The 70,733-nt window shown below is 54.9% G+C and overlaps 1 long non-coding RNA gene across 1 annotated transcript; it reads left to right on the forward strand.

The window, feature by feature from the left end:
* Positions 1-17,907: 17,907 nt before the first annotated feature.
* Positions 17,908-50,212, forward strand: LOC106508637. Its single transcript, XR_002341071.1, has 4 exons — positions 17,908-18,014; positions 31,879-31,974; positions 40,406-40,516; positions 48,700-50,212. It is a non-coding gene; the product is annotated as an uncharacterized LOC106508637 (long non-coding RNA).
* Positions 50,213-70,733: the final 20,521 nt, after the last annotated feature.

Genomic DNA, 70,733 nt, shown 5'->3' on the forward strand with positions numbered 1-70,733 from the left:
ACACTGCAAAGACTTTTAAATAATTAACAAAAATCTCTAATTTATCAAAATCGGATACGTTTCAAAAGAAATATTTTTTACCAGTTACAAATAAAGAAACTGAAACTCTAGTCCAAGAGTGTGTGACCAAAACGCGGAGCTACTGGCATCCAGAGCCAAGACCACCAGACTCCAAAGCCCACACTCTTCCCACGACGCTAAGCAACAGACATCACACCGTCTCGCCAGCCTCCCTCTGGGTGACAGCCCTGAGTCTCCTTATAGAGGATGGTCACTCGTGCTGCTTCCTCATGAACGCGAAAACTCAAGCCTTCTCATCCCAGCCCTGTGCTCTCTGTTCAAAGCCCCAGGCGAACACCGGATGCTGCCCACGCAGCCTCGCCGGGTCACTGAATCTCTGCCTGCTCTGAGCCTCCCTCGGTCCACCTGCTGGTTTCTTTCCCTCCTTTCACAATGAAATGTTTTCCTTCTGCCCTTATCCCTGTAAGTGCACAGCGAGGCCAAGAGCCCGACGAAGGGACGGTTGTTCCACCAAGGAAATGGAAGGCAGGGAGAGGGAGCAGCTGAACTGGACTAGCTCTGCTAATCTTTCTTCCCATCGTCTCCCCGCCTCTAACCCTCGTCAGTGTTGGCAGGTCCCCGGTGTGCCCGGGTCCAACCGTGAGCCCCCATGGGGTAGTCTCAACAAGCAGGAATCAATCACTCCCCCCCCCCCCCGCCCTTGCAGCAGGCACTTGGGATTCAGAGCTGAGACAGGAAGAGTGTCCGTCCTCCAGGAGCACGCCGCCTGTCCTAAAAGCCCAGATACACGCATCACAACAGCCTGTACAACCCCATCGAGGTGAATAAAGCCCCACAGAGCAGGTACAGACGAGGCCAGACAAGGCAGATCGATTGCTAGTGTTTCCACTGTGGGTGGAGTAAGCAGACCTTCCCCCAGGATGCCAGCAGGTGCCCGGTGAAAAATGAGTCTGTGCTCATGCCCCATGAGCGTGCTGGCAGACGCATCCTTTTCACGGCCTGTTCAGAGCATCGTGGGTCTCCAGAGGAGGGGAAATTACATGCAAGCTTTCTGAACCCGAGTTGGCCATGAAATCTTTTTCCCCTCCTCCCCAGGAAATATCTTATATTCCCTGGAACATGGTTTGGGAGTTGCTGAAACAGGGTAATCTATGCTTTGTCCTGACCTCAGCAATGTAAAACACGCAACCAACAATGGCTGTGTCTTTCCTTTCCTGCTCCTTAGGTCCGTAATGAGATCTGAGGGCTTGGGGGCTTGCCAGAAATCTTTATTTATTTACATTAAAAAAGAAAAAAAATATATATATAACCATCCACAAAAGTTTCACTCTTCTTTGTGCTAACAGACCTCAGACTCAGCTTTTACCTTGCTGGAGGGAGAATTTAATTACTTACAGGTTTTTCTAGAAGCGTCCTCAGTTCAACCCTGCCACAGTTTATACTGCAGCCCACATTACAGAATTCCACTGGCATTTGGCTCCTCAGTGTCCTTCTTTAGAGTGGTGGTGCTGTGCTTCCAACGATATACACAGAAGAGTTTGGGAAATACCAGCCGCTTGAGACTGCGCGGATCGAATGATCGGCCCCGCTACCCAGAAATTTACACAAAGCACTTCGCCGGCTCCGCAGCCGCCAACGACGGCGGGGGCCGGGGGGGGGACAAGCTTTCCCCTTGGCCACGGACACGAACTCTGGGGCCGCCCGCTCAGGTATCGGTGGCCCAAAGCTTGACCCCCTCAGTGAATTCCTTTGGGAGATGGTGGCGTCCGGCAGGGACCCCCGGGATGGGGAGAAACTGGAAAAGATGACAGAGTCTCCCTCCCAAGAGGAAGCGTCAGGAAACAACATTTCTTTCCAAAATTGCTTTTACACCGTTAGCCAACAAACGCCGGTTTGCTCCTGGTCTACAAACGCCAAGTCCAGAAAGACAGACCCCTCCCGGGAAATCACAGGTGCCTGAGGCCCGCCGCCCACTCGAGAGGCCGGCGGGCGCTGCAGCGCGCATGCGCATTCGAAATGGCAAGCCTTCCAAGGGTGATGCTCTCGATGGAGATGCTCGGAGGCGAGGACGCCCGGCTCTCCCTCCGCCTGTTCCCGTCCTCCCTGCGGAGAGGCTCTCCACTGCGAACGAGAGCCCCGTCAAGGCCAGACGGTGGCCTCGGAATGGCTGATTGTCCTTCCCTTGGCTGGAGGGGCCTCCAAATGCGCGTTTCTAAAGAATACAAGAAATGGCGGCACCTCCCCCGCAGCAAAAACACTTTTATGGATGACTAATCAGCAATAATGCTGCAAATGACCCGTCTGCAAAACCTTCAGTGCCTGGAGATCTAAATTACTCTAATCCTTCTCCCCCCCCCCCAAAATTAGGTATAACATAATTTCAAGTAATGCAAGAGCAATTTCTCCCTTCATTGGATACCAAGCTCAAGATGTTACAGGAAAAAGAAATAGCTTTTACCGCTGATATGAGAAATTTAAAAGAGAGACAAGTGTGAGCAAACAAAAGCTGTCACATCAAATACTGTGGGGGAAAAAAAAATCTAGAAAAAATGCCAGAAATGCTCAAGTCTAAATAAAGTCATTTATTTGTTATTTTAACCCCTTCACTGTCGGAGTTACTGGCAGTGGCTAGTTAATTTTCCGCAGGTGGGAGTGCCGAGGCTGGTCCCCTGTGCTTAGAATAACTGTTGTATTGTGGCCTGTCCCCTTAGTTCTCTGGTCTCTTAAAAAATTTCCAAACACAAACAGGATGGTACGGACATTCCTCGTCTGTGAGTATCATCTCTTCAGAACTCCAATCTTGTCCAGTTTCCGCCACATTGAGCAAACAATCTAGACCATGAGCTCCCGAAGGGCTGCAGCCACACACTGTGGGCTTCTGGTGGACGGTAGGTATTTGGTGGAGTGTGGTGGGAACTGTTGCTCGAATTTTGTGTCCTAGGCAGTTAACATGCAACTCAAAGCTAAGATGCTTTCGGGGAGAGGGGCAGTGGCGGGGGATGATGCTATGAAGCCCCTTCCCCTATAGAAGGAAAAGCAGGTTGGATAGCTCTGGGGTTGGTCCCTTGCTCCTTTTTGGTCGAGTTCATAAGCCTACTTCCCAAGTTAAGATTATGTGCCACTAAAACTGAGTTAAGATAAGGTTGGTTTTCAGAGCACTGCTCATGAAAGTCTATGGACATAGAAGAAGGTACTTCCAATTCGTTGGGGACTCACTGTGGGCACTACGGGTGACTCCAGGAGGCAGAAGTCACAGCCACCATCCTCAAAAATCTACCCCTCACTCCTCTGCCCAACACAGCAAGGCTTCTGTCACCCATACCTTGCTTTGGCAATGGTCACCAGGACCCCCTGGGCAGTCCCAACCCCTCAAGACAGCACACAAAGCCCGCCAAAGTCACCAGGTCCCCCCACCTCTGCAGCCCTACACCCTCCGTGCCTTTTACCAAACAGGAAGTTCTCCCAGGTCCTCTAGTCTCGGCTCACACACGCTGCACACTGCAGGGCTCAAACCCCTGGTGCTTCCGGCCCCTGCCCTCCCTGCACGTTCTTTCCTGACCACCGGGCACTGTACCAGCCCAGCTCCTGGTGGTTCATGCGTCTGACCGCCCAGCTAGTGAGATAAGCCCCTTGCAGGCAAGAACCCAGCTGCTTTGCCTTGGAACCCTGGGGTTCCCCGTCCTGGACAGATGCAAGGCAGATCCTTAAAATGAGACTGCGTGACACGGTATCCACCAAAGGCAATAATCAGCTTGCAGAATGAATCTGGTTAAATGAGGTGCTGGGATTTTTAAAGTTATGCTGGGGCCCATGTGACGGTTCCTCCAGCGCCCCTCCACCCCACCCATCTCCCTGAGCCCTGGTGTTAGGACTTTCTCGGTGGTTCCTCACCTCGTGCACCCTGGCCATGAGTGGAAGAGAGTGCGTCTGTGGTCCCAGGTGCCTTGTGGTGACCTCCCGCCTCTCCAGCATTTGGCATCTTCGGTCCCTCGGCGTCGCCAAGGGAGGCCCTGGGCAAGAGCCCTGCTGTGTGCGGAGGAACACGAGGGAAGCGAGGTCAGCGTGGCCACGTGCTCTCAGTGGGGCCACGTGCTCTCAGCGCAGACGGTCGGCTGTGGGTTTGTGTGTGGGAGCACAAACGAGGCACACGCCCTCCGAGAGTCTAGGACTTGTGGTTTGTGTTATCTCGCGACTTCATATTTGGAAGAGGTATTTTAATTTCTTATGAGCTGTGAATAATTATGTAATTCTGCCACCTTCTTAAAACGAAGACGTTTCAAACTGACTCCCGTAGTCCCGGGCGGACAGCTTTAAGGGGACTTGGCTGTTTGCCCTTGGGTTTTGAACAAGTGGGTACCAAACAAATTCTTGAAGGCCGCGAGAAAACCGTTCGCAACACAGAGCCATCCGATCCAAAAGCGTAAAGGAAAATCCCTCTTCCTTCTCCAAGTGAATCCTTAAAAATTACTTCTGAAAAACAAATTCTGCTCGCACTCAAGTGGGAGAACTCACGTTCTGATTTGTTTTCAACCCACTTCAGTCTTCAGTGTCCCTGAGTTTTTCCAACACTCCCTTTCACTCTTGTTTGTACATTAGTCATGCCATTCTTCGAAATCCGTCTGAGTCCTCCTCATTCCTCCTCGGTTGCTGAAGAACCTGGGGGAAGGTTCGAGAAGATTGCGTTATCAAGTGCTGCCATGACTTCTCAGTGGTCTACCCCTGCACTTTAAATCATTGCCTAAAAAGCACTTCTTAGGAATGCCTCCCTTTCTAGACTTATCCCTGTCAACCCTTTAGTCACTTGGTCATCAGTATCTCTGGGCATCTGCACGCTGTTCCAAGCACTGGGAATGGAAAGCGTGCAGGCAGGCAAAGTCACGCACCCCGAGGGACCAGGACCGGGTGACGCTTAGACTCCGGTGACCACCCGCAGCTGACTTCATGACACGCACACCCGAAGGTGATCACTTCATTAATCACAGACAAGGGATTGTGAGCAGCTAGGGATGTGCTTATCTTTTTTTTTCCCTGGGGCCTAAGTTTTTTTTTTTTTTTCTCATATGTATTTCATATTCCTAGCTGGAGGAATATCAAAAGAATCTGAATATCACCATCTGGAAGTTATGCCATGGACTCCAGTGGGCAGGATTAGAGCTGAGTTTCTCTTCTTCCTCTAAAACTGTATTTCTTCTGCTTCCAAATGAGCACAAACATGTCTGATTCCCTAATGAGGCCAACCCAGAGCCTAAAAGTGCCTTATGCACCCACTGGCCCAGGTTTAGGGGATTCGCCAATGTAGCAGAACTGTTGACTGGGAGGTTTGGGGAAGGGGGGAGTTCCTTCAAGGATATTTGATCATCAGTGACTTCACTTAGGCATTAAATCAAATGTGCTGACATACACGAATGTCAGAAATGCAGTACCCGGCTCCTTCCCAAACATCTGTTGGTGTGTCTGGGTCTGGATTTTATCAGGAAGCCCCAGAAAGCCAATCCAGTCTCAATACCATGCCATCACCAATCAATGGTTCACAGTTCTCAATACCACGCCATCACCGATCAATAGTTCATTAGTTCCAATGGACTATCTTTTACTAGTATTCCCCAAATGGGTGTTTAGCTTGTTACTTTTGAAACTACTAGTAGTCTTCAGACACGGAGGATTGTTTTTTGAAAACGTCCGCTTCCTATACCTGTACTACATCGCCGGCATTCGACGAGGCTCTTCCTGCTCACCCAGAAATGTTTATCATCCTGGGCCTTCCTCTCTCCTGCCAGGCCAGCCCGTGAGCTCCCGAACGAAGACCCTCCCAGCACCTGGCAGGTGAGAGAGCTGATAAACACAGAAGGATTTTTTAGTTCCAACTGTATTTTTAACTCTCCCCTATTCAGTATCAGCTAACCGGTCTCGAGGATGTGGAGTCCGCTTTGATAGTACAATCCTAGTTCTCCTGACACTTGCACGGGGCAGATTCAGTTTGGAAACATCCTCTGATGATCGTGCACTGATTCTGTCCACACTGGGTGAACATTTCTCAATGCCACGGCCCAAGCAGGCTGCCTGCCAAGAGAAATGGATTTCAAGCAGAAGTTCAAAACACTTGCCATTGTGAAATCTGCCCAGGAGTCCTAATTTACACCCATTCGTGGTTATTATGATAGAGTTGGTAATGGAAGAAGCTGCCACGAAAACAAAGAATCCCCAGATTCCTCTTTAACACGGCGACGCACGCAGGCTCTTGATGTCTGGCGTCTGGTGCGGGTCCTCGCTCGACCGTGGAGCCGCAGTGCCTTGGCCGTAAGACGGAGAGAGTAAGACCCCCCCCCCCCGCGCCAGATGGACCCTGGAAATGGATGAGTCCGTCCACACAGGCAAAGCCCTCGGAGCAGTACCAGGCAAAGCCATTAAAGCCGGCTCTTATTAAATCCCCTTAGCCTCCAGACAAGGTAACTGAAGACAAGTATAGAGTTTAACATGAGGTTCCCTTTGGGGTGGGGGGAGAACAATCTTCATACATCTTATAAAAGTATTGCATCATCCTTCTTCAGAGCTTCCATCAAAAGTGGAGTCTTTTCACCACGATGGATGAGAAGAGAAGAACCAGAATGTGTCTCCATACATGACTGGGTCACTGTCCTGTACAGCAGAAATTGGCACAACCCTGGGAATCACCTTTTTACTCGGAAAAATAAAATAAAGAATCCTTTTTTAAAATGTGGGCTTTTCCTACACGAGACGCGCGTTGAGACTCTGTCTGCACACACAAGCTGCATGAACTATTACCCGGGTAAAATCAAACAACGGAATATTAGCAAAGTTTTCCACAAATTGGTTTACATTTATGGACCCAATCTTCAATGGCTTTTTTTTTTTTTTTTTTTTTTTTGGTCATAGGTACGTTATCCCAAATATGTCATCAGAAAGGTTTTTAGTGGGCAGACTTGAAGCTAAGTTTATACAGCAAATTAGTGGTACGTTGTGTGCATTTGCTAAAGTATTAGGTATGTAAGACATTGTAATATTGGGGCTATTCTGCTGCCCATAGACAGTGTCTGTCCACAGCTACGATATTATCCAGCCCCATCATCCAGAACGAACTGCCTAGAAAGCATGTGGACTTGTTAATTCTTCCGGCCCTTACAATGAGAAGTTGGAAGGGCCTTTTGCAGGGAAGCGATCCATGGGGTAAGTTGGCTTTCTCTTCCAACGCAAAGATAACTGCAAGGTAGAAACTGCTCGCTGTGAAAAATAGCACACTCAGCAGAACAGATCTCTAGAAGGCAGGGCTGAACAAAAGATGTTACCACTCATGTCAGCCATCCAATTGTTTTCTCCGCCTCCAGCACTTATAAAAGTAAACTATTTCAGAAAGCAATTGCCTCTTTTTCAGCTAGGATGTGCTGTTATTACACCAAGCGGCATCTATCATCTGCTCTGCTTCTCAAGGGGGATGGAGGTTACCGCAACTAAGCCGGGTGACGCTAGCTCGTCTCTACACAACAGAAGGAACGTGAGGCTCTGGAAGTTTCCAAGGCTCTCCAGGCCCCGGCAGAGCCAGACCCGTCCAAGGCCCGTGTTCCTACCTGTTACCGACACAGCCTCCCTCCGCCAAGGACGAGCAGGCCCCAGATCCAGTTGCCAGGGGCACCTGGGGACCTGGCTCCGGGGCCCTGGCTGCCCCTTTCCACCAGGAGGAAAAGGAAGGAAGCCCTCCTCCCACCTCCCCGGGGCACCAGAAGGGGACCGCCTCTGAGCTGCCCGTCCCCCCAGCCCGTCCTCCACAGCAGCCCGCCCTTCGGCAGCTGACAGAGGGGCACAGACACACACACGAGGGCTCCGGCTCTCAGAGGTGGTGTCTATGCCATCATTTCCCGGCTGCCCCTGGTCGTGTCCAAGCAGATATGCAGCTGATACCAGCCCTGCTGTTCCTATGTGACAGCCGACAAAATGCATCAAGTGGCAGGACATGTTTCATGTGTACACAAGCGCACACACACACACACAAATAACCAAATGGCTTCCATGGGCAACCAATGTTTACATCTCTTTAGAGCTCAGATATGAAGACTGTACCTAATCGCAGTAACGGGTGGCAGGCTGACACTCGTAAATGCGCCATTCTTCAAGGAAAGTCCGTATCACTCAGAAGACAAATATTCAGCCACCTTCATCCTTCTAGTTGTGCCTTTGCAAAACCCTGTTTTCTCCTTAACCATCGATGACACAGTTCCACGCTTTACAGCATCTGGCAGGGCGCCGAGTCTGTCATCTCACGGGCTGATCCTCGCACCAGCTCCCTGGTGAAGACACTGACCCCACATCTGCAGAGGAAAAAACCGCAGGGTAGAGTAACCAGGCAACCTGCACAACACAGCTCCGAGCGGGGGCCGGGGCCAGGCCAGGCGCCGTGGGCTTCGGGCTCGCAGCTCCTGCGGGGCAGACACCTGGACATCCGCCTCCTGGAACATTCCAGCAGCTCTGCGTCTGCGATTTAACTCACCTTCTCCCAGTGCTGACACGTAGAAACGAGCTGATGCTTTCACCTAAGAAGGGCGCTTTTCCCCATCCGTCCTGATCTTTAGGGAACTACATAAAAGACAAATATACAGTAAGCGTTAGCAATCGACAGACATAATACAGTTAAGTTCAAAATGACTTCAGACAAAAGAGGAACGGCTTTCCACCCCTGGTGGAGTTGGGCATGGTTTGGTTGTATTTTGCCATTGGTGGACACAAGCACTGGACTCTGGGAGGAAAAATAAAAAGTTCAGGGTCCCCTCCTGTCCCCAAAAATCCAAGTTGGGTCCTACAGATACGCTGCATATTCTAGAAAGTTCTGCTTTTCAGGAAGCTACATCGATTCTGCCCTGGAAGTTCCCTTATCAAAAATGGAGGAGGAGTTCCCGTCGTGGCGCAGTGGTTAACGAATCCGACTAGGAACCATGAGGTTGCGGGTTCGGTCCCTGCCCTTGCTCAGTGGGTTAACGATCCGGCGTTGCCGTGAGCTGTGGTGTAGGTTGCAGACGCGGCTCGGATCCTGCGTTGCTGTGGCTCTGGCGTAGGCTGGTGGCTACAGCTCCGATTTGACCCCTAGCCTGGGAACCTCCATATGCTGAGGGAGTGGCCCAAGAAAATGGCAAAAAGACAAAAAAAAAAAAAAAAAAAAAAATGGAGGAAGGAAAGATGACGGTGTTTCTTAGGGGGTTAAAAAAAAAAAAATACTTGAGCTCCTCATACCCCAAGGGTGGTTCCTTTTCTCAGAGCCAAAGAAAAGCCTAGAGCTACTCAGGCCACCCAGCAGTCCCGTTTACTCCCGGGAATGAGCAGGGACTTGCCTGAGCCAAAGAGCAGGTGCGACTTCGCAGGAAGCTCGTCATCTCGCTTATGCTTTACTCTTTTTTTTAATGTGCTGTAAAACAGCTTTCTCTTTTCAAAAACTTTTTACAGATTAAATTGCACTGCTTTAACTGAAAACCGTTGGGATAGACATTCCTCCTTTTCTTTAGGTGGGCAGAATTTGGAATCATTTTCAAATCAATGTCTGATTTCTCCAACATCGCGCTGCCCTGCGTGTCTGTCTTTCAGCATGATGAGCCCTGTGCTGAATACTGATTTGAAGTGTGGTTCACCGTGAAGACTTAAATTGTCCTTCCCACAACTTTATCTGAGATGCCTGACAATGGTGACAATCACAGGACTAGTTTTATTGGGTAAAACTATTCTATCTGCAATTTGCTCTGACAGGCTCCGCGATTTTTAAGTGCAATTAAATCCTGAGAATTTGCCCAGAAAAAAATAAAAATTCTACCACATTTTAAAAAAAATTTTTTAAGAGACAGCAAAAAAAAAAAAAAAAAAAAAAACAGTTGAATTGAACAACTAATCACTAACTGGTTGCTCTTTAAAGAAAAAAAAAGAAAGAGAGAAAGAAAAGAAAACGTATCCAGCTGAGCCCAGAAAGCAGTGTATAGACAGGCAGCTTTCTCAGCCTGGGAAACAGAGGCCTGGAGTCACAGCAGCCCAACCAGGGCTTCCAGCGCTGCTGGCATCCACAGCTTCAGAGCTGAAGGTTCTGCCACATTCTGGGGGAAAAACAGGAAACCTGCAGAAAGCAACCCTCAGCAATTGCTGTCACCTGAGTCCTCTCAGCCGAAGCAGAGCAGCTGGCTCCAAACAGGTAGGGGTAGCTCGCGTCCCTCTGCCCTTCCCCCGCCCCCGCTTCTGAACCCCCAAAACGGAGCCCAGAGATACAGCACGGACCCGCCAGACCGAGTTACCCAGCCAGCCAGAACCAGGGCCGGCAGGTGCAGTCTTCCTGGGTGACGGCCCGGGGAAAGCGGTCACCCACAGGACTGGTCCCCCGTTGGCCTCTGGCGAAAGGCAATTCGCCTTTCTAGTCCATTGCGAGGGCTCCTGCTGCCCCTGTAAAGGACCCTGTCCCTGTCACCTCTTGGTCTCCCATGCTGGAAGTCTTGATTCAGCAGGAAGCGAATCTGACACTGAAAGGACAATCCAGGTGACCTCTGGGAAATCAGACTTTTCTCTAGGAGGTGTCAGCTGTACCTAACGCGGAAGGCTGTGCACAAAATGTGAACTTCACGCAGAAACAGAACATCCTCGATGGGGCACCTTCATCCTTGGTAAGTCTCATCACTGGGGCCACGTAGCTCGAGACTACAGACAAGCCCCGGAGAAGCCGGCCCCCGCCGCCTGGCTCCGGCCCCTCCCCACTGCCATCCCACCCTGTCCCCCAACCCCCAAGGGAGCACTGGGTCTCGGAGACCCCTGCTGGGCGGTCCTCCCTCCTCCTGGAACCCCACGCACGGCGTCGAACTCTCCCTGCGTGTGTTCCCAAGACTTCTACTGCTGGTAACACCCAAAGGACCTGTCTTTCCCGAGCCAGCCCTGGGCTCCTTGAGAGCTGGGACCACCTCGCGTCGTCACAGGGCGCCTGGCACACCGCCGGGCTCCTGCAGGTATTTGCAGAAGGGTCTTCTCCTTTCAAGCCACCAAAACAGCAGTGTGCGAAGGCCACCCTGGGCCCCCGATGTGGCTGCTGTTGCCCTGCAGGGTCTCCCTCTGCAGACAGGGCGCCCACAAGGGCAGAAACCACCAGCATCCACGCACATTCCACCCCATGCCTGGGCCAGTGCCCTGGGCCCGTTAGAAGCTCAAGGAGGGTCCACGGAACACGTGAGTTGAAGGCAATATTGACACAGAAATGCTGCGTGTAAGCCAGACAGGCCCAGGAAACAGAATGTTCTAACGTCCCCAGTGTTGGAAAATTGCCCGTCAGTGTTTCTGTACCTATTAAAGTCCGCAGAACTTGAACTGCAACCCAGGACAGACGCGGGCAGATCAAGGGGAGGCATCACCCCATCGACCTATGGCTAAGGGATGAGGCTGGAAACGGAGAGGCACCCCAGAGCCCCTACCTGCCCTTCTTGGGCTGCTTGGCACCTCTTTCTGGACGAGCCTCTCCCGTGAGACACCCCAGACCAGCCCCTGGCTTGATGGATGCCAATGCATGCCGCAGGACTCCGCCCAGCACCGCCCCTGCAAGGATGGGTCACTGGACCCTCCATCCCAGCCTGGTGAGGGGTCCCCATACCTGCCCCAGGTGGCGCATCTGACTCAGCGCCTCTCCCTTGTAACCAGCACTCTGTGGCTCCCACGGGTCTTGGGTCAGGAAGGGGGAGAGACTGCTGCTTCTTTATCTTTAGAATAGTGACTTAACAACCCTGCCTCAGGCAGCGTCTGGATCTGCTGTCCCTCTGACCTTCCGTTTAGCCCTGGCCCTCTAGTCTCCTGCCTTCTCTCATTGTAATCATGCAAAATTAAGCAGACACTTCATCCATAAAGAGCTCCGTGCCACACTCTGAGCTCTGCAGGTGAAAAGGTGCAAATGTGAGAGACATAAAAAAGAGGGAGTTTCCGCTGTAGCTCCGCAGGTTACGAACCTGGCTAGTCTCCACGAGGATGTGGGTTCAATCCCTGGCCTCTGTCAGTAGATTAAGGACCTGGCGTTGCTATGGCTGTGGTGATTTGACTCCTAGCCCGGGAACTTCCATGTGCCGCAGGTGCGGCCCTAAAAAAAAAAAAAAAAAAAATAGGTCTTTAGATGAGAACATTGCCAGGAGGCAGGCATGGCCTCTGGCCCTTCAGGGCTGAAGTTCCCCCTGCCAGCAGTTTTCCTCCTTTTCGGAGACTGGGCCCCTCCCATGGGTGTGCCCTTAGGGACGGGTGTCAGGGCACAAGTGTTGGGCCCAGGGATGAGCAGAGAAGGGCAGATGCCACCCCTTCAACCAGCTTCGTAAGGCCCCTCCTGCCCCTCTGGGCCGCTCCCAAATATGCACCAGCAGAGGTCCTCTCAGAGTTATCTCCTGAGAGCCACTCTCCACCGGCTCCCAAGCCTTTCAAACACAGGGCACGCTGGCCTCCAAAGCCTCTCTGTCTTTTGAGCATGTAAGCTGCCACCCCCATGGAGCCAGGACCTCAGGAATGCACACTTATAGGGCCCCAAGCCCCCTCAAAAGTTGCACAGCTAAGGACATATTGCTTCAAGCATTGGGTGGGTTCCCGAAGAGTCGTGTGCAAAAGTGAACACTGGGGGAACCCTCTGGTGGCCCCGGGGGTTGGGGATGGGACTTGGTCACTGCTGTGGCTCAGGCCCTGTGACAAAGGTTCCACCCCTGGCCAGGGGAGCTTCGGCATGCCCCAAACAAAACACAACAACAACAACAACAAAAACCCACTTTCCTCAAAACTGAACTCTGGCACCGTGGGTCAGCGGCTCCAGGGCCTTCACCTGACCGTCACCTGCGCATTCGTGCAGGTTGAACACTTACTTGCACGGCGTGAAATCGAATGAGGGCTTCTGACGTCTCTGAGACAGCGGCATGCAGCCCATGTGCACGAAATTGCCTCTATGGGCCTAGAACAACTCCGTCAAAGGCCATAAACTACTCGTAACTTTTCTCATAAGATAAAAAGGCCCCAATCAAAAAAATACACGTTCCATCCCCACTGCAGTCGGGATGCCCGCCCTTTCTGCGTGTTTAAAATGTGCACGGTCTCCTGAAACAGCTGACGCCTGCTAGACCTTCACCGAGGTCGCCGGGGCTCCTTGCGTCCAGACTGGAAGGAACGTGGGGGCGGGGGGACCGAGGCTCCGCCCCCTGCAGGAGCCCCGCCCACATGCCGGTGGCTGACGTCCATCGTTTTAAGGCTCTTCTCAGTACCTTAGTCCTGTGAGTCATGTACGGTTTATTTTCATTCAAAAGGTCAGAGGCAAATGAAGTCACTTGCCGCTTTTTTCAGCGTGGGAGACTTTCCTGGCAGGGGAGGAGTGAGACGTGGCCATCAGAGGTCATCTGCTGTCCTTGGCGCCGCGTCCGGCCGGCAGGAGGCCTCCCGCAGTCCCTTCTGTTACCTACAGGAGGACGCACGCAAGCGAGCCTCTGGAACGGAGCGATGGGCGCTTGGGAGGCACCAAGCATGGTCTCTGGTCCGTAACTGTCGGCGAACCACCCGAAAATGCTTCCTTAAGCAAATGACCTAAAACGGACCCGTGGGAAAGGCCCTGGAAGGACCCTGGAACGGGTGCCTTTCTTTTTTTAAGGCCAAGAGGAGGGGTTCTGTAAGCCCAGGCTTACACGCAAGCCCCTAACTCCAAAAAACTCTGAAAACCAAGCGCTCTTTCCTAAATCCAGCGCACTCCGGGACATAAGCCCGCCTACCGTCTCCATCTGATGCCTCCGAGAATGAAGAGTCATACGTTTACTGTGAAAACGCCCATGTCTTTGATAAGAGGAGGCTCCCAGGCTATAGGATTCTGGAAATGGCAGTCTCTCCACTGTATTCCCCTTGCAAAATCTGGGGCAGGGGCCGGGGGTGGGGGTGGGGGAAATCTAAGTTCTGAAAAACATCCTCAAAGTCTGATGCAAGAAGGAGCCTGGCATATAATTAGGATAAAGAAGCACCTAATTTACTGTGAATAAGAAGGGTGATGCTTAGGATTAAAACTGATGACCTGGCCTTGACCCAAAGCTGCCCTTAACAAACACCCAAACACACAGCGCCCGTTCAGCAAGTGTTGGCCCAAACCCCAAGATTAATTCTGTGTTGAACCCTAAGTCTAAAGGAGGTATTTTTGCTTTGTTTTGTTTCTCTCTTTTTTTCTCCCCAGAAGGACACTGAGTGAACCCATTTAAAATGAACCTGAACCGACGTATTTTCTTAAGCGATTGAATTGGAACAAAATCAGAACATGAAACTCTTCTCCCAAAATAATATGAACAGAATCAACATCTCATCCGGTCTTAGTCCCTGCTTGAAGAAACACGGGAAAAGAAGGTCAGTGATTTCACAGATGGGAAAGGCTTCAACCGCCCAGCCATTGGTTACAACTTTTCCTCGGGGAGAGAGGAAGGTTTTCAGAGTTTTTAAAACGGCTGGAAAAACAGTGCCACGTGTACGCTTTGACCTGGCAGTCCTCCAACTCCAGCTCCGTGTTTTATATACCTGCTTTTTCTCTTGACGCTCTTACTGGGTCTTGCAAACATGAGCTGAGAATCTGATACCCCAGGAGGAAGTTCAGGGTCTGGGCTCAAGAAGGAGGCCCCCTTCAGACCCACCGTGCACCTCGAAAGCCTAACGCTCCCGATTTGGTTAATTTGATTAAGTGCTGAGAAATGATACCTCGCTCACAGATGCACTGCATTCTAAATGTTAAATGTTCCTCCTTCAAACTCCTGAGTTATTTTCATCGTCTTCATTTCTTCCTGTACCACCGCAATTGCTACTCTCTTTGTTCCCTGAAGAGTTTTGAAGGTGCTTTTGTTCGCGTCATTTTTATCTTGTTACTGTAATCACGGGCCATTGACCAGAGTGGAATTCAGAATTCTCATCCTCTGCAAAGCCAGCCCTGTCGCCAGGTCTTTAGCAGGATGCTTGAAAAAGATGCCTGTCTTCAGCCCCTCCGGGCACACCAGAATGACCCTAGGCGACATTTTTTTTTTTTTTCCTCCTTCTAAAAGAGCCAGGACCTGGGCGGGTGTTGGGCCACCTCCTAGAAGATGCCCAGACAGCCTTGTGTGCAGGAAACCTGCCAGAGGCACCTCTTTCACAAGATGAGACACGACAGCACTTTCAGAACCTTCTGCTTGTTTCTCAGGAATCTGCTCCTTTTCTTGGGCAAATCAAGACCATCCAAAGCAGACTGATCTGTTTGGATTTCTGGATTTGCTTTTGTTTGTTTTTCCTCCACTTTCGCTTGCAGTCCAACTGAGTCATATTCACTTTTTAAACAATTTAAGATTCCGTTCAATTTAAAGAGTTTTATGTTGTTTGAAAAAGCCCAGTGACAGGTCCTGTGAGTTCAGCCGAGAAGCATGTGGACTTCGCAGGCACCTCTGGGGAACGGGTGAGCTGGTAACGGCCCCCTCCCCGCCGCATGCTTCCAGCGGGATTCTGATCTCCGTGTCAGCAGGCCCTGGCCGGCTGGATGGCCTACTTTGGGGGTGCTGGTGCGAACAGAGCCCCAGGATGTGTGTAAGATGATCCCCGTTCCGCTGATTCCTCCTCAACCAGAAACATCCCCAAAGTCAGGCTCCAGGATGAGAAGGAAACACAGGGCAATGAAACACAGATGGGAGCCCCCGGTCGCCCACGACGACAGCCCCCCGGGAGTCTTAAGTGGGCCAGGTGGATGGGGGTCGGAGCCGGGTCTGCGAGGTGCAGTCTGGACAGGTGGCGAGGAGGGGGGAAGGTGTTTCAGGTAGAGAGAGGGTGGGAGAGAAGTCTAGAGGCAGGCAGAAGAAACGCTGGTTAAGGAAGCAGTGAGGAAACTGGTACGGCTGGGGCGGAGGATGCTGAAGGCCCCCCAGGAAAGTGCCTGAGGTGGACCGGGGGGCTTGACACCTGCTGTTCCTTCCCACCCAGGCTGGGAGCATCCAGACCTCTCCAAGCAGAGGAACACCTTGGGCTGGCCAAGGGTGCACTGTGCATGGAGAGGTCGGAGGCCAGGGAGCTGACCCAGGCGGCAGCCGGGCCAGGAGCCGCGTGAACCAAGAAAAGAGGGGGCAATGCTGACAAAGAGCTCAACAGAGTTGATGAGGATGCAAACTGCTCGAAAATGCATGCTCATTTTAAGGAGTTCCCTGGTGCCTCAGGGGGGTAAGACTCCAGCATCATCACTGCTGTGGCCCAGCTCACTGCTGTGGCGCGGGTTTGATCCCTGGCCCGGGAACTTCTGTGAGCCTCAGGCGCAGCAGCCAAAAAAAAAAAAAAAAAAAAAAAATTAGAAAATAAATGATCCCCTTATAGATTTAGCAGACAACACGTTTCCCTTCAACTGATGTTCATGTCATTGCCACCCAAATTCTAATTCCTTAACTATGATCCTATCGCCTATTCGCCCTGCCTAAAATTCATCCAGACACTGCCACATACGATCTTCTGTTTCGCAGAGTGAACGTCTGGGATGACACACCAGGGAGCAAAATCCGAATTCTTGCAAACCCGGCGCTCTGCTGTGACAACCCCGGACCTGTTTTATTTTTTAAATACCTTCCCCCTTTAAAACACCTGCTTTCTCTCCATCCTGACGCCTAAAGGAAAAGCCTCCTTTGGACTGGGAAGAGCAGAAGTTACCCTCCACCGCAACAAAGGAAACGCTCGGCTCTCTACAAGAGTCACCCGCTACATGAAATAATACACGAGACCATCAACCAAAACCCACACATCAAACCAGGGCCCATCCTGTTTTCCCACACGAAAGCCACCGTGGGATAACCTCACCCCTTTGGAATTAGGCTGCCGGTTCTTTTGACACCAGTGTGGCCGCCCCACCCCGGCTGGGGATGGCTGGATTTCCATTAGAATCGCCTGTCCTTCACCGCCTTTTCCTCCACCCCCTGCGCCCAAGTCCAGTTATTCAGTGAGTTATAATTTGGCACTAAAATTCAATTAAGCTGAAACTTTGGTCATACGTGGTCTTTTTCTCAGCAAAGCATAATTCCTTTGACCCATTTTCCAAACTTCGGCCGATCGATTTGAAAGCAGACTGTTGACGGAAATTCGAGCTCACATCTCTAGAAACTGGCTGGAATTTTTTTTGCTTTTTTGTTTTTTAATTCAAATACACAGTCGGGCTAGGGGAGTTAACGGTACGGAAGGGCTCGATGTTTTCCTAGCCCTTGTCAAACAGAGGCCTCGGACCGCTCGGGGCACCTTAATTAATGTCCACTGCGGCCTTGTAAGCCGTTTTTACCAATGGAAATTCCGCGGAGAAAGGAAGGGACGAGGGGTTCAAGGCCGCGCTGTTGTGAGGCGGCTGCTGAACCAGGAATTGCAGCCCCGCGGTTCCCAATGAGCCGGCGAAAGTCTGTCGAAGTGTTGGGTACCCCTATTGAGGACTGTGGGAGTTTGGGCGGCTTAATGGGATTGTGTTCGGTGTTTCAGGCTGTCCTTTAAAAGATTCCATGGCACCAGCGAAACTCCAATAAAAGGGCCTCTCTAATTGCTTTCTGACTTTCTATGAAACTTTCTAAGCCACACTGACATCCTCGACTATGACGACGCAATTCAATAGCGAGGAAGGCAGGACAAAGTGGGTGAGCTGCGGGAAAGCGGTTCTCAGCGGCGTGTGTGAGGTGGGGGGTAATTCGGGGGAGGGGACATGGGGGCGGGTGTTAAATCGGTGCCGGGGAAAGAAAAATATGAGTGTTCTCTTTTGTGTGAGACAAACCGCCGAGCGCGGGGAGGTCGGGGCCGGGGTCACGCGGCTCCGGGCTGCAGCTGCCGCCGTGGGGCGGGGGTCGCGGGCGGGCCCCCGGGAGTCGCGGCCGGCGGCGACATCAGCATGCCGGCGGCGCGGGCGGCCGCTGTCCTCGCACGACCCCGGCCCGTCCAGAGCGCGCCCCGCTCCGACCCTCGGGGCGCCCGCGCGCGCGCGCGGGGCCAGGGGAGCGCGGTCCGGGCGCCCGAGCAAGGTAAGCAGCGCGCGGGGGGTGTGGGGGAACCCTCGTCCCTCGACAGCGCGCCCCCCGCCGGCCCTGCGCCGCGCTGGGCCGGCGAGCCGACGGGAGGCCCGAGCCGGGGACCCCGGGGAGACCCGCCACCGCGGCGCCCGGCCTGGGCTTGGGCCTGGGAGGCCCGATGGAGCACAGGTGACCTGCCCGGGCCGCCCTCGGCGGGGGTCACCCTCCCTCCGAACCACGCCGTGGGCAGCGGCCTTACCAGGGTCCGGGCCGGGCGCTCGGCGTGGCGAAGCCGGCGGCGCGTCCTTGGGGCCCCTCCGCGAACCCCGCGCCGCCCCCTCGAGCGCTCGCTGGCTGTGCTGTGCGCAGGCGCGGGCCGCAGGGGGCCCCGGCCTCGCCGACGTGGGGGCGTGGGCTCGGGCCGGAGCCCGGGTCGCTGCCCTGCGCGCCCACCCGGTCACCCGAGGGCAGCGGCACTTGGGGTGGGGGTTGGAGGGGGCAAAGAGATGGCGGCGTCGGCGAGGCCCAGGCGCCGGCAATCAAAGGCTGGGGATGGCGGCCCGCCGCGTTGCCCCAGGCCAGGCCCGGGGCATGAAAGGATCTTTATCCTCGGGTGACACGGCCGGCGGTTTCCTCCTGCCTCCCCCTCCCGCGGCCTTAATTGGGGCCGGCTGCTAATGTGATTAAAGGCCAGTTAAATGTTTCTCGGGGCAGACGGTGGGAAGAGGCCGAGACCCCTGCCCCTCCCCGGGGTCACGCCAGGCCCTTGGTCAGGGGGTCGGTGGTGGTGCCAGCCCCAGGACGGCCTGGCCGTGGGCCCGTCGATTGTTTGCCCCCGGGAGGGGAGGCCGCGGGCGGGCGGGCAGGCTCCTGGGGCTTTATGTAAGCCGGTGGGCTTCGGGCCCGGCCGGATTTGGGGATTCTTTTCGCACAGTTTCCATTTTCTGGCCTTTGGACCAGCGCCCTAGGCCCTCGGGGCCCTCCCCCTCCGGTGCCCGGCGCCCGCGGGGCCCAGCCGCAGAGGCAGGCTTGGGGTTGCTGGGCGTCGGGGGTCTGGTGGGCTTGGAGCAGTGGGCTTGGGGTCTCCCCACTGAGGGCGGGGACTCGGAATGGTGTCACGGGGGTGGGGAGGGGTGGCCCGGGCAGGGCCCTCGACCCTCAGCGCCCCCGGGCCTCGGCCAAACGGCCAGGTTCCCACGTCGGCTGCGGCATGGGTGGTCTCGCCCTCCCCGGAGTGCTGGGCCTCCCCGGAGTGCTGGGCGTCCCCGGAGTGCCACCGGGGTCGCGGAGCCTGAGAGCGAGCGTCTGCCGTCTGCGTGTGCGGCCCGATGGCGCTCGCGGGCTCATGCCCTGAGCCCAAAGGGCCTGGGGCCCCCTCCCCTAGCCTGCCCGACCTGGCGGAGGCCGTGCACCCTGGGACAGCCCCGTGGCGCCCCGCGGCGCCCCGCGCGGGAAGGGCCGGGCCAGTGCCTGAGGTAGCGGATGCGAGCTCCGAGCCCCGGCCTCATTCATTCCTTGTTCGCGCCCCGCCTGTGGCCCTGTCTCCCTGCGGGTCGGCCCGTGCGCTCAGGGAGAGAAACTGCTCCGTGGTCCCCGAGGGCCAAGAGCACCGCCCAGCTGCGTCCGGGTGCTTCTGAAGGGGCAGAGCCGGAACCAGTGAGGATGGGGAGGCAGATAAGAGCCCAGTGGAAGCCAGGCGGAGGAATGAGCTCAGGATGTCCCATCAGGTGGCCCTGGCCGTGCGCTTCCGCAGCAGTGGCGGTTCCGGGGCGCACGGGGCTGGGCAGAGCAGGTGGGACGCGCGGCCCGACCCGCGCCGCAGGCCGCGCACCTCCCTCGGCCCTGCGGGTCTCAGTCCCGCCTCGGTTCGCGGCGGAAAGGGCGGAAACTCGCAGAGCCGCAGGCCGCGCGGTGCCCAGGCCCTGGGACCCGGGAGTGCGCCCAGGGGCGGCGGGCCGAGCCGGCCTCCGGGGCGAGGGCAAGGTCGTCGGCGCCCTGTCGCGCTGCCTCCGAGACCCGGATCGGCGCCGGGGCCGCCGCGGGGCCGTGCCGTGCGCGCCACTTGCCATTTTCAACACAACCCGGTTTTTCAAGCCAGTGTTGACTAAGCAAGCGTGCTTCCGCGGACATGTGACAGATCGGGTGTTTACTTCTTTTCAAATATTCTCTGAAATAGTCTGCAGAACTTTTTCACATCTAGCAAATGTCAGATTGAACAGATCAGAAGATAGGAAATGAAAAGAATGACATTTTCATTTAAGTGGCGTGAAAGCGGGCGGTATTTTTTCATAATATTTTTGTCAGAATGTATGGTGGATCTAAAATTGTGTTACGTTCAAAAGCTGTAATTATTTGATATTTAAAATACACATTTTTGTATATTTTTCTACCAAAAAAAGTAAAAAAGAAAACAAAAGCCAAACCCAAGAAAAGCCTGGAGACAAAATGGGTGGGGAGGAACCAAAGCCTTTCTCCCTCAAATTCTATTTTTTTTTTCTTTTCTTCCATAAGAGCCTGAAGGGAAATACAGAGAAAATAAAAGAATTTCATATTAAACTAACACGTAGATGTAATTAATTTCGTTCCAGATGGGTCTGAGGGACTTGGCTGTTTCAGAATCCTCAGAAAATGCTAGATCCAAGGTGATTTTCCTCCCATCAGGTACTCAGACAACTGTAAGGAGAAGTAAACAGCTCTAGCCTCCTGATTTTTTTTTTTTGATCTGCTTATTGAACACGGATAAAATTAGAATCATTCTCCACTTCAGATAAAAGCCACACAGGCAAAATCACCCATTTTTTTTTTTTAACTGAAAGGATATGTTTTTGTTTTGTACAAAACAGCAGTATTTAACTAATAACAAACTGAGCGACCTTGGGTTTATTTGAACTACAGCTGCCCTTACGTCAGTGACCTCAAGGCTGTTAAAAAAAAAAAAAAAATCAATTTTTCAACTAATCTTCCATTTGCTCTGAAATGGCTTTACCGGTGATGTTGTTTCCGTCAGCGAGTGGCACAGAATAAGGAAACCAATCTGTGTGTTCCTGGTAAATAATTTTCTGTTTCAGAAAATCAAAATTAAAAAATCAAAATGTTGCTTTTTAGGAATGATCTTTGAGAGGGGAAATATGTTTTTGTGGGCTCTTGGAAACTCAGAAGAGTTGGGGACAGGTAGTTTCCGCTAGTGTGAGGGGAGACAAGGGGAGACGCTGCCCCTGCACTGGGGGGGGCAGCTGGGATGCCCACGTCTGGTGTTTATTTACATCCATGCACCCGGCTGGGACCCCTCATGTGTGTGGGGGCGTGAGGAAAGGAGGGCCGGGGGCGGGGAGGGGAGTGTGATGGGTGTCCAGACAGGACCCACACCCGGCCCGGCAGGCTGGGCACCTCGCATCCTGGGCACCTCGCAGCCTGCTGCCCCCAAGCCCGTGCTTTGGTCCCATCTGGAGGTGCCTTCTCCATTTTATGGGGTTTTCTCTGCTTTAAAAACTCCCCAGTGGCCCACGCAGCCTTGTTGGGGGTCCCCAGGTCATTTTCACCAAAAAAAAAAAAAAAGGAACCAAAGTGTGGACCAAAACTTGGGATCCGAGGAATCGGTAGGGAGCGGTCCAGTCTGGAGAGCAAAGCCACCGTGCTATGTCTTTGTTCACATCCTGCGCAGCCAGGCGACAGTGCATCCTGATTAGGGACACGGGCGCATTTATGCGTTTGTGAGTATTTGGGATTTTTGTGAGTGTGTGTGTGTGCATGTGTCTGTTTTAGTTTTGTTCTGTTTTTCTGGGAAAACAAAAGTCCCTTCTGTGGCACCTGAGCCAGCCAGCGTAGGAAACGGGAAAACCAGCTGGGGCAGGAGGAGAACGTGGCCTCACGTGGGAAAGTCAGTTTGCTTTGTGCTTTTCATTACGACTGGAGGTTGTGAGGTGCCTGGAGTGGCCCACACGGTAGGCCTGGTCCCAGGAAGAGAAGGAACCCTTCACGGCTGCAAGGAGGCCTTGAAGAGTCTCCCCAGCCTCCCTCACAGAGGTCGGCCCCAGCCCCCCGCCAAGGATCAAAACAGCCGGCTCCTGTGGGCTGAACATCAGAACGTTCGAGAATCTTGAGAAAACTAGACAGCTGGCCTTGGAGACCTTAAAACTAGATGGCGAGACTAAACCAAAGGAGCGAAGGTGTCTGGAAATGCCCAACGGCAGGGAGAGGGCTCCACCTGGAAGCGCTGGCCCTGAGGGTTTGGCCACATCCGGGTCTCTTGACACAAGCCTGGCCCTTCTCTGGGTGGAACAGCACCATTTGCAGAAAGTCGAGTCCGCAGGCCTCCCCACATTCCAGCCAGGGTCAGTCTCCTGATTGGAAATTCAACCTGATCACCCCATAGCCTCCCTGGCAGGTGCCCGCAGCTGGTGGGAAAAGAGCTCGCCCTCACCCCCCAAAGGCTTCCCAGCCCAGCCTGGTGTTTCTTGGCCCCTGCCCTGCCATCACCCTTTCCTCCCCAAGACACCCCGCTCTGTCGCCCACATGGGCCCCAGGGCAGGAGTGCCCGCACTCAGCCTATTCCCCAAGTTCGGCTGGGGTTCAGGTTTGGGGACTTGGGGGCACCCCTGGCCCACAGGTGAACTCTCTGTGGGTCCCAAGGAGAGAGTAGCCTTGCCCAAAGCCCGGGCCCTGGGACTCCCCAGGGCCCTGCCCCCCGTGCTACAGTCCAGCATCCACACCCCAAGTGTTCGGACCCCACACGGTGGAGCGGCCACCTTGCCGAGCCAGCTGCCGGCAGGGGCCCCTTACGGGAACCCTCCAGCACGTCCTGGCTCCTGTCCTGTGCCCAGCACTGGCGTTCTTGTTCCGAGAACAAAGGCCCGGAGGCCCCTGCCGAACAGAGAAAGGCTGAAAGCTGCGGCTTTCAAAGCTTGCTGACCGGGGCCATGGTGAGAAATACACGGCCCGCCCCATGGCAGTGCACACACTAACGGCCTCATATAAAATCAGCAATGAGCTATTTGTCCACGTATCAATGAAACTTTGCCACAAAAGACTCTTCTCTCGCTGTGCATCCTGAAGTCCGACATTTGTTATCTTATTATTTCTTTTCTGCCCAGCAACGGCTGCCACCTGCTCAGGGGATTCTAGGCCCCCCGTGGGTAGCAGCTTGGAGTTTGCAGAGCATGGTTTTCAGAGCCGAGGGGGGCGGGGTGGAGGGGCTCAAGACTCGACCCTGGGGGGCCTCACAGTCCCCACCTGCTCCTGCAGCTTTCCCTGATTCGGGCCTTGCAGTCAGACCATCCCACTGGGCTCCTGGCTATCGCTTCCCAGCGCCATGGCACTGGGAAAGCCACCTCCCTTCACCAAGCTTCCTCGTAAAATGGGGGTGACCGCAACCCCCCCCCGCCCCCAGCCATGATCCGAATCAAATGAGATCATGCTTGAATAAGGGCTTGGCTTAGAGCAACCGAGCACCTGTTCCCCTTCAGTACCTGGGCCTCCTGGCCACACCTCTGCCCTGCCGCCTGCCCCCAGACTGGCCCCCCAGGAAGCTCCTTCCCCCACAGCCAGCTCAGCTCTAGGCTTCCCTTCCAGCCAGCTCCTCAGTTCCCACTGCAGATTTATGGGCCATGGATCTGTGGGGGCCAGCACAGCACCCCCAGAGCCTGGCTTATGTTATTCTGCCCCCGTGGAACGCCAAGGCCTGGGGGCTCAACTGCACATGCCAGCAGCCCTGGACAATTGACTGTTTGCTGGGGCTTCGGTGCCAGCCCTGACGACAGCTCGGTGGACGTGGGTGCGACCAGAGAGGGCAATCACAGGTGCGTGGGTCACACAGCACCAGAGCTGGGGCCAGGCCGGCTCTCCTGGCCTTGGAAGACCGTGACACTCTGCCTGATGAGCAGCCCCCCAGGTCCAAGGCCAGTGTCTTCCCTCTGGGGAAGGGATGCTGAGCTCCTGTCTTCCCGGGGTGCAGGGGGCAGCGGGCAGCGGGGGGAGAGCTATTCCTTGGCTCCAGGCCCTGGGAGGACTGAGTTCATCTTCTTTGACTGCTTCTGAGTGGCCTGCTCAGGAGCAGGACCAGGGCCTTCTTGCAGAATCTGATTTTCGGTCCCTGGGAGTCTGCAGTGGCCTTGAGATGGGAGGGCACTGTGCAGGGAAGCTCTGTGCCCTCCAGACCCGGGTGGACACCGTTGTAGGACCCGCCCACTCTAGATGCCAGGCCCTGCCCACGGAGCCGAGTCTCTGGTGGAAGATGGACGGGAGGTACAGAGGATGCCCCAGGGATGGGCCCTGTCTGGGTCAGGTGGCCAGGGACGGTGATGCTGAAGAGGAAGTTGCCCCTGAGGCTCTGCAGGAAAGTTCTTGCACCTGTACTTGCAAAGGGGACCCATCCAGGACCTGGCCCAGCACTAGAGGTGCGGGAAGTGACAAGCGACAGGAAAAGAAACAGAAAGAAACGCTGGGGGCTTCTGGCCCCTGCAGCTCTGAATATTCTGACTCCTCGCCCCTGGAGCTCAAGGTCTCTCAGGGGCCTCCCAGGGAACCACCCAGCCATGGTCCTGCTGTGCAGCCAGCCCCATCTAGGTGGCTTTCGTGACTGTCCTTCTGACCTGATACCCCCTTTTCCTTGGTTTTGTTGATCTGACAGCTTTTTTTCGCTTTGGGGTTGCTCTTGGATGATGCAGCTATTGCAAGCTGCCCATCAGCAGATGACTGGCTTAAGAAGGCATTGGGTGGGAGGAGTTCCTATCATGGCTCAGCAGTAACGAACCCGACGTGTATCCATGAGGACGCAGGTTCAATCCCTGGCCCTGCTCAGTGGGTTAAAGATCTGGCATTGCTTCTAGCTGCAGTATAGGTCACAGACACAGCTCAGATCTGGTATTGCTGTGGCTGCTGTCTATAGGCCAGCAGCTACAGCTCCGATTCTACCCATAGCCTGGGAACTTCCATATGCTATGGGTGCAGCCCTAAAAAGACCCCCCCAAAAAAGAAGAAGAAGATATGGGGGATACAGATGATGGACTATTACTCAGCCATAAAAGAGAATATAATATTGCCGTATGCAGAGGCATAGATGGACCTAGATAGTAAGTAAGTCAGATGGATAAAGACAACTGTTATGTGATATTGCTTATATGTGGAACCTTAATACAAATGAATCTATATACAAGACAGAAACAGACTCACAGACAAGAAAACAAGCTTACCAAAGGGGAAAGGGGGAATAAATTAGGGGTATGGGATTCACACAGTACTACACAGAAAACATGTGAGCAACGCAGGTTTACTGTATGGCACGGAGAACTATATTCAGTATCTTGTAATAACCTATCCAGGAAAATAATCTGGAAAAAAAAAGTCACTTTGCTGTACACCTGAAACTAATAGAATATTGGAAATCAACTATCCCTGAAAAAATAAAAGACACCCTGTCAGTTCTGAAGGTCAGGGGTTTACACCTAAGAGGTAAAGCGGGACCACACTCCCTGCAGACGCCCAGAGGAGCATCCTTTCTGGCCCCTCCAGCTTCTGGGGGCCCCCTGGCATCCTAGGATTGTGGCTGAGTCGCTCCAATCTCTCCCTCTGTTGTCACCAGCCATCCTTTCCCTGTGTCTCTGTGTCCCTCCTCTACTAATTGTAAGGACACTCGTCCTTGGGTATGGGGCCCACCCCTACGCCAGTGTGACTCATCTTAAGCTAGTTGCATTTGCAAAGCCCTCATTTCCAAGTGAGGTCACCTCTGAGGTTCTGGGTGGCTGTGAATTTGAAGGGAAGTGGCTCAACCCAGTACAACCCCCACCCCCGTCCCAAGTTCTCTAAAGAGAGAAGGCTCTTGGACTCCTTGGGTGGCTGTGGTCTGTGAAGACAAAATTTGCTTCCAGACTGGGGGTTGCCCCCGACGCCGCTGGGAATTTCCTGACCAGCCGGGCCAGGGGCGTTCCTGTGGCTTCTGTTGTATCAGGTCATGGGTAGCGATGGGTGTAGGAACCTGCCAGCATCCACGGGGACGCGGAGGCCCTGCAGAGGAAGCCGTGGGCAGGAGGGTGGGGAGGAGCCCAGATGAGCCGCAGGGGAGGGCGGCTGCCAGCCTGGCGTCCTGTCCTTGCCATGTGTGGCCTTTCCTGGCTCTCCCTCCAACGCCCTCGTTTTCCTGCGTGTGGTAGTCACCTCTAGTTCTGCTGGCCCAGGATCCCAGGGTTGACCTTTGCTGCTGTGGTTCTGAGAGTTTGGATGGAGCTGAATCAACAGATTTCCACCTGGACATGTGACCTGGTCCTGGTCCAGCCCCTTGTCCCAACCCTCTGGACGCTGTGGATGACCACTCAGGAGTGGACACTAGGGCGGCGCTGGACCACAGCAGAATAAAGTCAGGAGCTGAGTGGGACCCGAGATTGTTGACCGGTGAATGACCTGAAGACATGACAGCCACCCTGCCCCTTGTGGGGGCACCTGCTGCACAGGGAAGCCGACCTGGGGAAGGGCTGAGCTCAGACACACAGACGTGGGGATGTCCTTTAAGCCACTGGGTCCAGCTGAACCTGGAACTTCTGGATGAGAAGAACCAGGAAATCCTCCTTTGAGTCCGTTGGAGCAGCATCTCTGGGCTGGCTGGCCAAGCCCGAACCCCCTGCCAGCCCCATTTGGGGGCCACAGCCCGGCCACCCGCAGGACAGAAAGGGTTTCACGGAAAGTGTGTTGGGGCTGGAAACCGAGTCTGCACACAAAGCCCTGTCCGCACTCTGGTGGGACATCTCGGCGAGAGTCATGGCCGTGCCCCAGGGCGGAAAAGCCAGACCGGGTCCCAAATTTGATCAAGAAGCGACGTGCCCCAGAGCTCTGCACAGAGGCCAAGACCAGGTCTGTGTCCCGCACCCTGGGCCCCCAGGCCCGCCCCTCCATCCCCCTGCGGGTGGGCTGGGCCACGTGTATCTCCTGGCTCGCTCGCCGGCCACGAAGGCCCCTCGGCCCCTGCACCCAAGCCCTCCTTATCAGGCGGTGGTTAGGAGGCCAGGCTCAGAGACATAAGGACTGGGGTTCAGGGACCCCCGTAAAGACGAAGTAGACAGACATGCAGCTGCTGGGGACAGGGCAGGATTGCTGCCCAGCCTCTGGGGGTGAGGGCCCTGCCTGGGTAGAGGTGCACGGGCCTCGAGCCAGGCCTCAGGGCTGCCGGCAGGGCTTTGCTGCCTTCACAGCCCCCCTTCAGCCTGCCGTCCTGCCCATCAAGTGACGCCTTCGTACTGTGAGGCACCTCCGTTCCCGACTTTCCAAGTCTCTAAAAGTAAAGATCCCCCATCAGCAGGAGGCCTGTGGCTGGAGCCCAGTTTCCTGACGTGCCCATCCAGAGACTGGCCTGAAAGAGGGCGAGCTGGTCTCCATGGAGACAGGACCAGCATCCAGAGGTCCCCTCTGACTTGACCATGATGGAGGTCCATCCTTCATCTGCCACCGTCTTAAAAGCCTGAGGTCATCTCAGCCACTCCGGCCGTCCTGCAGATGGGAAAACTGAGGCCTGGGGGAGGGGGAGCTTCGGGTGAGATGGCAGAGCGAGTCGGGGGCAGAGCTGGGTGCCTGCCGCACTAAGGCTCTGCCGTCGCCCCTGGAAACCTGGCCTTCGTTGGAGCCTGGAGTAGCCTTTCTGCGGCAGGCTGCCGGGATACCTGTGGTCACCAATGGCAACGTCACCTCTCGACAGCCGTGAGAGCCGCAGAGCAGCGGCCTCGAGCTCAAGTGCATGCTGCATTCAGAGACGGGACGAGCCGAGCGAGGCAGCCAGGTGGTCTTTGAATTCTATCCTGGACTAAATGTAGCTCCCGGCATGTTTGATCTTGGTTATCAAGCAACTGGGGTGCAGACATAATTGGTCTCATCTTTGCCAGCTTTAGTTCAGAGTGGCAGGGCAGCCCCGGGGGCCTGGCCTGGTCCCCGCATGGACACCGGGTGACTCCCAGAGCAAGGGAGCCCCTTCCTCCGGCCCCCCTTGGCCCGCTTTGCACTGGAAATTGTTAGGATTCTCCTACGTCCCACTTTTGGGAAATCGGGGCAAACAGCTGATTTCCATAAGCCAACGCCAAGCCCCCCACCCCCCCAAGACGGGGGTTGGGGGGCACTGCCTGGAGTCCTGGTTTTTCCTTCCGTTCTCTTCCTAGAGACTCTATTCTCTCTTTTGGGGGGGCGGTGAGTTTTTTAAATGACCTGTTTTTGGTCTTTAGTATAGAAAAACACAATAAAGGAATTCAAGGCTTGTTTCCTCTGCTCAGTATATACCCTTGGCATTTTCTCAACGTCACACGCTCAGCTGGGAAGGAAGCGCAGAGACACAAAGGCAACCAAGGAAGAGTGAAATCTAACCCCCACACCCCCGCGGCCCACACACCCTCTCCCAGCAGATCGCGCGTCACCCTCATCAGCGGCAGAACGGTTGGGGGCTCAGCTCACGTCCCCCCTCCCTCCCCACTTGCCTGGGCCTCAGTTTCTTTATCTGCAAAGCGGTAGGATGTCACCCACCTTCTGGGGCCTCCTAAGGACGCAGCGAGTTAACAACGTGCAGGAAGCTGGTTGCTCAGTAACCGGGGTCCACCTGCCTGCTGCCAGTGTACACCTCCGTCTGTGTCTTTATTGTTTTCAACTCAAAAATGGGTCCCCCTTCGCCAGCTCGCTTTTTTCACCTGGCTTGTTTTAGAGATCCATCCACCCAGCACATGCAGACAGAGGCACCTCCCTCTCTCTCGGGCACCTTGAGGGGCCTGTAGCCCATCCCGTGCCCCTACCAACACCAGGACGCCGGGAAGTTAGTGCCGAGACACGTCCATTCTGGCCCAAACTGCGCGTGCACTCTCACCTTGGCTGGGTGTACATTTCCACCACCGGGCTGAGCATCCCAACCCCGCCCACCCCCATGTGCCCCCGGCGTCCCCACGGCTGGTAGTTTGCAGTCTCGCCCCAGGTACCAGACCCGCGAGGCAGCGCAGGGTGGGCGAAGATCACGTGAGATGAGGGTGGGCTCCAGGGCTGTGGGTGCCCTCAGGGACCCTGGCAGGATGGGCTGGAGGAAGGACAGTGCCTATTGGACTTGCCCTGCTCTGTCTCCCGAGACTCAGGAGGAGGTGCCTGCCTTTGGGCCTGGCAGTCAGCCGGGACCCTCTCAACCAACTTTCCCTAGGCCTTTCCTGAGGAACCCTGTGTCCCCGGGGGGGCCGGCTGGGACCCTACCCTGCAGCCCTTCGGGAACAGCCACAGAGACAGCGCTAGGGGAGGGTGTCCCCCAGTTCAGCTCCGAACTCAGAGAGCCGGCGACTTGTGGAAACAGCCAGATGCTACTCGGAGCCAAGCCCAGCAGGGCCACTGCCGGGGCCAACCCAAGGTCACCCACGCGTGTGGCCACAAAACAGGCAGCACCTCTACCCTTGGACCAGTACTTGTTTAGAGAAAGTTCTAGAGGAGAGACTGCAAACCTGTTTCCAGTGACGGGGGCACGGCGGGAGGAGGCTGCCTCCAAGGGGGCAAGGCGACATCGGGAGACACTGAAATGCTGGCAGGCTGGTCACCGTGTCCTCAGCATGAGCGGGATTATCTGCTGAATGCCACCAAGCTCAGCCCTCGTCTGTGGCGGCAAGACTTGCAGTCTCCGCCCTGCCTGGCCTCCGGTAGCCCCTGCTCCCTCCTGCGGCCCAGGGCCACCTTCTGTCTCCTGTCCATGCCCCCGTCCCGGCACCCCTATTATGAGCTTCTAGAGGTCAGAGGTCACTTCTTCCCACGTCTGTATCTCGACAGCTCAAAGCAGGATGTGCATCTCATAGGTCAGGGATGGAGAGAGATGAGATTCCCCTTGGAGGAGGGGACCCGCAGACCTGGCACTGGGTCCCGGGCTGGCCACAGGGACGGGGACCCTTGCACCTCAGTTTCCCGGTCTGTGAAAGGGGTTGGAGTGACAGGTATCAGAGGTCCCTTCTAATGCCATGATTTGTGGATTCACCCATGGCAGGAACTGGAAGGTGGAAGAGGCAGGGACAGGGGAGCAAGAAAGCCCTCAGCTCCATGGTCCCAAGGCCACAGTGGGAGGGCCGCCTCCCCTACCCCCATGCCAGGTGCTCGCCAGCCCCCAGGACCGTCCCCCAGCTCCAGGGTGTCCCAGGAAAGGAGGTGGACAGGAGGGCATGAGAGGACATGCGTGCCTGCCCCTCCAGTCCAGCAAAGCTAGAAACTGTCAAAAAGTAAAAATTCCATTTGTAAACAAGATCGAATTATTTGATTGTGAAACCCGGGTCCATGGAATTTAAAATAATTTAATATGAAACAATATCATTTGAAATGCTGGCCAGCCAAGGACCTGGGGGCGGGGGGCGGGGGCGCTCGAGCCTCCTGTGGCCGGACACGTGGAAGCCAGCCTCGGGGAATAATAATAACAAGTCATCATTCAACAAGATGAGAGTCAGCTACGTGGCCACCCCGGGCCAGGCCCAGGGCAGCCAGCCCGTGGCTCCTGGCCTCCTGGGGTCCACAGTCTCTGTAGGCAAGAGAGATGCGCACAGGGCAAAAGCCCTGCCCGGGGTGGGCAGGCGGCGAGGGGGCATCGCACCCACACCAAAGGGAGCTGCAGGACCGTGGTGAGAAAGCGGGACACCCCCTCGGAGGAGGGCGCAGAACAGGGATCTCAGGATAGACACGGGATGGTTTCCAAGCCCGGCTTTAGCTTGAACTGCCCACGTGACCTTGGGCAGGTAAGTCACTCCCAGGCCTCAGTGGTGTCGTCGCCAGGCAGAAGGAATTAATCCCGTCTCCCTGCCCCGGCTGCAGCGAGGGTCACGAATCCCTCTCCCGCGCAGCCCCCACCCCACCCCCCGCAAACTGACATTGTGGTGGGCGGAGGGGCTGCGGGTGGAGCAGTGACGCAGCCGGCGATGCCCGTGGGGGTGAGGGCTGGGCAGTGGGCTCTGAGCTCAGCGGCTCTGGATCCTGCCCAGGCTTTTGGGAAGGACAGTGGAAGCCGGGCCCAGCAGATCCTGCTACGGCAGCACTCTCCTTCTCGGATCCTGCCTCAGCGTAAACACAATTGGGAATATTTCAGGACCTTAAGAGCAAGAAAAACAAACCCAGGGAACCCAGACAAAGAGTGTGCAAATGCTAACTTTCATGTCGCATCCAGAAACCACATGTTCATCAAGCCACCTGCGGGCTTGTAGCTCAGTGGGAGTGCGGGCTTGTTGTGTTTAGAAAACCAAGCGAGCTGTACAGCTGCAGGGGACGCCCGGGCGCCACCTCCCTCCATCCTCCCAAACTCGGCTCCAGCCGCGGAGCAGCCCTGGAGGCTGCCTGAGGATCTGGGGGCCCTGGCGCCCTGGGTTTGAAATCACCTGGGAGGCAGCGGGACAGCAGTGGGCCTTCTTGTCACCACAGCGGCGGTGATCTCTCCTAACCTCTCTGTGCACAACGGGGTCTGGAAAGTGCCCAAGGCCACCTGGCCAGGGAGCAGCTTACCTAGAACTCAAACTATCCCCCTGCCCCGACTCCTGAGTCTCCCTCTCTCCCCACCATCCCCAACCAAGTTCTGGCTGCCGAAGACAGCCAGAACTTGGCCGGGCCTGGAGGGCGGAGGACAGGAGACCAGCGCAGGAACCAGCTACCTGTGGCCTCACAGAGGCTTCCAATCCCTCCTACCCTTTGAGGCGGCGATGCTGAGAAGCGTTGCTTTTATTCCTCCCCAGCCTCTGCCAGATTACATGGTCAAGGCCAGCACTTGGGCGATATTTCCTTGGTTTCGCAATTCACGCGGTGACTAACACATGCTACATTTTGAAAACCTCTCTTGGTAAAAATGTAAGCTGAATTGTAAATACAAAAAAGTCTCAGTGTTAATGGGGTGCGTGATTTCTCAGTGGCTGTTTTGTAATCCCAGGATGCGGAAAGGATGTGGAATTCCATAAAAATGGACAGTGAGCACCTGGCCAGATTGGCCCTTTGACGCCGCCACCTCCGGTCTGCCCATCGTTGTGTAAGTTACCAAACCCCTCGTGTTCCCTGCCGTGGGGGGTGCCCGGAGCGGGGGTGCGGAAGTTCACCAGGGGTGATGGTTTCCCTCGGGAGATCATGAGCACACATGTCCCCCCTCCCCCGCGCCCCACTCTGCCAGGTGCTGGCCACCCCTCACCTTCAGTGCCTGTAGGTATCGGCTGCAGTGACAAAGCTGGGGCTTAGAGATGTTCAGATTTTCTCAAGCATGTACCCCGATAAGGGCCAGAGCAGGAGTCGACCCCAGGCCTCGAGTCTCTCTCCAGCGTGGCATGCCCGTGAGTGTACCCGTCATGCCACGGGCCCTGCTGCTGGGCACCCATGTCCCAGGTCATCCACTCAGCACCAGCCAGGCTGATGGCACCAAGGTGGTACCCACCTGGGACAGCCGAGGCAGAGCCTGGGCCATCAGGGTCTCTGGGCATCTGGAGTAAGAAATGAAAGAGTAGGCGTGCCCGCTGTGGCACAATGGGTCTGCGATGTCTTGGGAGCAATGGGACGCATGTTCGATCCTCAGCCACCACAGTGGGCTGGGGATCCCGTGCGGCCATGGCTGCAGCTTAGGCCAAAACCACCACTCGGATCCGATGCCTGGCCCGGGACTCCATGTGCTACAGGGCAGCCACAAAAAGAAAAAGGAAAAGGAAAAGAGAAGAAACGGAGAGAGAAAGAAACAAAATGAACGAGTGAAAGAGCACAGCAGTTGGCAGCAGGGTGCCCTGATGTCACGGGCACACCACGTATCACGTGCCCCAGGGGCACTTTGGAGCAGGCGAGAGAAGGTGACTCGGAGAGGGAGGAGGCGGAGAGCCCAGGGAGGAGGAGAGAGCGTCCACCGTGAGAGGGGCCCGTGAGGACAGGCTGGACCTCTGCTGGCCCCGGCCCAGCACCAGGTGTCCAGAGTCCGTCCCAGCCGCGCCCACACCTCCATCACACCCCTTCTTTGTTGCTCCGTGGATGACACTGATCAGTCTGCAGCGACCCTGTTTCCTTTCCCGTTTGGCGTCCGTCGCCACACTGGACTGTAGACTCTGTGCCTTAAGTGGCCACCAGTCTGGCTTCCCCCTCCCCCGCTACTCCCCCCGACTCCATATCAGCAGAGCCCGGCTCAGCATCTGGACGCAGCAGCTGGGTAACTATTTGTTGAATTCATGCACCTCTGGAAAGACAAGGAGCCAGCCTGCTCTGTGCCGCCACTGTGGGTAATTCAAGTGGGTCCTACAAGCACAGAAGCCGGAGCAGATGCAGGGGTTCCTCTGCATCCCCGACGGCCTCCTCCCGGCGATGCCAACGTGGGGCGGGGCCACTCTGCAGAGCCCTCACCTGGGCGGGCAGGAGCCTGGAAGTGGCCGTGCAGATCGGGACATGTTTATGATACAGTCAACTCCGGGACGAATATTGATTTTTCTTCAAAGTCCAGGGCCTATCTCTCTGGGCTGCTCTTGGCTCCCCGCCTGTCCCCGACACCGGAGGCTGACTGTCCGGCTCAGATTCCGGCCACCAAGGCACAAGCCTCCTGGGCACTGCGGGTCCTCCCGGCCAGGGCATCCTCGCCAACATTCTGGTCACATGGATCTTGCAACCCCGTGGCCGTGGCCGTCCAAAGATGTGGCCGTCCATAGATAAAACATTGAGAGAGTGACTTCTCAAGAAATTCATGGCCACGGATGAAGGGGTAGTAACTCTGTTCGGGAAGCATCATACCTGCTTTTTGTGATACCGAAGTGGTTAAGATGCGGTCTAGGCTCTCCAGACACACGCACATGCGGGGAGTAGATAGGGGTGCGGGGAGACCCAGAATTCTCTCCATGCGGGGTGATAAGCACAAAGGCGAAAGTATGTCCAGGACTGGCAAAGGGGGACCAACTCTACATAGGGATCAGCATGGGCTCCCCAAGGAAAGGAAATTTCCTTTCTCTCCCGCAATTGTAACCCCGTTATGTGAGGGCCAACCGGGACCTTAACGAAATGAGTCGGCTTTCAGTAACAACCGGTTTGTCTGGGTCACACAGGGAAGTCCTTTAAAATGATTCCTTCTTCTTTTTTATTATTGCCGCCGCTTACAATGTTTGAAAAGGCATTTTCCTTAATTCGATTACCAAGCAGTCTAAATGCATTTGCTGGAGATAATTAAGACTCTTTATAAATATAAAGCAATTATCCCATCAAAATACAGCCCCAGATGTTAGTGTTCAAGCTGGCTTCTCAATCAGAAGCCCCCTTTCTCAAAGCAGTTCCGCAGCACACCTTGCCGAGCTCCCCCAGGCAAGGCCGGCTCACTTTTGCCCAGCCCACGCCGTCCTGCAAGCTTGTCACCAAGATGCAAGGGCTTGGTCTCATCCGCCCGCCTGGACCCCGAGCTGCCAGAGCCAAAGGTCTTCTCACTCTCCTCACGGGTCCCAGCCTTGGCCCAGAGCAGGTATCAAAAAACGCTGTGGGAGTTCCTGTGGTGGCACAGCGGAAATGAACCTCACGAGGATCCGTGAGGACGTGGGTTCGATCCCTGGCCTTGCTCCGTGGGTGAAGGGTCCGGCGTTGCCGTGAGCTGTGGGGTAGGTCCCAGATGTGGCTCGGATCCCGAGTTGCTGTGGCTCTGGTGTAGGCTGGCAGCTGCAGCTCCAATTCCACCCCTAGCCTGGGACCTTCCATTTGCTGTGGGTGCGGCCCTAAAAATACGTTAAGTAAAATAAAATAAAAATAAAAAGACAGAAACAAATGCGAGCGGGCAAACAAGAGGTGGGAGTCCCAGGAACCACTCAGTAATAAGCCCCCGACAGCCCACTTCCAGGGTGGGAGCAGCAGCGGTAGGCGGTGTGGGTGGGCTGAGAAAGGGGATCCATTATTTGCTAGCACTTTAGGGGGTAAAGATTGATATAGCATTTCACAGAAGGGGGTTCATGGTCAGAGGCACAGGAACCAGGCTCAGTCCTGCAAGTGAAGCCTTCCCTCACCTGCTTCCCTGGACCTCCCGCCAGCCTGGGTTTCCACTGGGAATCCCTCGGAGCTGTGCTGTGACTGTCATGGGCCCCTCCCACCATAATAATATGTATATATTTTTTTAAATTTTTCTAAGCCTTGGGGTTGATAGATGCAAACTATTACATGTAGACTGCATAAGCAATGAGGTCCTACTTAAAGCATAAGGAAATATATCCAGTCTCTTGGGATCATCCGTGATGGAAAACGAATGTATATATTTGTATGACTGGGTCCCTTTGCTGGACAGCGGAAATGGGCACAGCCCTATAAGTCAAGTCTACTAAAAAATAAAATTAAAAAAAGAAACAGAGGGAAAAAAAAAACATATACACACCGCCCTATATAGATAACCCACAAAGACCTGCTGTGTAGCACAGGGACCTGTACTCAATATTCTGCAATAACCTATACGGGAAAAGCATCTGAAAAAGAAGGGATATGTGTATGTGTATAACTGATTCGCTTTGCTGTACACCTGGAACTAACACAACGTTGTAAATCAACTATCACATAAAATCAGAATTTTGAAAATAAAAAAAATTTTGTAGCCTCCAAATACTTGAGCATTTGTTCTCTGCTGTAAGCAGAATTGAGCAGATGTTCACTGGCCCCTTAAAAAATCATGTTGAGACAGACTCGCTTGCAGCTAATGGAGACGAGGGTTCCCCCCGCCACACTTATCCGCTAAGGGACTGAGGGCGAGATCCTTAACCAGCACATCTTCGATCCCTGATCTGAAAACGGGGGCTGATGGTATCTGCTGGCAGGCTTCTCCAAGGACGCCTGAGCTAATGGGTGTGAAAGCCCTAATGTGAGCCTGGCTCCCGGGAGGAGATAATCAAATGCCGCCTTTGCAAAGCATCATCAGCACCTCGGCAGACCACGGTACTTCCGTCTCTGAATGTTTCCAAGAGAGCGTCCGCTGGATCCTGATGGTAAAGGGTCCCCCGAAGGCCCTGTGGGCCCCTCGCGCCTCCCCTGAGGCCCGCTCTGCTGGTTTCCCATGGGTATCTGCCTTGATGGGCCTTTCAGGACCTAGCCCTTCCCCCAGGGCCGGGCTCGAGTTCCCGCATTGTAATAAATACAAGGGGGCATGTTTATGAAGGAACAGGGGTTTGACTGAGGTCCAGGCTGAACTGGGCCCGGCTTTCTGTTTGCTTTCCCTTCCGCCCGGCGGGCTGGTGGAGCGCCTGCAGGAGCAAGCTGGACAGGCCTGGAAGGGCCAGAGATTCCACCGGGGCCGGTGAAGGTCGGGGCTGAACTTCCACCTTGGGTCCTCCCTGAGTCTTATTTCGTTAATGAGATCAGACAGGCTTGTAATTTTAGGTAACTGCAAATTGCTAAGACTGGGAGGGAGGCTCAGTCCCTGGCATTCCCACAAGTTCTTCCCAGTTTGTTTAGCTTGGGAAATGAGGCAAGAGCAGGTAGAAAAACTCCGGGTCAAACACGAGCCATTGCAAGAAACTGACTCACGCGTTACCAACAGCAGTTATTCAGCCCCTTGTTCCTCTCGTTGGCTATTTCTTTATTCATTTATTCAGCAAATATTTACGGAGCGGCTAACATGGGTGCCTACCTCGTCACGCCCTCAGGCTTTTGCCTGGGCTGGGTCACTGCCACACCCTTGCACCCCAACCTGGTATCCTTCCAGACCCAGCCGGAGGTCACCTCCTCTGGGAAGCCGGCACCCGTCTCTGCCAGACACACTCCTGCTCTCCCCCAAGGAAGCCAGGTCACACAGGCCTGGCTGAGAAGCGAGGCTCCGGGACATCCCTCATGTGTGTCCTTGGGCAGGTCACCGAAGCGTCCCATCCTGTTTCCTCCCCTGTAAAGTGTGGAAAATACCAATAATGACACGGACCCCCTAGAACGAAATGCCTGGGAATGCTACGCAAAATACAAGGCAGGGCACTGGCAACGTGCAAATCAGCCTGTGAGAAAGTCAAAGTGTCACCCAGGGCCAGACCTGACAGAGAGCCGAAAGTGGGGATACGTTCGCCGGTGCTGATGCTGGAGTGACTCCAGGTCACTGGGTAGATCCAGTGCCCTTGCAGTGCGGGTCTCAGAGGTGGTCGGGGGCAGGAGAGAGGGCCCAGGGCACATGCAAGATGGGACACTGGGACCAGTCTCCGAGGGCTCCTGCTGCAGGGATGAGCAGCCAGGGAAAATCCTCCTTCTGGAGCAGCAGAGACGTCCAGGGCCATCTCGAACCCGCCCTCTTTCACCAGACACAGAGAAACACGTTCCCTGCCCCCTTCCTCTCAGGCTGGCCTTACGACTGGTTCTGGCCAATAGGAGCTGAGAAGAAGAGGCACGAAAGAAAAACTAAAGCAATTAACAACCAGCCCCAGATGCTCCAGACCAGGCATCAAGCAGGCATCAAGCAGTGTCGGGATTGAGGCAACCTGGCTCATTCATGGGGGACAGTTGCCTGAAGAGTTGCTCAGACTCCCTGCCACCTTTGCAAGAGCAGGAAATAAGCCTTTGCTGCATTTAGCCAATGAGAGGGATTATTTGTTAGTGAAGCAGAACTTATGCTGTCCTGACTGATACAGCAGGCAAAGGAGATAACAAGCAAACTGGCCCGTCTCTACCTGGGATCTAGGTGGAGAAAACCAGTCTCCTCTGAGAACTCATAGCCACAGTCCTTACTTCACAAGACCTTGGGGGTCAAAATTACACTACCTTTGAGGTCCAGGAAACCCCAAAACTGTGAACTTGACTTAAAGACATTTCCAATAAGGTTCAACTGCCAAAGCAAACTCAAATCCTCCCAAACCAGCCTCACAGTATCCCCACAATATAGACCCACCAAACAGGCAATCGAAATCCCAAACTAGAAGCTCAAGTGCATCAAACAAATGCAGCTCTAATTAAGGAATTTAGATAAACCTTTTTTTTTTAATGTTTAAAGAAATGAAACTGAGAATTGGAATTGTGGAAAATTAGCAAAGTACTATCCAAAAGGACCAAATTTGAAAAAGAACCAAACAGACCTGTGGAAAACTTGCTAATGGTATTAAGGCCTTAATAGTTGGTGAAACAGCAGCTGAGACCTGCCTGAAAACAGAATTTGTGACTTCAAAGATAGAATGAAAGAAATTACCTCGTGACATACAGAGAAAAAAGAGGTCAGAATAAAAGAAAGACTTGAAGAGACATGAGGATTGAATTAATAGTATTATGTCATCTAATTGATGTTCTAGAAGAATGCAATGGAAAAAACGGGGCTGAAGGGTGAACTGCTTGAAGGTATAATGGCTTAGAATTTTCCAGAATTGATAATAGATGGCAGTCTTTCGATTCAAAATGCGCAGTGAGTCTGCAGCAGGATAAATGAACATGCATTCACGCCTGACCCATCAAAACCGCAACACACTAAGAACAAAACAAAAGCACAAAAGCAGCCACGTATTCATTCGCTCGTGTAGAAAGGAAATGTTTTTTCGAACACCTACTAGGTGTCAGGCAGGCATGCAGACACTTGGGACCCGTCAGTGAAAGAAGACACAGAATTCTTGCTCGTTTTCACAGGGGAGACAGATAATGAACAATAAGCACAGTAACGAAGTAAATTTTACAGTGTGCTCCGGGAAAAAGAACAAAAGGGAGGGATGTGAAGTGTGTGTGGCGGGGAGACGTCGGGGCGGAGGGTGGTGGTTCATGAAATGTCAGGGAAGGCCTCGTTGAGAAGGGCTTGACATAAAGCGGGGAGGGGGTGAGGCAGAGGACTGGGTGACATCTCAGGCAGAGGGAACGGTTAAGGGGTGTCTCTGCGTGTCTTCTGCGACGCCTCTGCTCCAAGCTCTTGTCCAATATTTAATCGCGTTGTTTGGGCTCTTGCTATTGAATGGGGAGAATGTTTTGTAATATTCTGCTCAAGTCCCTTAGCAGAGTGTGGACGGCAAGGCTCTGCTCCCGGGCTGGCTTCTCTCTTCGTCGTCTTAACAGGTGGTTGCAGGACTTTCAGCTGCATCACGTTTCACCTTCCCGTTGGGTGGTGGCTTGGGGTCTTCTTAAGAACCCTTTGCCTGCCCCAAGGTCAAAAGTATTTTCTCGCTGTTTTCTAGAAGTTTTACACTTGGGGCATTTGTGTTTGGGTCTGTGACCCCCTTCAAGCTAATATTTGCGTATGAGGTGAGGTCGGGATTGAGGTTTGGATTTTTACACGTGGATATCCAGCTGTTCCATTAGCATGTGTTCATTCTCCCAGTGATTTATCTGGGCCCGGTTTTCAAAAATCAACTGGTCATAGAGGCATGCATCTATTCCTGGTTCTTCATCCTGCTCCATTGACCTGGGGGGTTATTCTTACACCCGTACCACACTATTGCTTTATAACAGGACTTAAGGAGCTCCTATCATGGCTCAATGGAAACAAATCTGACCAACATCCCCGAGGACGCAGGTTCAATCCCTGGCCTTGCTCAGTGGGTTAAAGATCTGGTGTGGCCGGGAGCTGGGGTGTAGGTCACAGATCCGGCTTGGATCTGGCATTGCTGTGGCTGTGGTGGAGGCCGGTGGCTACAGCTCCGATTTGACCCCTAGCCAGGGTGCGGCCCTAAAAAGACCAAAAAAAAAAAAAAATTAAAAATAAGAAAAAAAAAAATACATAGTAGGTCTTAAAATTCAGTGGTATAAATCCTCCCACCTTTGTTCTTTTTCAAAATGGCTTTGGCTATTCTCGGTCCTTGAATTTCTCTATAAATTTTAGACTCACCCTGTCGGTTTCTACAAAAAGTCCAGCGTAAATGTACTGGGGTTCCCCTTGAATCTATAGGTTATTGAGGGCAAATTGTGTCTTTGGGCCCATGAGCATGCTGTATCTCTTTATTTCTTGACTCCATCTTTCCTTTCATCGGTGTTTTATGGTGTGGGGGGTAAAAGTCTGTTAATGATTTTGTCAAATTTATCCCCAGGCATTCATTTATTTTATGTTATTGTAAATAGTACTGTTTTTGAAGCTTCTTCCTCCAACACAACTTTTTTTATTGATGTATATGTGATTTACAATGTTGTATGAATATCAGGTGTACAGCTAAGTGATTCGGTTTTATATATAGCATATAATATATAAATACCTATATTCTTTTCAGATTCTTAGACTAGCAGAAGAGTTACTGAAAGACCAGGGTGTTACCAAATACCCTTCACTCACCTTCTCCCATGATAACACCCAAATTACGGTACAACCATGAAAACTACAAAATTAACATCGGTAAAATACTATCAACTGAAGCACGAATTTCATTTGGGCGTTAGCTTTTCCGCAAACGATCTTTTCACTTCCAGGGTCCATTCGGACCCTTCTTGGTTCCCAATCTGTGCAGTTGTTCAGTATGTCTGTCTTTCATGACTTGACATTCTTGCAGCGTAATGGTTAGATGTTTTCTAGAGCGTTCCTCAATTTGTGTCTGTCTGGTGCTTCCTCACAGTTATCTGAGGTTCTGCATCATCAAGGAGACTGCAGGAGGAAGGCGAGCCAAACCTGGGAGCCCCTGATGCTACCGAGTCTCATCACTGGAGCCGTGAACTTTCATCACGTGGTAAAGATGATGTCTGTCAGATTCCCCAGCTGCAGAGCCATGATTTTCTTTTTGCAATTAGTAACTTTAGGGTAGAGGGATATTTTGAGACAATGCAAAGGTCCTGCTTCTTCTTAAACTTTTACCCACTAATTTTAGCATCGATTGGTGTATCGTGCCTCCATGATTTCTATGGAATTCTAATGGAGATTTTTTTTATTTCCCCTCATTCTTTTTTTCCATGGGTTAATTGGGTTTCTTTTGTAAGGATACACTGTTCCTTTTCTCCCATCTATGTATTTACGACATTATTAACTTATATTTGTGCGGACTAAAAGACACTTTATTCTTTGGGTTCTAATCCAATACTGTCATTGTTCTGTTGCTCAAATTGTTACCGTTTTGTTGTGTTTTTTTTTTTAGGGCCTCACCTGCAGCATATGGAAATTCCCAGGCTAGGGGTTGAATCCGAGCTGTAGCTGCTGGCCTAAGGCACAGCCACAGCAACATGGGATCCGAGCTGCATCTGTGACCTATGCCACAACTTGTGACAACACCAGATCCTTAACCCAGTGAGTGAGGCCAGGGGTTGAACCGCATCCTTGCAGACACCATGTCAGGTTCTCAAGCTGCTGAGCCATGATGGGAACTCCCAAATTGTTACAACTTTGGCCACTGGGAGCTCTGTCAGATTGTTTCCTATGCCTTTTCAATATTCCCCTACACTTCTGCCTTTTGCTTATATAATGTATTTATAATAGGACATTTTAAAATTTCAATTATCAACTGTTCTTTGCTAGTATGTGGACATACAGTAGACTTTTGTATATTTTAAATGGGTTTCTTTTTTATATAATGATTTTTTTTTTTTCTATTATAGTTGGTTTATGGTGTTCTGTCAATTTTCTACTATACAGCAAGGTGACCCAGTCACACATACATGTAAACATTCTTTTTCTCACATGATCCTGCTCCATCACAAGTGACTAGATATAGTTCCCAGTGCTATACAGCAGCATCTCATTGCTTATCCATTCCAAATGCAATAGTTTGCATCTATTAACCCCAGATTCCTAGTCCATCCCACTCTCTCCCCCTCCCCCTTGGCAACCACAAGTCTATTCTCCAAAGTCCATGAGTTTCTTTTCTGTAGAAAGGTTTATTTGTGCCATTTTTAGATTCCAGATATAAGTGCTATTATATGATATTAAATGGGTTTCCTATAAGCAACATATAATTGAGCCTTGCCTTTTTTTGGGGGTGGGCACGCCTATAGTATTCAGAAGTTCTCAGGTCAGGGATTGAACCTGCACCACAGCTGTAACCTGAGCCACAGAAGTAAAAATGGCAGATCCTTAACCCAATGAGCCATGAGGGAACTCCAAGGTTTGCTTTTTTATCTCAGGGTCGCAATCTCTGCCTTTTATTGAAGTATTTAAATGTATTATAGTGACATTTAATATAATTATCAGTGTCATTGGATGTCAGGCTATCATCTTTCCATCTGTTTTTTATTTGTCTCATCTGTCCTTTGCTCCTTTTTCCCTTCCTTCTTTACAGTTAATTGTGGTTTTTTTAGTCCATTCTCTCCACCGATATCTGCTAAACTACATCTCTTTGTTCTAATTTTTAGGAGCCACTCCAGGATTTAAAAGATACCTGTCTAAGTTATCACAGTCTACCTTCAAATGCTGTACCCCTTCACATAGGCTGTATCTTATGAGAATATATTTTCATTTCCTCCTCCTATCCCGTGTGCTATTGTTGTCATAGATTATTTTACCTTTCAATACATAACAAGCCTCAGAGTATCCTGTGGATATTTTGTTTTACATGATCAATTGTCTTTTGAGGAGATTGAAAGTTAAGGCAAATTTTTCTTTTAATGAGTGTTTTTAAATTCAGTTAGAATAATGTTAACTCTGTCATGTAAAATAAGAATTTATATTCCATACGTGTTTATACATGTTTGTTTTTACATATAAAATGTATGGAAGGTTAAATATCAAACATTATTTCTTTCAGGGACTAGATTGAAGAGTTTATTAAGTTTTTATTTGTATCCAGATAAACGGAGTATATATGACATCCATAATTTAAATATATTTAATCAAGTTTTTAAATAACACTTAAGACCTGCCGGGATGCCACAAATATCACTGGGAGCAATCGCTCTGAAAGAGCTTTCGTTTGTTTTTCTAAAAGAACTGTTTACACTGGTCTACACAGTTGCCGCTTCGGGTCCTTTTCACTCTTTTTTTGTACATTCGGCTTGGCTTTCCGTCTGACAGCATTTTCTTTCTGCCTCCTTTCATGTTAACTTCCTTTAATAGTGCCTGTAGGGCCAGTCTGCCGGTGTCTTAAATTAAAACTCTTTATTTTGCCTTCATTTTTGAAAGAGGCCTTTGCAGAATAGAGGCATCTAGATGAACAGTTTCTTTCTCTGTTTCGTTTATTTATTTCTTTTATGTTTTGGTCTTTTCAGGGTTGCACCCGCCACATACGGAGGTTCCCAGGCTAGGGGTCGAATCGGAGCTGTAACAGCTGGCCTACACCACAGCCCCAGCCACATGGGATCTGAGCCATGTCTGCGACCTACACCACAGCTCACGGCAACGCTGGATCCTTAAGCCACTAGTGAGGCCCGGGGTCAACCCCGGGTCCGCAGGGATATTAGTCATTACCAATGAGCCACAACGGAAACTCCCTCTCCCTCTGTTTTAAAGATGTGACCCACTGACTTCCTGCTCACATGGTTTCGCAAAAGCTTATACTCTCATTTTCACATGGTCCCTCCGTGGGTCTCGTTCTTCTCTGGCTGCATTTAGGATTTTCTCTTTAACTCTGGCTTCATAAAATTGATCATGATATATCTTGGTGTGGTTTTCTTTGTATTTATTCTCCTTCACATTCTCTGCACCTCTCAGATCTGTAGACTTATCATTTTTATCAGATTTGAATGTGGTGTTTCAGCTGGGCGTCCCAGAAAGAACAAAGTCCAGCTGATGTGTTTATTCATGACCCGGATAACCACACGTTTCAGGAGGCTGGCCAGGAGCCCGAACAAACGGGTACAGTTTGGTGTTAGCAGTGCTGGGGTGTGGGTTGGATTCTGGTGAGAATCTGACATTCTCTCTGTCCCTTGGAGAGGTGGGACCACACTGCCACCGCCTTTGGGCTCGGCCGTGGTGATGGATACATCACACGTTGCCCAGGATGCAGGAAGGGGCACGAGTCCTTTGGAAAAGCCGGGTGGTTTGAGCGTGGGGCGTGGGCCTCTTGAGCAGACCCATCTGCCTGGATGCGGTGGGCGTACTTGGCCACACGGGCCTGGAAGAGCCCAGCAGGTCCAGCTTTGGGGGGGCTGGAGGGGTGAGTCTGTACTGTCTCTGGGGCTTCCTCTCTGTGGGGTCCAGAGCCGCTTGGTCCTCCTCGTCCAGCTTCCCTGAGAAGCTGGTGTGGCTGCCCCCGACTCCCCCTGGTCACCCTGCCTCACCATCCTCAGTGCCACGTCTGCAGCTTCCCCCCTACCCCAGGGGCTGCCCAGGCACGGAGCCCCGCCCATTCCTTCTTGTCTGTAATAAACCATGTGTGGAAGGCACGTGTCTGGGCACAGTCCCTACTAAAGGTTGCAGGTGGAGTAGCAGTTAACAAACCGGACTAGGATCCATGAGGGCGCGGGTTCCATCCCTGGCCTCGATCAGTGGGTTAAGGATCCCGCATGGCTGTGGCTGTGGTGTAGATCACAGACACAGCTCGGATCCCGTGTTGCTGTGGCTGGGGTGTAGGCCAGCAGCTGCAGCTCGGATTCAATCCCAAGTCTGGGAACCTCCATATGCCGAGGGCGAGGCCCTAAAAAGACAAAATAATAATAATACTAAAGGGTAGCTTCATGGCAGCCATGAGAAGGCCCAGGGTCCACCCTCCGCTCTCCTGCCCTCCCGGGCTCACCCTCCCCTCCAGGAACTCGTCTCCTTGAGGTGAAACAAAATTTCCTCATGCGAAATTTAAGGAGGAACCAAAAACCTCAGCAGTGGGTGACAATTTAATGCAATATTTTTAAAATTCAAACATAATGCCAAAACAGCCCAACAACAACAAAAGAAACAGCCCAGTTCAAAAATGGGCCTAGCACTTGAATGGACATTTCTCCAAAGACGCTACAGAAATGGCCCACAAGCACATGAAAATATGCTCAGCATCATCAGCCCTTAGGGAAATGCCACTCGAATCCACAGTGAGGTACCACTTCACACCCAATGGGATGGCTAGGGTTTTTTTTTAATTTTAATGGAAAAATTTTAACGAGTGTTGGACAAGATGCAGAGAAATAAACCCTTGTGCATTGTTGGTAGGAATGAGAGACGGTGCAGCCACCCTGGAGAAGAGTTTAGCGTTTTCTCAAAAGCCTAAACATAGAATTATCGTTGAATCCAGGAATTCTACTTCTGAAAGAATTGACGTCAGGGACGCCAACAAATACCTGTACGCTGCTGTTCACAGCAGCACTCTTCACAATGGCCAAAGGTGGAGACGAACCCAGAAGTTCATCAACGGATGCGCTGGATAAACGAGATGTGGTCTATCCACAGGGCGGAATGTCGTTCGGCCGTGACACGGAAGGCAATTGCGACAGGGTCTCCCGCATGGATGAATCCTGAGCCCATCGTGCTGAGTGAGATAAAGGCAGACAGGAAAGAGCAGGATCTCTGATTTCCCTTCTCTGCCTTTCCTGCAGAGTCAGATTCATAGAGACAGAAAGTGGAAGGGTGGTTGCCAGGGGCCGGGGGAGGGAGGGTGGGAGTTTGCCGTTACTTCAGTTTGGGAAGAGGAGGAAGTTCTGGTGATGGATGAGGGGGGTGGCTGCACCGTCGTGTGAATGTCTTCAGCGCCCCTCTTTGTACACCTGACTGCGGTGAAAACGGTGTTTCGCGTTATGTATATTTCACCACCACTTCGACAAAGCGATGCAAAAATCCATGGTGAACGAAATATCAAATAAGGACAAAATCTGTACTATGACAAACCATCTTAGAGAAGAACCACCAAGGCTAGCACAGGGAACTGCTGGATAGTCTACGATAAGCCGCAAGGGAAAAGCCTATTTTTAAAAAGAATGCACAGGCATGTCTGCTGGGACACAATGGGATCTGCAGTGTCTCTGGGACACAGGTTTGATCCCAGTGGGTTAAGGATCCAGTGTTGCCACAGCAACACGGTAGATTGAAAATATGGCTCAGATCTGATTCCTGGCTGGGGAAGTCCATATGCCACAGGGCAGCCAAAAAAGAAGAAAAAAAAAACAAAACAGAATGCATATATACTCTTCAAAAAAATAAAGAAAACATGATTCGTGGTGGAGGACAACCACTGAGACTAATCCTGTCTTCATATAAAATTTTGGAATTTTGTTTATCACAAATTTTTTGCATCACTTTGATTTAAAAAAATATATACTGCAAAGTTTATCCGTGGCCGAAATAGCTCAGTTGGGAGAGCGTTAGACTGAAAATACTGCAAAGTTCCCACCACGGCTCAGCAGAAACGAATCTGACTAGCAACCAAGAGGATGCAGGTTCAATCCCTGGCCTCACTCAGTGGGTTAAGGGTGTTGCCATGAGCTGTGGTGTAGGTCGCAGACTCGGCTCTGATTTGGTGTTGTTGTGACTGTGGTGTAGGCCAGCAGCTACAGCTCCAATTAGACCCCTAGCCTGGGAACCTCCATATTCTGCAGGTGCAGCCCCAAAAAGACTATATATACATATATATATACACATACATATATATAAATATATATATACATATATATATAAAACTATACATATAAAACTGTATATATAAAAAACTATACATATAAAACTGTATATATATAACTATACATATAAAACTATATATATAACTATATATATATAACTATACCTATAAATATAACTATATATATATATATATATCAATAAAATGTGATTTATCTGGACTATCGATGCTCCTGCACAAAGGCGAGGTGAACTCAGCCGTGCCATCCTGCCCCCAGCAGAGGCCACATCTACCTCCCCCTTGGCAGCTGGCTCAGGGCCAGCCCCTCTTTTACCGTTGAATGGCCCAGTGCCAGTCCTCCACAGAATAAAAACCAAAGGCCTCTTGGAATATTATTCAGCCTTTAAAAGGAAGGACATTTTTGACTTATTCTACCACACAGAAGAACCTTGAAAACATTATTCTAAGTGAACTAAGCCAGACACAGAAGGACGAACAGCGTATGACGCCACTTGCGTGCGCTACGCAGTGGAGTCCAGTCCACGGAGACTTTTAAGCAGAAGGGTGGTCGCGTGGGCGGCTGGGGTGGGGGGAAATGTCTAATGGGGACAGAGCTTCCGTTTGGGGCCATCGGAGAGTTCTAGAAATGAATGCTGGTGACGGTTGCACAGCAACGTGCAAGTGCTTCATGCCCCTGAACCATCCACTTAAAAAGTATTAAAATGGTAAAACACGTACATTTTACTACACTTTTGTTAAAAAAAAAAGAAGCAAACCAAACTCCCAGCAGCCGCCAACGTATGTCCAAAGTGGTGTGACGGGGTGAATGTTCACGGCGAAGCATCCTTCCCCTCGGTCCTCGGAGCTCTGAGGACAGAGTCACTGTTTCATAGGCCAGAGGCCGCTGCTCATAAAGCAGCAAAGGTCAATGTTTTCTGCCTCGACTTGGGTAGGAAACCGTCAACAGAAAAGACCCGGTTTGAATTTCCAAGTCGTATTTTCTTGCCCCGACCCGTGTGTTGTCAACCGTCCTTACTTCAGAAAAGGCACCTGGGAGCCCTCCTCCAGCCTCCGCTGTGATTCACTCACCAGTCACAGCCCCCCGGGGACCCCAAACGGGCCTCACACAAGAGACGCCCCTGGCTGCTGCGACAAAGCGCATCCCCGCTCCTCCTGGGAGCACGGCGAGCACGGGGGCTGCTGCTGTGGTCACTACGCCCCACTCACATCTAACGGATGGGATCTGAGCCCCGAGTGGCCAGTGACTTGCCCAAGGTCCCCCAACTGGCCAAACCTTGGGCTGCGGGCTCTGGCCCTCCCTCACCCCTCCACCCTCAGGACACATGTTTGTGCATCTTAGGGACAGGCAGGGACCCGGTTCAACCCCATCTCCCCACCAGGCTCCTCAGCCCCAGGGCAACTGATGCAGGCAAACAGGAGGCCACAGTCCTGGTGCAGCCACAACCAGCCAGTCCTCCTGGGCCTCCTTCCTCCTGCAAACAAGGTTGGGGGCAATGGTGGGGGGGGCAGAACCCCCTCATAATAATGAGGTTTGATTGGCCCGAGATGTTTCTGCCCAGGGCCAGGGTGGCGCCTTGGCCGGAGCGAGTCGCCCCACCAGCCTTTGCAGAGCCGGACGGCCTTTCCCAGAGGGCTCACATCTCTGCTTGGTATGCGACGGGGGTCCGAGCTGGGGTCCAGCCGCCTTCCCAGGCCATTCAAGTCAACTCCCGCGAAGGCTTTTTGTTGTTATTACCACCCCGGCCATTGCCAGGGGCCGTTTTTGTCCTCCCAAATGGGAAAGTATCTTTTACTTTTCTCTTTTGACACTGACTATTTGGCCTAAAGCAGGGACCAATTAAACTAATTAATCCCTAGGCACTTTGCCGATGGAGAGGCCAGGCTCTCACACTCTGGGTCACTCCAGAGGGAGCAAGAGAACCCTCTGCATCCTTTGCGTGGCTCTGACCTTCGGCTTTGCACCCGCCTCCATGGAGCCTCCGGGGGATGCGTATCCTGAGGGCACCCCTCACCCTCACCTGCCACACCAGTCGGGGGGGGCCTCCCTCCCAGCAGCTCCCACCTCTTCACTTCGGGTTCGAGCCAGGCTACAGCTCCAAGGGGGATTGTTTCCTACTTCCACGCACAATTAGCCCTTCCTCCTCCGGGGGGGGACTAAAGAGCCCCCAAATCAGGGACCCCACCGTCAGCTGAAAGGGGGGAGCTCCCAGTGGGGCCCAAAGACCCTCCCGGGTGTGCCTGGTGGGGGCGCCCGTTCTGCCAGGCAGCTCAGCTGCTAGTTCCCGGGTCCCCGGTCAGACGCGTTTCCCTCCTGGACAACAGCAGAATTTCTTTGGCTCCGACAGGGAGGAGCAGCTGTCCACAGTGTTTACGCAAATACCATTCTGGCAGCATGTAGAATGTTTTTTTTTTTTTCCTCTTCCCCGCAGGATCTGAACCATCCGTGGGGCGGTTGGACGCACACGTCTACACGTGGCTTTCCAGGGCGGCGTCTTAGCCGAGGCAGAAACCCTCTTCCCGAGAGCCCTTTGCCGCTCCCACCCCCACTCCGCCCACCCCCGCTAATGGGCATGTTTCCGTGAGCACCAAAGACGAAAAACATGCACTTCTGAATGTGTCTCTTTCACAGGCCCACATTTCTTTTGACTGCGCATCGTGGCTGAGCCACGAATTCCCCGCGATTCTTTCCAGGTCGGCGTTCAGAGCGTTTGGCACCCTCGATCGGGCCCTAAAAAAGCCAGAGGGCCCTGGCCAGGGACTCCTCCACTGCATGTGGCTGGAAAGCACTTTCAATAAAAGCTCCGTGGCTTTGCCTCCCGGTTCCCCTTGGCTGGTGCAGCTCTGGGCATGCGGACCCAAGATTCGTTCCGCGGCCGTGCACACGCGGGTACATCTTGACAAGCTCGGGCTTCCAGAACTTTGCACAACACTGTAACCACAAGCACTCAGGATATGTGAGGCCGTGTTTCCCGGTTGTCTTCCGACACCCAGCCATTTCCTGGCCCAGAGGCACGGCCACTGGCCTGAGCACAACCCTACCGGGGTGGGGGTGGGGGCTTTCTTCCTCCAGATGAAGTATGACCCCCTCCGTGGGGGGTTCAGGGCCCCTCCAACGTGCCGCCAGCCTTCCTGGCCGGCCTCACCCTCCAGCCCCTCCCTGGGTCCCACGCACTGGTCCAGGAGGCCACTTACCAACCAGCGAAGAGCCTGCACCCGCCTTCTAGGCCTCTCCTGGTGGGTCTCCTTCCAGCTCAGGGGCCTCACTCCATCCCCAACCCAGCCAGCTGCCATCCCCCTCCACCCCAGCCGCCTCCCCCAGCCCCGGACGTATCTGCCTCCTGTTGCTGCTGAAATAAATCACCACAAACGTCACGCCTGAAAACCACACAAATGTGTGACCTCACGGTTCCGGAGGTCAGGAGTCCGACATGGGCTCACGGGCCTAAAGCCAAGGTGCGGGCAGGGCCAGCTCATTCGGGAGGCTTGTTGTCGGCCTTTGTCCAGTGTCTGCAGGCCGCCCGAATTCCTGGGCATCCCCTGCCTTCAAGGGGCGTCACTACGACCCCTGCTCCCCTCACCACTTCCTTTCTCTGACTCTGACCCCTCCGTCTCCCTCTTTTCCTTATAAGGACCCTCGAGGTTGCACTGGGCCCACCCGGGGCCTCCCAGATCCGTGTTCTCGTCTCGAGGCCTTTAGCTCCATCCCAACTGCTAAGTCCCTCTGGGGTCACGGATTCAGCCGCGCAGGGTGCACCGTGCCTGGCATGTCCCAGGTGATGTCCTGACCGCCTCCAGCCTCCCGCTGGATTTCTCAAAGCAGCGCGGGAAGTAACGGGACCAAGGTACCAGCCTCGTGACAGGTAGAGAAACTGAGGCACACGCTGGAAACACCAGTGCGAGACGGGGCAGGGAAGTGGGGTGCGGGGACCCTGCCAGGGCCGGAGCGGGTACTTACCCACAGGCAGGCCGGCTTGCAGCTGCTGGGCAGTGGACCTCCCGGGCCTCGAGAGCAAATGTCCACAGCGTACGAGGCAGGTCAGCCATTCATTCTATGTCCTGGGTTCCCAGTTCTGAGCACAGTCGTTCCACGCTTGGGACGGAAGATCTTGCTTCTCTCCCAAACCTGCGTCTTTCCGTTAGAGCTGCTCGAAGAGAGAGAACCACTTTAAGGGACGGACAGATCTCGGCGACACAGCAGCTCACACGAACACGTGCACACACACGCACACACACAGGGAGCCCTGAGCCTCAAGTCTCTCCTCACAGTGGGGATGCGAATAAACTGACTTGTGCATGTTCTAGGCCCTGGGCTTGAGAGGAAGGAGCGGGGCGTGTCCGCCTCTTCTTCTTCTCTGCTTGGGCCTAGACGGAACGCAGATGAGATGGAGGGAGTGGGAGCAGCCCTCTTAGACCATGAGCCCAAAGTTTCTTTTTGAGTTTAGCAGAGCAGCAAGCTACGTGTGTCACCATACCACCCTGAGCCATGTGTTTGGACTATAAGGTGAAAAAGGAATGAACTCCCATCATGTCGAGGGAAAAGAGAGATCTTAGTTCCAGCAGCCAAGCCCATATCCTGACTATTCCAGATTTGGGGGCCCAGACACGGTGGGGGTAGGGGGGCGGCTCTAACAAATCATGATGTCTGTGGTCTGAGTCCAGGGCTCGGAATTTGTGAGCTGGAAAGCTGTCAACCCTTGTGCTGTGGAAATCATATCATAAAAAGGCTGAACACATCCTGGTGGCCCCTGGAGCTTTAGGACTGGCTTAGAAGCTCAGTGCAGCTGTGTCAGCTGCTATGTGGTACTTTTAGGAAGTGACATGGGAGAGTCACAGAGACGGTTTGGAGGTGCGGTCCTGGTGGAAGAGAAGCAGTGGCCCCATTCTTTCCCGGCTCGTCCCATGAAGAATTCTCAGCTGGGCCAGAGGAGCCAGCCCAGGGGTCACAATCTGAACAGGGTGCGGCAGCCGGTGGTTCGGATGACGTCACGGTGGCTGCTGTGAAACGGGCCGAGAGCAGAGGCCAGAAAACCAAAGCCCGGCCTCCTAAGACTGAAAAGCCAGGTCTGGACCAGATCTTTAGATGGAGTTAGTGCAAACAGACCAGATATAAGTAGATCTACTAAACTTTAGAGGGACTCGTGTGGCCAAATAAACCTCAGGCTAGCTTTCCAAAGCTTGCTCTTTTTCGACCCCCCCTAAAGAGATCTGAGACACCCCAGAAATGTAGACAGAAACGTGCTGTGACAGTTCAGTGGTCACTGGGAAGGGCATAGTCGGCAAAGCCCACTCCTGGGGTGGCCTTGGGGAGGTGGTGGGAGGGGACGGTGTTCCCAGAGGACCCAGCAGACAGTGGGGGACAGACAAGGGGCTCCTGCAAGCGAGCAGTGGCGGGGAGAGCAGAGGAGCCAGCTGTGGCAAGAGTGGTGGCGCTGCCTGCCCAGCCGGGTTCGGCCCTCATCCTGGACCAGCCACAGCGGCATAGCCTGCGCTCCTCTCTTCCAAAGGCAAGGTTTTGCCGCAGTTCTGCTGTTCCCGCCCCGCCCTAACTTGGCAGGGGTGGTGGGGGGAGCTGCAGACCCCTTGGCTTTTTCCCTGATAGGCTTCCCGTTCTCATCTGGCCTTGATGAGAGAGCTGGCATCCTCTCCAGACCCTGGACGTGGCCGGATGCGGTGCCTGGGTGGGACTTCAGGGCTGTTCCCAAGAGAAGGAGCTGAGGAAATCAGGCAGCTCCCAGCGAGGACTGTGGCACAGACGGTCTGTTGTTTCCCAAAGTCCATTTGCCTCTCTGTTCCTTAATAACAGAGCCCTTTAAGTGTGAGCTGGGAACAGAACCACCCACCTAAGACGCTGCTTCCCGCCTCCCTTGCAGCTAGATGTGGCCACGTGACCAACTCCCAGCAAATGGGACCTGAGCAAACGTGACACACGTAGTTTCTCAAGGAAAGGGCCGCGTGCTCCACCCTCCCCTCTTTCTGTGGCTGCGCCGTGAGGGTCCATCTGCAGGCACCGCCTTCATGAGCTGCAAGGTGGGAAGTACTTGAACACAGCAGAAGCAGGATGGGAGGAGCTTGTGCCCCAGGGGCCAGGGACCTGCCATGCCAGCCCCACGCGGCTTGTGTTAGAAGGCAGAAGAAGAAACTTCCTCAGTTTGTTCACTGTGATGTTGGCATCTTTGTTACAGCTGCCAGCCCTGTAACTAACTAATTGAGCATCAGTGTCTCTCCAGGCAGGTCCCAAAAGCGATGGCTGGGGAGGGAGGGCGGGGACCTCGCCGCGGTTTTGTTTGTCTTTTTAACCAGGAATACACTGAGTGTGATTGTCAGTTACTCCTTACTGCTACCTCTCAGAGGGAAAGCTGCATCCTCGGTCACCATAGTAATACAGAAAAGCACTTTGTAAACACAAAAACACTTTTACACGTGTATGAAATTGCTGTTGTTACCGCTCAATTCCCCCAGCCATCATCTGGGGTTAAGTTGATGATTGGCTTTTTCGGGAAATACTGGACTTGCTGGGTGTCGTCCGGTAATCCGTTCATCTGGTCTCAGCGCTGTCATCTGTGAAAACGAAAGTCATGGCGGTGGCCGCCTCCCGGGGCGCAGGGTGCGGGGAAAGCGCTTGGCTCCATGCCTGGCGTTCGGCCAGCTCTCAGGGACATTGCCTACCACATTATAATCCATGTGCCCTGGGTCCTGGGACCCCCGCGTCAGGTGGCAGCCAAGATGCTGCTGGTCCAGGAGCAGTGGGCCCAGCATCCCAGGTGGGGGCCGGGGGTCATGTGAAAAGCTTATGAGGGACACACGCAAGATGAGATGACTGGAGGTGCCCTGCAGGTAACTGGACCACCCAAGAAGGGCCTGACGATGCCGGTGTGGCAAAGCGGTTTCCAGGGCAGTGCAGACGCCGTCTGTGGGCTGAGTGAGATCAGCTGGAGGGAGAGTGGGAAGAGCCAGAGGTCTGGCCCGCCCTGGAGGCCGTGACCTTGAGAAGAGGAGGGGGAGCCAGCTGGGTGGCGGGCGCAGTCATGAGGCCAGGATGAGCTCTGGTGCGTTCAGATCACCCCTGTGCTCACTGGCCCCTGGCAGGGGCTCTGCAGGTTTCAGATGAGCAGGGATTGCAGCTAAATCATCTCTCCCCCCTGGCCTCCGCATCCCTTCAGCCTCACCCTCATCTGTGCCCCCCAGCCACGCATGACAGGGTGACCTTGTCACTCCTGCGCTGAGAGCCCTCTCCTGGCTTTGTCCCACGTGGCGGGTGCCTGATAAATGTTTGGTAGATGAGGGCCTGGCACACAGTAGGTGCACAGTGTGCATCTGACAAATGAACATAGTAGGGGCTCAATAAATGTTACAGGGGGTGCTGACACACAGTAGGTGCTTTCACATTAGCCAAATCAGCCTCTGGGTCGTGTGCCCTGAGTGGGTCTGGGAGCTCCCAGGGCCCGGCCCACTGTGTGCCCGGCCCTAGGAGATCTTGGTGGCCTGGCTTCTCCTTGGCCACCTCTGCCAGGATCTGGGTGTCCTCAGGAGACCCTGAGAAGCGGGTGCCACAGAACCGGGAGGCAGTGTTCCTTTCCATCTTCCCATCGGGCTAAGACTCAAAACAAAACTGTCAGATTTCAGAACATTTCACAGCGGCAAAAATAACTGCACTTGGGGAAAAAACACACAGACACTTCTCAAAGTCATCTAGTGCTTCAACAATGTGCCAAATGCTTCTGGAATTGACAAGTTCGGTTTGCCACGCACCAACTGCGCCTACCCCGCCAGCCTCATCTCCTGAGGGCCCTGAACCCCCCGTCCCCCTCACACCCCCCGGCACCAAAAACCTCAGCACAGAAAAAGCAACAAGGGAGACGCTGCAGAACCACCTGTGCTGGGCCCCACGAAGGGCTGATTCGAAAACGGTGCCCAGGATTCACAAGCCACAGATGCCAAAGCCAAGGTGACAGGGGCAGGTGACACTGGAGAGGCACCTGATTGGGTTCCAGGCACTCACAGTGTACCATCTCATTGGCCCCTCCCAGCCCCTCCCCACTTTATAGGTGGGCCCTGAGGTTCCTCGGGGTCGAGGGCAAAGCTTCCTTTCCTGGGAAGGAATTCTAGTTGCCCCCCCCCCACTTTTCCCCTCCCTTCTTCTGTAATAACACCAGCCCATCACCACCCAGCCAAACAGTATTTCCCAGCCTCCTTGGCAGCCAGATGCGGCCACATCGTGGCGCTTAGTCTGTGGATGCGAGCAGGACTCCATCCTTCTTCCTGGCCAGGTCTCGCTCCCTTTCTCCCCACCACTGGGATGGCAGGAGCCCCAGCAGTCCCCTTAGCCCCATGAGCAGAGCCACAAGACAGAAGGAGCCTGGGCTGCTGACAGTGCCAAGCAGCCGTAGGAGCCTGAACCTTTTCGCTTCATCAGCAGATAAGGGGAGAATGAACTCCTGCCCTAAGTTAAGCATCTGGCAACAGAAGTTTGTTGCTGCAGCTCTTTCCATGGGGGGCTTGCCGATGCCAAAGGGATTTATCTGGGGTGGGAGAGTGACGGGAGCAGAGAGGCAGCTCCAAGCGGAGCAATGATTTGATTCCTTTTGTGTCTTTCGAAGTCCTGCTGGCCATTCTATCCAAGGGGATTGAAGCGAGCAGGTTGGCCCCCGAAGTATGAGATGATGAGTTTTGCTTAGACTACGAGGTGGGGGAGAGATGGAGAGAAGTGCTTAGATCCCAGACACGCTCCTGAGGAAGGAGGGCACAAGAAATGCAGACAGGAGGGGACACAGAGCCCCAGGACTGCCCCTGGGCATCCGACACAGAGACCGTGGGCGACGAGCCATCTCCGGGTGGCGGTGGGTGGTGATCCCGGGCTCAGTTCTGGCAGTTACATTCGAGGTGCCTGGCAGGTGTGCAAGGGGTGATTTCCACCAAGGAGGTCTGGACTTCAGAAGATGGCACAGAGGTGCGAGCAGGGGGATTATCGGCTGAGAGTTGGTGGCAAGTGCCAAGGGGGGAAATAAGGTTAACTAAGAAGAGGGCCAGGAGGGCATCGGAAAGGAGGCCTAAGGACCTGAGCTTCAGGGCGGGTGGACGTGGGGGCACTCGGAGGAGCGGGGGGGGCAAGTGACCAGAGAGGACGGGGGCGCTGCAGGAATGTGGGTCTGGAAGCCCCTGGAGAGCAGCCGCCTGCGTCAGTGCAGCCCAAGGACCACCGCAAAGGCCCCAGATGGGGGCCTGTGGGGGTGGGGGGAGCAGAGGTCAGACGGCAGAGAGGGTTGGGGGGCTGAGGGGGTCTTTCTTTACAGCCGCCTTCCCTGAGACAGAATGACGGGTGAAGCGCTGGCCCGAGGCTTAGCCGGAGGTGAGGGCTTGGCAATGGGGGACGTCGGGGCTGGCGGAGCTGATGGGGTTTGCACCGTCGGAAGTGGCTTGTCCTGCATTCTGTTTTATCCCAAGTCCCTGCTGTTCTGCCACCCTCCCATCGAGACCAAATGTTTACTGCACATTTCTCTGAAATTCAACCCTAAATAGTCCCAATTCTGAAACCTTGATTTTCTTCTGGGTGCTCTTCTCAGTGAGATTCCAGATTCGATGGGGTAACTTTTTCCCTAATTCACAAGCCTGTAAAAGTCCATCCAGGCACCTGTAAATGGCCTTGGGACCCACGGGTCTACCATACTTTTCAAAGTGGGGTGATGGCGGCAGGGGCCACAAGGACAGTATCTAAAATCGGGTGACCCCAGGATGGACCCCCTCTTCACCTCTTACCAGCAGGGTGACCTCAGGTGAGTGACAAACTCTGAGCGCCTGTCTCCCCTCCGTCAAGTGGCGACAATGCTCTGTCTCAAGGTGGGTGGGATGGTGAGCGAGAACTAACCCGCACGGACCCGCAGGAGACAGTCAGCCAATCTCGCACGTGGATACGGCGGGAGGGGTCACTTTTACTGCTTATCCAGGTCCCACGGGACCTTCTGGTGCCTGGTCCCAGTCCCGCCAAGGTTGTAGTCCATCCCAGCAAGGCTATGGAACAAATTCTATACCACAAGCTTCAGAGCCCCAGTGCCAAACACGAGCGGAGGAAGAGCCTAGGTGTGTGCCAGTCCATGCCACCCCGGGGGGCATCCAGCTTCTTTGAGGGCCTACCCAGGCAAGAAGCTCTAGACAGACAGATGGGTCCTGCCCACCGTGGGGGGTGTGTAAACAGCCCAGCTACCCTCAGTCCCTGTGCAAAGGCTAGAGGCATGCCCTGTGGCGCGCTTGTCACCGCTTTCAAATTTGGTTTGCCCCAAGCTATGGGGATCTGCCAATCAATCTCACTTCTTTTCTGGAGCCGCTTCCTAAATGATCTCCTTTTACAGGGGAGCCACCGAGGCTGAGAGAGTCGCCTGACAATGTTTTAGTGCAGGATGGAACTCTACAGAACAACACCAGCCCCCATTTGACAGATGGGGAGACTGAGGCCCAGCCGGGTAAGAGACTCAAATGCCGTCAGCCAGCAAGAGAGACATCGTGGCCGCTCTTGCCGCTGCAGGCTCAGAAAATCCCTTTCCTGGGACTTTTCTCTGCAGATAATACCCTATCACACACACCAAGAGGGGACCCAGGGGATCGATAGCTCATTGCTGCCTCTGCAAAGCTACTGACTTCCTCCATGGAAGCCAGGCGGCCTGGCTGGGTGGCGGCTGTCTGCGGAGAGCAGACACCGGCTGAGTTCGGGGTCAGAGCCGGGCTCGGGCTGGGCAAACACAAGCCTTTCTACCCTGGCCGAGCCCTTGGCAAAAGGGCTGTGGATTCTGACCGACCACAGAGGAGGCCAGGCCGGGCCCTCCTTCTCTCCGCTCTGCAGCAGGACCCTGGCCAAGCCAATGACACCGGAGGGGCCGGCTCTCCTGCACAGATAAGAAGTGCCTGTGATTAGCATGAGGTCATTTGCCCAGGACACCTTGGCTCTCCAGGGCTGGGGACACCCCTCTGTCCTCCAGGGCCTCAGGGGCAAAGGTGAGCCCCCACCCAGGCCTGCTCAAATTACTTCAAATTCTAAACTCGCAACGTCCAAAGAGCAGACCTGAACACACTTCTGTAAAAATGCGTTTGAAAAGAACATTGTCCGCTCACGCTGGCCCTCTGCCTGCTTCCACTTTGGGGTTCTGGGCAGACTCTTAGAAACAAACTTCTCACCAATTACCAAGAGCAAAACAACTCCCAGAAGATCTCAGCTGGTGCCAGACAGAGCAAGGAACAAGCCCCTTTTGCAAAGAGTTTCCGCTCAGTCTCTGGAAATCCCAGGAGATGGCCATCACGTTGGCACGGGCGGCGCCCACCGCTGACCCAGTCCCTTCTTCCCTCTGCCCCCGCCCAGTCCCTGCCCCAAGCCAGCTGCGGCCTCTCCCTCAACCCCCGGAGCAGAAGGAGCACCCCAGCTGCCAGGAGCCAACCCTTGAACACCCCTCATCCCTGACACCCGGGCGGACACCAAACCGAGGGGGGCAGGGCAGCCAGTCTAGGCTTCCCAGCACCCACCCCTGAGATTCAGCCACCTCCTTCCTGGCACTGCCCCTGCAGGCCCGTGGGGTCGTGGGCGGTAGAGGCCAGGCTCACCTCTGTGCCACGCAGGGAGGCTGCGTTTGCTGGGCCGAGGTCTCGGATGCGGCCGAAGGCTGCCAAGGGGAGAAGGGCTCTGGGAGGCTCTTCGCTCCCCGTCTCTGATCACCCTGTCGCCAGGAAAAGCAGGAGGGGAAAGGGAAAAGCAGGAGAAAGGACCTGCAGACGCGCTGTGCTCACGGCCAGGGCTCGCGAAGTGGGCCTCGCCATGTCCCTGAATGCTCCCAACATGCTCGGAGCTGGCCCTTTCTGGAGCAGATTGGAAAATCCCCCGGAGCAGGCGGGGGCCTTGCCAGCTGCTTGGGAAAATGTCTTTTCAGAGCTAAGGGCGTCATCTCCTTGCTTCCCTCTCATTCAGGCTGTGGGCTGCTCAGCCCCGGGCTGCAGGCTGGAGGCTGGGGCCCCGCAGAGGCATTTGGCGCCAGCCCCTGGCCTTGCTTGCAAAGCCTCCTCCTGGAGCAGGAGACGGTCCTGGCAAAAGATGGCAGTGATCTCACAGGATAACCCAACGGGCTGTGCACAGGGCTGGGGAGGGAATCAGAGAAGGCTTCCTGGAGGGGGTGGCTCCTGAAGACCAAGTGGAAATTAACCAGAAAACAAACGGAGGAAGAGCATCCCGGTGGGGGTGGGGGTGGGAACAGAGATGCGAAGGCCTCGAAGAGGGTGGAAGGGCCCTGTGAGCAGAACCACAGCAGGGTGCGTGGGACAGTGAGGGCGAGAGGAGATGGGGGGGCGGGTCTAGGAAGGGTGGTGGTGGCTTTAGGGGCCAGCCCAGCGGGGCATCTGTGCCACAGGGAGGGCTGTGGGCTTTAGAGCAGTGGGGGACCACAGAGAGCTCCAATCCTGTGGTGATACAGCCTGGGTTTATGTCTTGGAAAGCTCCCTTTGGTGCCCTCCAGGTGCAGGGTGTGACAGAAGAAAGCATCAGGAGAAATGGGACTGTCCCCTCTGGATCCACAGCAGAGTAATCACAGCCCTCCCCACCAGCCCCTCCTCCAGCCTCCCAGCCCCTCGAAATCGCTTGATTCCCCTGCCTCTGAGCCTTTGCCTATGCTGTTCCCTCTGCCCGCATGCCCTTCTTTGTCTTCCACCTGCAGGACATGTGCTGGGGGGCGGCCAGAACACCCATCCTGGGGCACCTCGCTGAGCACCCCTGCTAGGGAGACTATTTCTCCTTCAGATTGTTCCAGGGGGGTCTGGCCACACCCAGCTATGACCGCTAGCCAGGAGTCAAACTCCCCACCAGGCTGGGGGCACATTGAGGGCAAGGATGTGCCCGCTCCCCCACCGAATCCTGAGCCATTAAACAGGCAGTCTCTCCAGGAAGTTGCAGGGTGTCCTGGGGGACCTGGCTGTGAGGTCCCGAGCTCACTGTGTTTGCCCCGAATCCCTTGGAGCTGAGAGGCGGAACTAGCTGAGTGTTTATCCAATCATCTCCTTTCTCTAAGCAGCCCGCACTGAGTCCTGCCCAGTGCAATGTGAGACTCGCCCCTGCAGCCTGGCCCACAGCCATGCCCAGTCTGCCCTCCCCTGCTGGATGGATGGGGAAGGTCCAGAGGGAGGCCCAGGGCCCTGAGGGTGGTGGAGCCAGTGCTGGGAATGGATCCCATGATGTGCCATCCAGCCTCCCCATCCAGGGTGAAGAGCTTACTCCCGGCCTCTGATGCACTCTACGAGCCAGCTCTCTGCTGTCAGCCCATGGAAAGTGACCAGCTCAGTCAATTGGGCCCCCAGGGGGCCCACACCCAGCACCTGGTCAATGTAGGGGTTAAAGCACCAGGCCTTTCCCCTCAACCCTAATGGCCAACCCAGCTATGCGCTCACTGGGGGTTACCTGAGGGTCCTACGAGGACAGCACCCAGTCCACCTCTGCCTGGCCTGTCCCTCCTTCCCATAACTACTGGCCAAGGGCACTTCCAGTGTGCCCACCTCCACCTCGGAGCTGGCTTCCTGGGAATCTCAACCTGTGAAAAATGGTGTCAGGAATGGAGCAAACGGCCATGGCAATGGGGTTGGGAGTGAGATTCCCCACCCCACCCCACCCCACCCCACCCCACCCCCGGCTGGCTGCAAGGACCCATTCCTAGGGCAGGTGAAGCACAGGGAGCCCCTGGCAGGAGGGAGCTCTGTGATGGTGAAGACGGGTACCAGGGTGAGCTGGGAAGGTCTTCCAATGAAGGGAAGTAGCCACTGGGTGTGATGCCGCAGGCATTTAGGAAGCACGGGGAAAACCGCCACTGCGGGGGATGGAATTGATGCTGAGAGTTATTAATCAGTAAGTAGGAGCTGTGGGCAGAGGGGGTCTCAACCCAAACAGGTCTTTTCCATCAAGGTCAAGGCGATGATTGGAAAATACTAAGATCCTGACCAACTTCTGAGTTGATGCACCCAAAATCTTGGACCCCCAGAGTCTCCTGAGCTCTCCAAGCCTACTGAAGTGGTCCATGGGTTGCTATGAAGGACAAATGCTCACACGCACTTGAAGATGCAAAAACCTCCTCACAGCAGGACAGCAGGCGTCCCCGCACCCTGAATTCACTCCCCCTTGGACACCAGGCCAATGACCAGGGTGAAGTCACCATGTAGTTAATCCAGGGTCATGATAGAAAGAGGAGGGACTGGGTCCCCAGGAGCTGAACACCTAGCCACTCAGAACTGGTTTCTGAAGGTGATGGACCAAGGGGCGGAGCATAAGCTGGAAAAGGAAGAGTTTATCTCTTTGGGAGCATGTCTGTGGGATGCAAGACATAACTCCTTGGCGAGGACCATGGGTGGTGGTGCAAATACACTAAACGAAAGGCACCTAGTGGCACGGGGGGAGGGACGGCCTCCAAGGAGGGAGGTGGAGATGCTAGAACTGCTGTGGCAGATGGTGAGAGGGTTGAGAAAAGGCTCAGAGGCGAGGGCTGGCTGTGGTGCATGTAGCACAGAAGGCCAGATCATCCACCCGCTGACTCGGCCCCACAGGTCAACCTGGAAGGTGTGCCTTTCACCGAAGCAGTGAGGAATGCAAGGATAGCACGAGCACCACGGAGAGGCCCATGGTGTCTGTCTTGCAGATCCATGGTGGATGGCAGCCAGGGAGTGTCTTCAGAACCAGATTCACTCTAGGGGTCAGAGTGTCCTGATGGGGTAGAGGCCAGGTGACATTTAGCCGACCTCTGGCGCCTTCCTGCTTTCTGGCCTTGCAATGCTGGGCACAATAGGAACTGCACTGAATGACATGCTGCAGCCAATACCGGGCAGTTTGGCCTCTTGTGCTGAGGGGCCCGCAGAGAGAAGAGGCACTATTACCCTGGCAGGGCTGATAGATCCTCATCATAGAACTGCTGGCTGTCCCAGCAGGGAAATCTGTGTGGCATGCAGGGTATCCCACTGGGCACGCCTGGGTATACCCCTGCCCGATTTTGATGGTAAAATGGGAGCATGCTACAGCCATGGTCTGAGCAAGATGTGGTGAGCTGGGGTCCAGACGTTTCAGGGATGGTGGGCTGAGCAACCCCCCAGTGGAGCCATGGAGCTGAGCAGAAGGGGCACTAACCAGATGGAGGGGACATGAGAACAGGGAGCAGAGGAGAGAAGTGAAGAGCAGCACTGCAACCTGAGGGCCAGCTGCAATGACCAGGCTGTCACCTGTCCATGAACCTTCCTCTGCTGAGTTTCTGTTAGGGAGAGAGACCTGCTGGAAACTGAAGTGGCTCCCTCCCAGAATTTGAACTTGGGTGACGGGGTGGGTCTGAGCCATCCAATAGAGGCTACAGGGTACAGACCAGATGCCCCTGCGTGAACCTGTGTACCAGTCTATAGCCCTCAGTTTTCAGCCCCTTTGGAAACGTGTAGCCTTGAAGAAAGCTGTCCGGAAGTTCCCACTATGGCACAGTGGATTAAGGATCCAGCATTGTCTCTGTAGAGGCTTGGGTCACTGCAGAGGTGTCAGTTTGATCCCCAGCCTGGCACAGTGGGTTAAAGGATCCGGTGTTACTGCACCAGTGGTGTAGGTCACAGCTGCAGGTTGGATTCCATCCCTGGCCCAGGAACTTCCATATTCCATGGGCACAGCCATGACATTAAAAAAGAGAGAGAGAGAGGGAGTTCTTGTCATGGCTAAGTGGTAACAAACCCAACTAAGATCCATGAAGACGAGTTCGATCCCTGGCCTCACTCAGTGGGTTAAGGATCCAGCATTGCCATGAGCTGTGGTGTAGGTCACAGACATAGCTCAGATCCCACCTTGCTGTGACTGTGGTGTAGGCTGGCAGCTGTAGCTCTGATTCGACCCCTAGCCTGGGAACCTCCATAAGCCACGGATGCAGCCCTAAAAAGACTAAAAAGAGAGAATGAGAGAGAGCTACCCAAGGTCACCCTCTCTCCTGAGGGGCAGCTCATACCTGGTGACTGACTAGTCAGTGTGAGAGTAGAAGGCCCACCAGCCTCCTGCAAACTCAAGACCACCCTAAAGGGCCCACCCAGCTCCCTGTGGGGTCCACTGAAGACATGTCAGGGCCCCATCACCACTCAGCTTGGATGAACCCTGCCCCATCCTGCTTCCTCCCCTACTTCCACGGCTGTGGGTCCTGAGCTGGCTCCATAAAAATCTTCCTGCCCATGAAGCCACTTGTCAGACTCCAGGTACCCAACCTGAGAGCCTGGGTTTCTGAATGACCTCAGGAGCACAGCACTGTCCCCGCACACCTGCGTGGACTGAGACACAAGCAGGTAAACACATCTGTGTTGTGTGAGGGTTGTTTGCTGAACGGTGATCTTACTGATTCCTGTCTGGAGAGGGGAGGAATGAATGAATGAATGAAATGGCAGAATGAATGCCTTAGGAGCTCTGTCTGGTGGAAGATGCAGAAGCACATCTGTGAAGCACAAGGGAGACCCTGGCCAGCTACATACACTCTGGCTATGAGTTCTGGGCCTCCCGCCCCCAACCCCTTGGGGCAGACACGACCCACCTGGAGCAGGTGCTTGGGGAGCCAGAAGTGTGTGGACAAACTCATAAGGGGACTCAGGTCCCTGGACCTGAGCTGACCGCCACGTCATGAGAACTTCCTCCCTCAGAGAAGAGTCTGAGACCCTATCCTCGGCACTGGGCACACACAGGAGTGGAGCCAGGCCTCTGTCCAAGTGCGGGCCATCCATCAGAGGGCGTTCAGGGGCACCGTGGCTCTGAGTCTGTCTCTCCCACCAGAGATGGAGCCCTGGAAGGCTGGAGCTGCAGACCCAAGACCTCAGGACTCAGGACAGGCCCTTGTAATACCTGTGGAAGAATCCAGAAGGCCTCAGTGTCCCAGTATGTAGACATGCACCCAGGGTCTGTGACCCACTGGTGAGAAACGCCTGCAGCTGAATGTTATCCCCTGCCTCACCAGGGTGTAAAGTCAACTGCCCAAGTGGTGGGGAACTGGGCAGTCTCAGAGGAACGAGCTTCATAAACATCCCCGCCACTAATGAGGGCTTCCAGGGGGCCTGTGCCGCAGGAGACCCGGCTTCCTGCTCTTTGGGCCTTGGTGTGGGGATAGGAGCATTCCAGGATCATTCCCATTAGGGGCAGTGGGACATGCACAGAGGACCCCCCAGGAGCCTTCCAGCCTGTCCACACACTTTCGGCAAGCCTGCCTTGAGAGTCTGCTGTCTGCCGGGCCCTGTGCTGGGTGCAGGAGTTCCAGGCAAGAAGCACCAGCTCAGGGTGGGAGGCGACCCGCCCAAGGTCCCAGAGCTGGGGGTGGAGGCAGCAGGATGCAAACCCAGGTCTGTCGTCATCCCCTCCCTGAAGCCCCCTGCCATGCAGCCTAAGAACTCCCGCAGAGGGCAGATCCGCACACATGTACAATGCCTGCACCCAGGAAGGTGGGTTTGAGGAGGCAGGTGTCAGGAGTGGGGGTGCTGCTGGGTGAGTGTGAGTGTGTACGTGGGCCTGTGTGTGCCTACATGTGACATCAGCCACGTAGAGCCCCACACCTTGGGGCCCTGGACTCCCTTCCTCCAGGAAGGACCCAGAGCCTGTGAGCTCAGCACAAAGCAAGGGACAGAAGGCTGTCTCCACCTGTCACTTTGATTCTGCTGGGAAAGGGCTCTGCACCCCTAGTTTCCATCATGTGCCTCGGGAACGCAGCCCAGCAGACAGAGTGGGGACCCCAGCCAGGCGTGTACAGCCTGGGCCTCGGCCTCTCTGAGCCTCTGTCCCCTGTCCTCGCAGGGTCACCATGGCCCTGGGAAACGAAGGCCGAGGGAGGAGGAGCCTGTCCTCTCATCTCTTCCCAGGGCCTGGTTTGGCCAGGCATTTCCAAAGAGCAGCCCCTCTGCTGAGCAGACCCGACGGGCCTGAGGAGGTAGCACCAGGCATGGCTGGGTGGCAGTTGGGACTCATTAGTTGGGACTAATCTGGAGAGGAGGGAGCCCTTTGATCAGAGAGCATCCGGAAGGTGGCCCGTTCTCCAGCTCTGGGCTGGAGGGGGCCGGCCCCCCCAAGACCGCTCGCACACTGAGCCCCAGGCCCGCGCTGGGGCTGCCCACACCTGGCCCCAGGGCCGAGGGGAACAAATGAGGACAAAGTGAGGCCGGCCTCGTGCTTCGGACTCAGCTGCCCTCTTTACTGACAGGCCCACCCGTTCCTTGCGGCCGCCTCCAACCCTCTTGTTCCAAATACCGCTTCTTTTGTGAAGTGCTGGTAACAGTACACGGTAGCTGATGTTTTGTTTTTGTTTTCAATGTTCTTTCTTGGCAAAATATACAGTTGGCCCCCTCTGACAGGAACTAAAGTTGATTTTTGACAGTTTAATTGTTTGCGAAATCCACGGGCCCAGGACTTTTAGGGATCCTCTCACTTAATTCCCCCACACCCCCCATGGAAGAAGGGAGGTCGCCGTGCCCATTCGAGGGATGGAGAAACTGCTGACGGGGAGGGACCGGCCCCCGAGCTCACCCCGGGGGTGGGGGTGGGGTCTCACCAGCCCCCCTTCCTACCCCCCGCCCTTCCCCCAAGACCAGCCACCCCTCTCCAGGAAGGGGGCCTTGTTCTCCCATCAAGCCAGCACCAGAAGCGGTCACCCCAAGCCAGGGCTTCTCCCCGGCACCCCCTGAACCTGTGGCTGCCCCCCTCCAGCCTTCCCCCGGCTCCCTGGGTCAGGCCTCCCCAGACGCGTCCCTCCTGGCCCAGCCGGCCCTCGGGCCGCCCCTCCAGGACCAGGCTCTGGCCCACAGCCATGGGGACTTGGCCTGGGCTGGTGAGCCAGGGGGGTCCCAGGCCACGCTGCCTGGGCTGCCGGCAGCCCACTGTCCTGAAATGGCCCCGACCAAAGGGCCCCACGGCAGTTACTCAATGACAATGAGGACAAGTTGTTTGCCATGGCCCCGGGCCAAGGGCTGGGACTGTGGCCTTGCCTCGCCTCCGCCTCCAGAGACATCTGGGAAGGGGGTGTGGCCGCACAGGCCGCGGGCAGCTGCGTCTTCAGCTCTGCAGGGCCACCGCCCTGGTCAGGGGCCCCTCCCCAGGCTCCTCCAGGAAACGAAACTCTGCAGGTTGGCCGTCCCGGCCCCAGCGGATCCCCTCACCCAATTTCCCTAAAGTCCAGCCGGATCCCATCCTCCCCTGTGCTCCGGCCGTGCCCTCTGCCGGGAAAGCCTCACCTCCCACCATGGCCACGGGATCCAGAAACGGCTGCGGGTCCCAGTGCCCACAGCAACAGCAGCTCCTCCAGTGCCCGTCCAGTGTCCCCCAGGAGGGAGCCCCGGGAGCTCTCTCCATGCTCTGAGTTCCTGTGACTCCCTCCTCAGAGCCTCAGTGTGTTCCTCTTTCTTTTATTTTTATTTTTATTTATTTATTTATTTTTTGCTCTTTAGGACCGCAGGTGCGGCATATGGAAGTTCCCAGGCTCAGGGTCACATCGGATCTACACCACAGCTCATGGCAGCACCAGATCCTTAACCCCACGAGCAAGGCCAGGGATCGAAGCCACATCCTCATGGATACTAGTTGGATTCATTTCCACTGAGCCACGACGGGCCCTCCAGAGCCTCAGTGCTTTCATCTGTAAAACAGACAGAGTACAAGTGCCCAGCACAGCAGGTGGTAAGGACAGGACAAATGAGACAGTTCCTGAAAAATCCCAACTACTCACACTTGGTCGCTGCACAGGAAAGGCTACTTAGTATCATTGTTACTGTTATGAGTGTCACTATTATTATGGATTTCCTACCATTGCTATTATTATGATTACTGGGTTTCCCCATCATGGGGGCAGGCGTTGCCCTTCTCCCGCCCACCCCACCAAAGCTGGTCTCCCCTGGGCTCTGCTGCACCCACCCACTTTCTCCACGCCCCACCTTCCCTGAGCAATCCCACCCACCCCCATGGCCTTGGCCACCACCCACGGCTGTCTCTGGGCCCACTGTCCCGGCTCCCTCAGGGCCTCAGCACTGCCATGACCCCACCTCCTCCCGCCCCACAGATTCTGCTGCTTGGGTGCTGGGAAATCTTTTCCGCCCCAGATGGTAGCAAATCCTGTATCCTGTAGGAATGCCTTGGGCTGCAAATAATAGAAGTCCCAGTGAATGGGGACTTAACCAAAGAGGGGTTTGTTTCTCCAGTGTCACAAGGAGCCTGGGTTCCCCTGCTGCTGGCACTGGTGCAACGCCCTAGACCCACCCCTGTTGATTTCTCTTGACTTTGACCTCATTGTTGCAAGACGGCTGCCCAAGCTCCAAACACCAAGTTCTCAGAGAGCATCCAAAGGCAGGAAGCAGGGAGAGGTGCAGGGCGGGCTTTCCCCTTTACATATCTTCTCATGTCACATATCTTCCCTTCCCAGGGGACAAAACCTTTCCCCAAACCCTCCAGGAGACATCTCGAATCTGGTCCCCTGCATGTCACTGGCCAGACCTGACTCTCAGGGCCGCTCCTGGCCAGAAGACCATTTCCTACCTGACGAATGGCTCCACCAGGTGCCCATCACCTGGGCCAGAACCCGGACCCTCCCACCTCCCCATCCGTCCTTCCTTCTCCACACCCCGTCCTTCTTTCCTCCTGTCCTGGCCCCAGGCCCCTGTCTGCAGCCCACTGACCAGGAGGAGTGGGTTTTCTTTCTCCTCTTTTCTTTTTTTTTTTTTTTTTTTTTTTTTTTTAGGGCCACACTGCGGCATATGGAGGTTCCCAGGCTAGGGGTCTAATCAGAGCTGTAGCCACCGGCCTACACCAGAGCCACAGCAACGCGGGATCTGAGCCGTGTCTGTGACCTACACCACAGCTCACAGCAACGCTGGATCCTTAACCCACTGAGCAAGGCCAGGGATCCAACCCGCATCTTCATGGACACTGGGCAGGTTTGACACTGCTGAGCCATGAGAAGTCGGCAGAGTGATGTTTTTCAATCCAGATTTTTTTCATGACTCCTGCACCGGTCCAGGCTATCTTTCTTACCTACTCCTACTTTGCCAGTGGAAGCCTGCAGACTTAAAATTCCCCCAGATGCCACTCTAGATGAAGTCCCAGGACGGCCTGAGGGAATGGGGCCGTCAGCTGGGGGCGAGGTGGGAGCCAGCTGAGAGCATTAGCACCACAAGGACACTGAGCGTGTTTCCATGGGAACGATGGCATCCACCTGATGGGCAAGGGAGCTGAGGTATTGATCTACCTGTTCCCAAGGCCATGGCTGAGATCTGCCGCGGGGGTGGGACAGGGCGGGGCCTTGGTTCTCTGGCGCATCTGACCCAACCTGGTCCCTTGGGCAAAGGGATGCAGGTGCCAGGGGGCAGTAGGACAGGGCGAGTGGAATTCCCGTCCTGCAGTTGCCTGCCCAGCTCTCCCTCTACTCGCCTCTCAGGATGGTCCCCTCCCCTCCCCCACCCACCCAACCCCCAGCCCCGCCCAGCCAGCCTCACCCCTTCTCCCCAAGCCCCAGGTCTACTCTGGCTTGAACCCTGGGTCAGTCTTTAACCTTCACCTTTGCTGGGGCTGCAGGCCTGGGGACCTACCCTGACCCTGGGGAGGGGAGGCAGGAGGGGAGAGGGGAAGGGGAGCCAGGAAGCACCATCCCCGACCCCTGGGCACAGTCCCAGCCGGTCACCGGGGTGTCCCCTCCCTCCACTGGGAGCTGGGGATGGAGCTGGAGTCTGTGGCCGAGCACATTGGAGGAGGAGGAGCAGGAGGAAGCACAGGACAGCCCAGCCCATCCTCAGAGCATGTGAGACCACAGCCCTGATGAGATCTTGGAGCCACCAGGGCTGGGCTCGAACGCCCCATCAGCTGTAGAACTCCACTGCAGGCACTCCTGCGGCCCTCAGTCTCCTCGTCAGGAGAATGGGTTTGGTAACACCGCGGGCACAGGCGGGCTTCGAGGAAGGCAGGTGGTATTCACACATGGGGAAGGCAGGAAAGCCCGCGGCTCCTGGACCTGGGGGCGGGTTAACGAGGGAGGGGCCGCCCTAGCCATCCCCCTCCATCCCCCGCAGCCCACCACAGCTGCCCTGCCTCTCTTCAGCCTGCGAAGCCCAGCCCTGATGGCATCTCCGAGTGCCAGGCAGAGAGGGCCACCTCCTCCACCCCACGTGGCCCCGATCTCAGGGGCTGTGGGCTGCGAGCATCTGCGTCCTGGCCAGTCGCCCCACCAGACCGGCAGCTCCGCCAGGAAGGTCCAGAGCCTCCCCCTGGCCCCAACACTTGCCCAGGGCTCCAAGTGGGGGAGGGAGTGCCCCCTCCACCGCAGCCCCCCGGCCCCCACCCCCCTGTCCACGTTCTCCAACCCCTCCCTCAGGCCCCACCCCGCCTGGCAGCCTCAAGTCACAGTCCAAGCACAGACCCAGGGCAGGGAGCACCCAGGCTCTCGGGGGTTAAGGCAGCAGGGGAACCTGTGACAAGCGGGGCTGGGGTTTGCGGTGTGGCCTTTGAGGCCATTCCCCAGATTCCTCGTCTTCTCACTCAAGGTGAGATCTGAGAGATGGGACACCCCTTCGAGGCCATCTGAGGTGGGAAGGTGGGGGCCCAGAGAGGGCAGAGCTGTGTCCGAGGTGGCACGGCCAGCTCACACCAGGCTGGGCACAGAGCCTGTGGCTCCCAGCCCGGGGGCCCCCTCCTCACCCCCACTCCATGCGGCAAACCTCCAGGAGCAGAACCAGCCTTAGAGACTTCCCTGGGTGGTGAGAAGGAGCCGGGGGCTCCTGGGAGACCCACCAGCTCAGCAGTGCGCGCTGGGGGAAGGGCCCATCACGTGTGGCTCGGGTCCCCGGAGAGAGGGTGGTCGCCTCCCCCCTTCTCCACGTGCCCCAGGCCCACCTAACTGACTCTGGGTGGTGGGAAGGCAGGGGGGACTGGCGCCTGCCCTAGCAGCAGAGGAAGGGCCGCAGGTGCAAGGACCCCCCCACCCCCCCACCCCTGAGGCCCTCCCCATGCCCACCCCCTCTCCTGGGGTCCGAGGGCTGGTGGGGTCCAGAGCTGGCAGCAATGTCCCCTGCCGGGTGGTGCCCATGTGTGGGTTCGGGATGACTGCAGCTCTCTGGGTGTCTCACTAACAGCCCCCTGGGGTGTGGGCCACTGCGGGCACCCGGGCCCACAAGGCAGAGGGTGGCAGCAGCGACTTGGGTGGAGGCGAGGCCGGGAAAGCCCCAGGCAGGGCTGGGTGGATGACAGGCGGCCCAGCGCCCAGGCCGAGGACAGGACACTGTGTTTTGATTATTTCCAGTTTCCTGACCCCCAAGTCGTGATTTAATGTTCCTGTTTACTCCGAGGATTAGAACAGAAGGCGAGACGGCGAGGCTGGCTTCCTCGGCCTCCCCCCGCGTCACCCCTAAAGTCCCAGCAGGGAAGGGCCTGAGGCAGCCAAGGGTCCCAGGGGATGCTGGGGTCCCTAGGTACCTCAGGGACCTCGGATGGGCTCAGGGCTGGCCCCTGAGCAGAGCAGGTCCATTTGGGGCTTGGAGGGTGTGACCTGCCCACAGGAGGCAGGGCTGGGTGAGCCCGAGACTGTGGGGGTCGGGGCCCGGGGTCCACTTGCCCTGCTCCACCTGGTCAAGGGCAGATGCTCCCACATCCCTGGGCCTCCCCAGCAGTATCTGCGGCTTGGACTTTGGCTGGGACCCTGTCCCCTCTCGGAGGCTGAGTACATTTCAGGGACGCTCGGCAGCCAGAGCCAGAAGCCTGCGGCTGGCTGGGAGGGGCTCCAGAAGTTGTCAGCCCTGCTCCTCGCTCCCATAGGGGCCAGCTTGTCAAGCCACCCGAAATACAGCCACGCAGAGCAGCCTCTGAAGTTGCAGCTACATAACGGCCGAGAAAAAGAGTTATAAGCCCTCCGGGGTTGGGGGGGGTGTTTATATCAATACAAGTTCATGTCGTTGTGGGCAAAAAAAAAAAAAAAAAAATTAAATGCTGATCTATTTTCTGCCCAGGGACATCCTACCCTATGCAATCTGTTCCTTTATTCAGGAAACAGCCACCAGCACTGGGCAGGCGCTGGAACCGCAAAGAGCCGAGGAACGATGCAGCCAGGGCGGGGCTGGAGAGAGCCCCTCCTGGAGGACCGAGGGCCATGCAGGAGCGAGTCCCATGGGAGCAACTGAGGGCTGGGGACCAGGAGCACACAGCCCCAGAGGCCTCAAATTACCAGAGACTCCTGGAGCTTGGGAGCGCTGTGTGGAGGGCTTGGGTATCAGCCCAGCTCCTTCTTCCCAGCAAAGTCACAGCGGGGCAATATGACTCAAGGACCCCAGCAGCTCAGGGCCCTAGAAGAACAACTGGGACCGTCTTGTCCAGGCCACTCCTAGCCTTCGGCGGGCAGAGCCCAAGATGTCAGGAAGACACCCTCTGCCAGGGGCTGTCCTCACAGAGAGGGCACAGTGTCCCCCCCCCCGCTGCATGGCCCTGAATGTCACCACATCCAGGGTG

The sequence above is a fragment of the Sus scrofa genome, unplaced genomic scaffold (genome assembly GCF_000003025.6).
Source record: "Sus scrofa isolate TJ Tabasco breed Duroc unplaced genomic scaffold, Sscrofa11.1 Contig1914, whole genome shotgun sequence".
NCBI classification, from domain to species: domain Eukaryota; kingdom Metazoa; phylum Chordata; class Mammalia; order Artiodactyla; family Suidae; genus Sus; species Sus scrofa.